Raw genomic sequence first — 71,255 nt, forward strand, 5'->3', positions numbered from 1 at the left:
GACACACGTTTAGCCATCAGTTAACACATGACATCATCAAGCGGTCTGACCAATCGTGTATTCATGTGAAATCCGTCTCTCTCTTTCTCTCGCTGTCTCGCTCGCTCTCTCTCTCTCCATCACACTGAGCACCGCAAGCTCTTCCTCCACTTCACACTGCGCTGCTAGTGCCGTTGCCATGGTGAAGCTCACTATGAACAAGGCAAACAGCGACCCACTCTGTGACTCTGGCACTTATGTACACACACACACACACACACACACACACACAATCATGAGCACAGTTTAGCAAAATCTGGTGAATTAACACACAATGATACACATGTAAATATACACTCCTAGTACACACTCATACACATATTCTGATCTACACACACACAAACACACACACGTTTAAACCTGACAACACACAAGCTGATCATCACCACACAATCACACACACACACACACACACACGAGTCTGAGTGATCACACACAGGTAAGAGGTGCTAATTATGTATGCACTAACACACACACACACATAGTTGAGGATACACACACTGTCACACGTAAATACACACTCCTCACATGCACAAACACACACACAAGTACTTTCTACACATATATAAACTCCAAACACACACACACACACTTTTAAATCTGTAAAAACACACGAGCTGAAAATCACCAGGTACACACACACATTACATGTTTGTACACACACACATAACCTCTGAATGAACACACATGAGTGGAAAGTGAGGAATACACTGGTGAAATAATACACACACGTCCAAGGTGCACAAACATGCACACACACATATGCAAACGTACATTTCCACATTAACAGAAATACAAACACATTTTCAAATCCATAAACACACACAATAAAAACCAGACTGGAAAACACACCCACACACACACACACACACTCTATATACTGTATGTGTAAACACAGAAGTATACACACATTTTCTGCATGCAGAGAAATACCCACTCTTCCGAACACACACACACACACACAAACATAAAAACACACACATATACACTCATGAAACTACATGTTCAAACCTGTGAATGAGCACACACACCCCATATGTGTACACACACACACACACATCTCTGAATGAACACACGCAAGTAAAAAGTGATTATTATGTATATACTCACACACACACACAGAAACAATTATATGCTTCTAAATGCACATTTGAACCTGTAAATTAAAACACACAAGGTGAAAACAATAAACTACACACACACACACACCTCTGTAGGAGCACACACAGGTGAAAATTGCTGCGTACACACACTCGCGTACACGTGGTAATTACACCCTACATCAACACTACAATTACAGGCTGTGTGAGCTACATTAAGGAGTGTGTGTGAGCATGTGAGTCTCCTCCGTGTTATTAAGCTGCAGTTATGTTTCGTATTTTTTCGTTGGGGGTTGAACATCTTGTGTCTGGTTGTGTTTTGTTAAATTCAGTTTTTATCGAGCTGAAACGAGACGTTTCTGAGAAGACACAAACAGAGAAATGTCAGCTGCTTTCAAATCCAATAAATCAGTACTAAACTGAATTTACAAAATAAAGACTCGCGAAGCACAAACAGAACAAACAGACTGAGTTTGTCTCTCTGACCAGCAAACAGCTGACTGGCCTCTCTGACTGACTTAGCGCTCACAAATCTGATTATAGCTGCTGGTCTACACACACACTGGGTAGTGCTGACCCAGCAAACGTCAGACCATTCAGGAGATTGTGACCCGAGTGTCTGTTTGAGTGACTGACAGATAAGCTGACCCATCACTGAGGAGCAGGCAGACGGACAGAGAGACGTCTACCAAGTGTTGGCTTCAGGCTGAACTGAAAAGCCTGTCATGATTTCCAGGTCATAAAAACGGCAGTCAGGCTGATTATAGGCCCTTTTTTTATTTGGATATTTATTCTTAAAGCTCTTCAGAAAGAATAAGCAGAACTGGTGACGCTGTTTTATTGCATTTATCTGTGTCTGTGTGTTATCTTGGAGCCACCCTGTGTAGAATTTGACTGTAGTAACAGTGGCAGTACCACACAGTGAAACGTAAAAGCCCTGCATTCAAAACCTTACTGAAACAAAGGTTTGTATTATCAGCAAACTTTATTTAAAGTATTCAGAAATCCCCACACGAGCAACAGACGACAGAAGACAATGGTATCAGGTTGGTGCTCAGTATTGTTACCGTTCAGATATCAGAATTAGTTTGAGGAGAAAAAGAGGCCGAGAGGTGCAGCCTATGTTACTGTTTAGGTGTTATATCATTTTAAAGAGAGAGCCAAAGCAAAAGCACACACGAGACTCAATGAAGAATCTGACTCTGAAAAACAACCTGTGTGTCCACGCTGCCAAAATGTACAAGTGATAAAACAGTGTTTACTGTGAATTTAGAATAAAGTTAACATTATGAGAGGAAGTGACCTGCATGATAATGGAAGTATTCACATTTTAAAACAATTTAGATGTGAGGGGAATTCAGTACTAGCACACGTTCAGCTTTCAGCGTCCCATATGCTCAGTTCATTCATCTAAACAGCTGATTCACTCTGATTCCGCTCCAAGATGAAAGAGAGACACTTCAGATGCTTCACCAGAAAGTAAAAAAAAAAATAAAAATCTAAACTTGCTGTCATGTTTGATAACTGGAGCCTTCAAACAGATGTGATGCATTGATAACCTACATTTCAGAGACAACACACAGCAGGCTGCAGCACGGGGAGGGAAACATACTTCTGAGCCAAAGTCATGAATCAATAAGAGAGAGGAGGCTTTCCACTGTTAAGCAGAGTGAAACCACACACAACCACATACTGCACCAACACATACACATTCATTACCGGTTGCCACAGCAGCCGTCGCTCTGCCATCTTCTGGGGGTCAAACTGGGTCTTCACTGAAATGTGTGTAAGAGTATAAAAAGCCTGCAGTTTCTAAATATACCCTCCCAGAGGCTGAGTTTGTAATAGCCCTCTCCTCTGCTGCACCCAGAGCATCACTCTCTCACACACACACACACACTCACACACACTCACACACACACACACAAACGCACAGTGTCACTGATGGCAGCCTGTGTGTGTGTGTGTGTGTGTGTGTGTGTTATAGAGCCCTGAGGGCTGGATGCTTTTTGAGACACTTTTGAATTCCAACACCATTTTACAAACTTTAACAGTAGATCTGTGTGAGTACAAGTGTGTGTGTGTGTGTGTGTGTGTGTGGCTTTCATCATCAAACACAGGACTCCCATTCGGCCCAGTGATCAGCTCCTTTTACTGGAATCAAACCGCTGAAGCTTTAATCGTGTGTCAGTTCTGTAAAGCTGCTTCATGACAGCAGGTTCCCCAAACAGCCCCATGACAAAACCTCTGTGGAGCCTCTTTCACACACAGCACCAGGTAAACAGACCACTCCGATGACAACACACACACACACACACACACACACACACACACACACAACCTGCATTTGCTTGTTTTTAGGGAAAATGGAGGCGGATTGAGTGCTGATAAAGGACGGAGTTAACATCAAACGACAGAGACGTGTCTTCGTGTGTCAGATCTCTTTATCTGTTATCTTGTTTCTCACATTTCTAAGTGAAGACTCACCTCTGAACTACTGTAATGTAGAACACACGTGTTTGCTCCTGTGTTTGTTATTTCTGGTATTGAAACATTTAAAATAAAAGCGTTCTTACGACTGTTACTATCCCAGTTTTCATATTTTGTGCTTAGTAATTCATAATTGAACATCTTTCTTTCTTTCTTTTATTGAATTTTAGATTATACATAAATTCTATCTACCTATCGTGATGAACTCCAAGTAATGACCGAAAGAAGGAGATGATTTAGTAATGTGAAGAGAGTTATAATAAGTTATAATAAGAGGTCAAAGACATTCAGGCCCAAAATGTCAAAAGCCAAATCCAGGTGTGTATCACAGGTCAAAACTTGATAAATAATGATCTATTCCTTTACTCGTGTGAAGGGTTTGTCAAAGAATGTCAATAAGGGAATCCTTCTCAGAGCCTCGTAGAGTAAATCAGATTTTTTTCAAGCTTCGGGTTAGACAGCGATGGGAGACTGGATGAGGAGACTCCTTCCACCTCTAAAGCTCCAGGCGACGTGCCAAGACGACAGCACAGGCAGTGACTTTATGGCCCCCCCACAGGTAGCTGCATCCCTTCAGGAATAACATAAGAGGGTTTGGATCTGTTAAGACTACAGAGAGAGCTTCAAAAATAGCCGTTCAAGTTGGAACAGAGCCAGAACATGTGAATCAATGCTGCATCCTCAGACTTACCTAACCCTAACATGTACCACATGACAGAGAGTGTTGAGCACACATGGAGGAGGAGTGAACTCCTTCCAAAATCTTAGCCCAAATTCCTTTATCTATTTTCGTTTGATGGTCTTGTTCCCATTTGGCTCTAATTCTAGATGGGGGGGCCTTCACCCCTGTCTGTTGGATTAGAAGACACGATAGTGACAATCACATTGTTGGGAGATTTGTGAGAACATTGAAGTTGTAATATCCTCTAATGAAACGCTTCATTGAATCAAATCTAGTTTCTATGATTTGTAGCAGAAATTAGAGAACGAGAGTGGAGATTGAAGTGGTTTTAAAGACATTCACACACTGCAAAATGTGCACTGATAGTTGAATAATGATGCTTATTCTTTAAGTAATAGGACAGAAATAAATCTTATGTGTGTATGTGTGTGTGTGTGTGTGTGTGTGTGTGTGTGTCCGTGCAGTGATCATGCCGTCGTTTGGCAGATAGGTTTGAACAGCCTGAGAACTTCACAATCTGGACTTGATTTGTTATCAACATGCTCACGCACACTTTGTTCCACACTTGTCCTCCTACTCCACTGCTGCTCAATTCAGCTCTCTCTCTCACACACACACACACACACACGCACACACACCAACTAAACCTCTCCTTCTCACACTGTCCCTCTCCATTTCTCTATCTTTTATCATATAAGTTGCTGTTTCAGTGGCTCTCTCAGTCTTTTTTTTCTGTTAATGTCTCATTCACACACACACACACACACACACACACACACACACACACACACACACACACACACACACACACACACACACACACACACACACACACACTATGCAGCCCTCCATGCCTGTTTTAATTTGTTTTTGGAGCTAATTGTTTATTGGTTTAAGGCAGCAGTTGGGAACATTGAGGAGAGAGCAGACTCGGAGTTGCAGAATTTGAAAAAGAACAACTGCAGGTCCTTCCTCCTCCATCTCTGCTGCGCTCCACTTCTGTTTCCAAAGTGGCGCCCCACAGAGGAGGCTGTCATTCACGTGCAGGCTAAATACAGCAACTGAAGAGGCCAGGTGTATAATGGCCACAGCAGGACACGGTGGTGGTGGTGCTGCCGATGGCCGCTGTGGAAGCCCTGGACACAACAGGCAGGACTGAGGCGCTCTGGTGGTTCATCATCTCCCTGCTGTGCTCCTGGAGTTTTCATTTTCCCCCCAAATGATTTAATTTCACAAGGACATTCACTATATTTATGAGAAACAGGCTAAATTCAGTGACCGTTTTTTAAATTACAAACATATTCCACATATTTGTCAGTTGTGTTGAAGCAGAGTGGTGGGAGGGGGGCTTTCATTTATAAATTCATGAGGTTATTCATAAAGATTAGCGACTATGTGTGATTTCATTTTATTAGTTTCCCGATGTTTCTAAACAAATTGTCTAATTTGCAGATACCAAAAGAAATCTGTGTCCAGGAGGCCAAACTCCTCTCTAATCTGGGCAAATGACTTAATGTTAACTGAGTCTATATTAGGTGGTATCTATAGAAACCATCCCATTTTTGAAGCCTGAATCTAGCTGTGGTGGATCAAAATTAGATTTGATTGTTGCTGTTTTATATACAATTAAGATTCTTATTGATGTTGGGTCGTAATAGTTCAACATGTCAAACGAGACCTTTCACCAGTGGCAGCACTAACAGAAAAAAATGGCTTTAAAATAGAATAAAAAGAGAGATCTCTATAAAAGAGGATACAGCACAGTCATTATCCAAAGAAAAGGAAGCCAAACAAGACAAAGGCAAATAAAGACAGCAATCAGCAATCAAATACTTCAAACGTTATATAACTACACAAGTGATCCCAGATTGGTCCCTTATGGTTGTCCTGATCAGCGTGCATTCATATTTATATTCAACAATCACGTATTTGATTGTTGTTGAGGTTGTCGAGTAGGTGGATAATTTATTTATTGTTAATGTATGTGTTTTCTGTCTTTCTCTCCAGGTGTGAGCAGTGTTATATGTCTATTTATTTGCACTGCATGACCTCAAAGGTATATTTGAGAATGATATTTGATCAATTTAGTGTCCTTTAATGCGCTTTGGTTGTGCCTTGAGCTTGAGATATCTCATTATTGATGTGTTTTAAATGAGCAAGTTGCCATGAATTTTGCTATCGATGGAGATAAACTCTTTAGTTTTCAATTACTGTTTTTACAACTTTAGGACAAATTTTCCATCTTAGTCAGTAAGAAAAGCAAAAATCATTAGTATGTTGTTTTGGCACATTTGTATTTTGTGGTGTAATAAACTCTGCAGCCTCTAAAGGTCACCAGTCGGGGCTTTTAATCTGCCTTTTTTAACGCTGTGTTCCAAAACTACCGTAATGAAACTTTACAGCCCAATTCAAGGTCCATAAATGGTTTTCCTGAAAGAGAGATAGCGAGATAGAGAGATAGAGAGATAGAGAGATAGAGAGATAGAGAGATAGAGAGATAGAGAGATAGAGAGAGATAGAGAGATAGAGAGATAGAGAGAGAGAGGTCGGTGTGTTCTGCAGGTAATCTGTTCTCAGACACATTGTTCTGTTTTAGATGGTGAATCTGAGCCTCAGCACTTTGGGATCCTCGATGCAGGGCGTGAGGCCAACCAACATGCTGCAACTGGCCGTGCACACACTGCGCTGCCAGTTTATTAAGCACATTTAGCTAAAAGTAATGTGGTCTAACACAACAGTCCTACAATACTTCCCACCCTCGAGTGGTGCTGATCCACCTCTGAATCTATTTGTGTTGCTGTTATACTGATAGGTGTTTCTATTATTCTGTCCACCCCTTTTATATCTGCGAGGGTACTTTTTGATAATCGCTTAATCTTTTAAGTCATTGATTATATAAAATTGTTTTACATTTCCTGGTTCCAGCTTCTCAAATGTGATGATTTGCTGTTTTTCTCAGTTTTAAACGATTGTAAATTGAATATCTGTGGATTCTTTGGACAAACAACCAAAGACAAATAATTAACGGATTTAACGAAGACTAGAATCATTAATAGTTGCAACTTTGGCATAGAAATAAAATAAGACATTCTCTAAAAAGTATTAAAAATAAATAAACTGTCAAATAATTCAACAATGCAACATGAGCAACAATTAAGAATCAAGGACATAAGAGACATATTAATATCTCAGAGTTTCCACTGGAAAGTTATTCCACATTATAGAAGTCGTAATCAAGACACACACACACACACACACACACTGTACATGGGCTGATCACCTGTGTGCAACAGGTGTGCTGCTCTAAGATGTGACGGCTGTTATGCAACATGATTCACTTACCGCCACGTTTGCACAGGATTCACACGCCAACACACACACACACACACACACACACACACACACATCTACACAAATGCACACACACTTGAACACTCTGCAGTGAAGTCATGAAGGAGAGGAGCAGACATGTTGACGCTGAAGACAACGTTAGTTACACATCATTTTCACCTGCTAGTCTTGTGAAACATTCAACTTGATGCACTGCAGGTTTGGGAACACTCTGCTGTTTGTTATCTACTGTGTTCTTACTTTTCTTTGCACTACTTCAATGACCAGTAGGGGAAATAAAAGTATTTACAAGGTCAAAATACTCCATTGCACGTGAAAGTCCTGTTTTAGGTTAAAATATTATCAGCTAAACTTACTTAACTTTTAAATGTAAGAGTACTTATTATGTTAAATGTCATCTTGAGAACACGTTATTTAAATTAACAAGCAAACCACAACATTATGGGTTTCAGTGGTGAGAGCAAACTCTCCATCTGCAGAGGATCATGTGAAAGTATTGAAAGCTCCAGAACAGCCACTAAATGACTGTTGTGAGTTTATTTCATTAACAATAGCATCAATTATTCTTATTGCATTATTGGAGTATTACTACTGATATATTAACAAGTTAATGGTGTCACTAATTGAGGTGGAAATAAATTATAGCTATTTATGCTGTTAGTTTAATTACATGGGTGGATTAAAAATATCTATTCAGAGAAATGCGGTGAAGTAGAAGTGTAGAGTAGCATGAGATAGAGATAGAATAGAAGTAATGTACAACTGCCTGAAAGCTGAACATGAGTGCAGTCCTTGATGATGTACTGTAAACTCTGAGAGACACATCGTGTTGAGGGAATGTGCCTCTCCCCAGTCTGTATTTCAGCCAAACACATTATTTATTCTTTGTTGATTCTCAGGAACATCGTCAGGCTGCTCTGGCTCTGAACTTTGCACTTCTCATTGCTGCAGTTGCTTGTGAAACTCGTGGAGCAGCACATCTGAGTGCATCATCCGAAAACAAAATGTAACTCGTAACCCCAACTCTGACGCTCAAACATGCAGCTCCACCCTTGAATGTGCATTCGTGGTTTGAGTGCAGATTCAACATGCAAGCATTAAATTAAGGCGCATAAAGCAAGCAGGGCTCGACAAACCAGTTCAGCAGCCTGTGTTTGTTGTAAAATACTACTTTCACTTGTATTACTCAGCCAAAGGTACATACATGACAAACCTCCCTCACTGCAGTCACACAAAACCAAAAAGAAATCTAGAGACATTTCTCTTTCTAATGTTTCACTAAACAGACCAAATCAGACTAAACTGATTATGTGGTTGTTGCACTCTGTGTTCAAGAGCACCTTATCACTTTGGATAAGAGCATCAGCTAAAAGCCTGTCGTCTAAACTGACTGATGACATTGTTTTAACATGAGCAGACAGATCCTCAGAGAGCTGATGTCCAGCAGACGGCTCAGCTCTGAGTCTTAGCTAATCTGAGAGCCGGGGCCCCGCCGCCGAGGGCCGACAGTCTCTGGACTGAACAGGTGGTCCCCCGACTCAGCCAGGAGCTAATGGTGCATTATGTCTATATGTGTGTGTGTGTGTGTGTGTGTGTGTGTGTGTGTGTGTGTGTGTGTCTTTGGGGGCGGGGGGGCTTATTAGAGACCATCAGCTAATAGACGCTGGGGTAACAAAGTAAACCCTTCGCTAGCTGTTACAAAACAATTATAACACAACAATCTGCAGTAAAGCTGAGCTATCTTTAAAACTAACTTAACAAATCTGCCACATAGAAAGCAAAATAAAATTATTATTATTTTATAGGATGTGGCTTAATATTAGCGTGAATGGTTGTCTCTGTGTCTCTGTGAGCTGGCTCCAGCTCCCCCACGACCCTGACAGATAAGCAGTATAGATAAAGAATGGATGGATGGATGGATGGTTTAATATTTAAGTGAAGTAACAATACTACAATGTAAAAATCCTGCATTCAAAATAATAATAATAATAATAATACATTTTATTTTTAGGGCGCCTTTCAAAGCTCTCAAGGTCGCCGTACAGAATACACATAAAACATACAATTTAGCACATCACATGACAATAACAACATTGCAACAGGGGAGGGGAAAAGGGGAGTGGAGATATTCCAGCATCGCAGGAGGCAGGCCGCTGGCTACAGCCCCGATAGGCGGACCCTTGGACCACGCCCCTCGTACTGGAGGGGTGGAAGCTGGCGAAGGCGTTGGATGTAGGGCAAAAATCACTTCTTCTGCATCTTTTGTTCATTCGTTATGTCATAAATGGATTAAATGTAACTGGAGAGCAAACAACCTTTTTAATTTCAGGCATAAATATTCAGAAAGTTTCACAAACTACCACAAATATTTGGAAGATATAATTTGGTAATCATGACACTCTTTCTCTCTTGCTCAGTGTGTCTTTGATTATGTCTCAGTCTATACCGGGAGGTGCATGTTTAAACATGACTATGTAGCATACTACCTGCTAACAACTGCTAAAATATTAGGTAACCATTCACTTATTTTACGGCAAATAACGTTAACATTCTTCTGTATATTGACTTTAAACAAACTTAAAATGATCCCACTAAATCTGTTTTAAACATAAAACACTGCAGGTTTGAAAGGTGACAAAGAGACTTACAGTGAGTTTCTTCACAAAGTACTGCAGCTGCCTGTAGGTGGCTTGAACTCAATTCATTGTCAAACAGTTTTCACATTGGAATAAAGAAAGAAACTACTAAAGAAAAAAAATACTCCTGCAGCATAATCCAATTCTCTCTTCGCTGTCACAATGTGTGCTCACTATATTCGTTTTAGAAAATAATCAGAGAAGCTCTGAAGAGGACGCATGACACAGAGGAAGAGCATTTAACTGTGGAAATCATATTTATATTTCTGTAAAAAGTGGAAAATGTTGATGTTCAGAGGCAGTTAAAGTGTAACTAAAGTGGAGCCCACAGTGTCACAGTGAGTGGAGCTAATGAGAGGGAGTGAGCAGAGTTATTATGGGGATGTTGTTGTTTCAGCTGCACTTAGCCAACAGCAGTGAAGTGGCCGTTGTTCAGTTGTTAGGCATTGTCCAGACCTGAGGTAGTTTTTATGGAGCACATACATCACCAGGACAGACCGCACATCCTCATTATTAGTGGCTAAATGTTCCTCTTAAAGAAGCGAGGTCAAGCAAAACGTCTTCACTTTAGAGGATCTCGGTATCTTTGGGAGAACATTTGGTCCCCATAAGAAAACTCACAAGTCAAGGCTACTTCCAGTGAGCAGAAGGAGCGGCTGAGTCACAAAGATGAGACGTGACGGCTGATTAACTGGGTTATAATAACACATTAGAGGAAAAAGTGCCAACCTCATGCTTCAGTGTTGATTCACACTATACTGGGTGACCTCACTGCAGCCTCCTCCCACACAGCTGCTTTCATCACACAACCACGCAAATTAGGAATCTCTTTTTAATTAATTATTCAGAAATGCCATGCCTTCTTTCAGCATCTCACACACACACACACACAGCAGTGTTTGCACTGACATCTGAGATCTGCTCTGATGGAAACTGTTTGAGGTAAAATGTCGAACATCTCTGGGTCACGTCCTCCCTTTTGGCCCTTTTTAGCTGAAAAACTGTCTGATAAAGAGACATGCCAAAGAGCATCTGCAGAAAAGAAACCAAACCAATAAAACATTTGCAAGATAATCTTAAATCACTTGCTGGCTTTTTTTCCAGTCTTTCTCCTTAATCAATCCAACCAAGTGGCTGATGAGGACTGTGAGATGCAACTGAAAGCTCCAGAAAAAGGTAGTACAGTGGGATATGACACAACATTTTGATTATTCCCAAATTCAAGTATTGGCTTTCAGTTAGCTGTAGTTAGCTTAATGCTAATGCTAGCATGCTACTATGCTCACAGTGACAATGTTAAAATGTCCAGTCGATAATGTTTCATTATCTGTTTATCTGCTTGTCAACACACTGACATAAAATAACCAGCAGTGAACATAACGTACAGCTGAGGATGATGGGAATGTCATGAGTGTTATCACAATTCATCCTGAGGACGTTAAAGTGCGAAGCACATTTCATGGAAATCTATGGAATAGTTGTATAATAGCATCATTTATCACTCTCAACTAACAGCAGTTTTCTCTGAAACTAGTGTGGTAAACAACACAAAATAACCTAGAATATTTGGTAATTTTGTGTTATTGGCTGAACAGCAATTCAATATTTTGTTCATTGGCACCTAAACAGCTTGTTGTCAAGAGTTAGAGGAGAAGATTGATACGACTCTCATATCTGTACGCTAATCATGAAGCTAGAGCCAGTTTGTGGTTAGCTTAGCTTAGCTTAGCTTAGCTTAGCACGCAGACTATAAATAGAGGGAAATAGCTTACCTGGCTCTATTAAAATAAATGATAAACTAATAAAAATCCAGTTGCGAGTGCTTCTTAAGCTCATTAAATACTGTAACACTTTATATAGACTTTCTATAATCCATATAAAGAGACAAAAAATGGTGCGGTCTTCATGCTAAGCTAAGCTAACAACTACTAGCTGGACCATCATATCTGAAAATTGTATTTATGTTCTCATCTGACTTTTTAGCAAGATACCAATATGTTCCAAAATGTCCTTAAAACCAGAAGCTTTGTGAACACTTTGGTAATGAGGTGTAAACAAATCCTCTATTTCTTTCATTAAATTTGGCCAAAATGCTAAAAGTCTATAGGATCAAATCACAGTTTTAACTTGCTATAAAGATAGGAATATAGTAATAGTAAGATTTTTACTGAACACACCCACAATAAAACATGTTCAGCTGTTTCACTTTCACTATTGGTTTTTGTTCATGAGAAAATCAACACTTTCAGTAAACGTCTTGAATGAAACTGACATAAAACACAGCTTGAAGAGAGCTGAAGTTACTGTAACACAGAACAGAAAGTACTTATTGTTTACTGTCAGTGTTTCACACATCTACAAAACAACACTTTCCGAACAGCAGGGCCGCCCACGCAAAACGCTGTAGTTACAGTGTTATTTTGTAAGCAAAGTAAGTGGTTTTTTGGCGTGTTCATGTGGGAGCGAGTTGAGTGATATCATGGAGGCACTTCTCATTCTGTGGAAAAAGCCCTCTGACAGCCTCTACCCGGGAAATCAGCTCACACACAAGGCATGAGCACTGTGCCAGTGAAAAAGGGAAGGGAGGGGGTTTGCTATTTTCTGAAATGACCCTTTTCAGTGGAAGCTGATAACACAGTCGGTCAGCTTCCATGTAGATTAACCACCTGCATCGGGAAGCTGTGGTGTTTCAAAACACTCTGTCTGTCTGTCTGTCTGTCTATTAGGACCGTTACTAACTGATTTTCTTATTCAAGTCAAAGTCATATGTTGTTTTTGAGTAACTGGTTAGTTGATTAACAGTAATTTTAGAAAATCGTCTGATTTGCAAAGAACAAAAGCATATTTGTAAAAATATCACTATGATATAGGCAAGTGAAAAGTGGGATTGGTACAGAGGATTTATTCCTTTTAACAATTAACTTATTATTCGTCATTCAATAATCAAAGAATTGTGCAGATTTAAAGCCGCTTTAACAATTTTATATATATGATTAATTCATGGTGTGGACACAGACGATCGTCACCCTCTGCACACTCTGCACACTATTTAGCATCTTTAGGTTCATTGTTTTGGTTTAGGGGTTCTGCCTAATACACAACATTAGTGACCAGCATACTGTAGCATTTAGCAGGACTTACATTCATCATGGGGACGGAGAAATGACTCCAAATGAATCGTAACGTTGCTCCATTTGTGCTCCATAGTGATGCCAATAAGCACAATAACAACAAGCCGACTGTTTGCCGACACATTAACAACTATTAATAATATGATGGATGTCTACAGCTTGTTGCGCTGCCCCCAAATAGCCCATAAAGCTGTGTTCATCTCATGGAAGTTTTTCTATTGTTAGTTTTCAGGCTCTGGCACGGAAAGACGACACCCTCATTCTTTACGTGTGTTCACACCAAAAGCACAGAGGCACAGCTCCGCGTCTACTGGCGTCTTTGCTTTGGTTTTGAATGTAATCACAAAGCTTGGTGTGAAAAAAAAAAAAAGTTAAAGATGCTGATGTTAAAGAAGCTGTAAGTGACCTGTTTAAATCAATCAGGATCTTGAACCAGACAAGTGCCAATGCTAAAACATGCTTTTTTCTTAAAAACTTGAGGAACATTTTTGTTCATTTAACAAAAGAAGCCAAAGATCCCAAACAGTGGCTGCAACTAACTACTGCATTTTACCTGATTAACAAATTAATTGTAACTGAATCTATCTGTCTGCCCGTCTAGAAATCGTGAATACATGTAGTGGGAGGACTCTCATCAACAGATCTCTCTCTCCTTCACACACACACACTCACGTAAATATGGTGCCTTCAGGGTCCAGAGTAACAAACTGGATGGTGGCAGCAGAGAGAATCAGGCTGGGAGCTTCTATAATTAGAGGAGCATTCAGGAGCATACTGCTGAGTTGTTGAATGTTTAATGTCAGGCTTGCAGGCGTTACAGTCTCAAAGAGCAAACCTCTGGGCCCCTTCACACCACCTCTGAACACACACACACACACACACACACTTATAACACGCCCTCACTCACACTCACTCACACACACACACACACACACACACACACTGAGGCCTGCACAAAGACACAGATGAGGTGAGCAGCAGTAACAGTAGTAAACTGGAAGGTTGGAGTCAGGTTTCAAAGAGGAAACAGCAGCACAATGAACGGACACTGACACAGTACATCTGACAACTGAGCGTGTAATTCCCAGCTATTGTCTGTAACCTGAACCAAGCGATGACACGGGAACCCAAACCTCCTCTGGATGAGGTAATGGTCAATCACATGTGAGGAGCAGGAGGAACTGCTCCCGACATGGACTGAGATCACAAAACACAAAAGTGTTTGACCTCACATCCGTCATAAGATCTGCTGTTTTTTGAATGGGATCTGGTTGGGTCTCACTTTCCAGCAAAATTACATATAGTGCACATTTTAGGATAATCAAATTAGGAATTTTAGCTCCAGAGAACACATAGAGTTAAGTGGATGAAGTCTATCAATCAATAACGTCTATATAGTTTGTGCTAACAGATTTCAAATGTTATGCAACACATTTAAACTGCACAGCTGTACCTCTTCATCAACATTTAACGGTTTCCTTTTGTCAATTCTGTCCACAGTTTTGGGCAAAATTTGGCCAATAAACAAAAATGTGAAAGAAGAAAAGGTGTCAAAGATATTCAGGATTCAAGGTTAGTTTAGAGTGTTGCTCTCAAACTAGTCTGGGTCGTATCGCAGCAATACTGACCTTATTCAACAGATGTGGTAATTGCCAGATATGACTAATCCATCTCAGTCACATTCATTAGAAAACTGGAACAACACACTTCTTTTCTGTAGTGAACTTCTGTATCAATCGGCCGACTTGTACTGCATGATGTATCCTGTGATTAAGGCATTAGAAAAAGTAGCTTCTGTGCCTCTCTGTTTATTCTAACTCAAACAGAGCACCGGCTGGGTGGATGTTACTACGTCAGGACACTTCAGACTCTGTAGGTTCACATGTTAGTCACTGACAGAACATGTTCTGTTTCACTTTGAATGATCAAAACTTTCTGGCTCCGCCTGTGCAGCTCACATCCACCAAAAAATACAGATAATGATCATTTTGTTGCCGCTGCTGCTGGAAAATGACCCAACTGTCGCCTGTTAAATCTGAACAAATGCACCACTTCAGATTTGCTTCTAAAACATCCAAACAACAATCTGAAAGTGAAAATGTTGTCACACAGAACAGCTCATTAAACTCATGTCACCTATCTAAAAAAATCACAATGGAGCTGAATTTTTTTTCTTACACAAAAACATTCTGATTCTGGAAAGTTTCCCCACACTGAGTGAGTATGATGATACATTTTGGCCTCAAACACAAATAAATATTCTCATAAAACTGATGTGGGAAGTCTTTAGTGGGATTTCTTTAGAACACTTTATCATAATATCTGTTCTCTTCTGAGATCTACTGCCTCATTCGTCCAGCTTTTTTTCCCCAGAACATTTCGTATAGTGTATTTTAATTTTTTTCCTCCACAGGAAGAAAGGCTACACCACGTCCTCAGCCCAAACAGTGACCAGGGAGTGGCAGAGCAGAGAGGAATGTTTTAAAGGGAAGGCCGGGGAAGGATTTTAATTCTCAGGCATCCTGGATGACTTGGACAATTGAAGCTGAAGACATTTTGTTTCTACAGTTTATCATTATTTCCACATCAGCAGCAGCACTGACACTCAACACTGACATGCATCCTCCCTTCATGTCACAGATCTTATGTTTTATGAGATCTTTTGGAAGGTGTTTTGGTCTGAATTGACCCTCCTGACTTGGATATAATGTGACTGTCGTGCTTGTGAATAATCCCAGAAAAGAACAGTAAGACTGTCACACTCCCTTTAAGTGGCCCAGTCCACATAATCTACCCGAGCAGCAGAGCCTTTTAAATCCCTGACATGTCAGACAAGCAGCTCCTACAGCAGACAGGGTGCACTTACCCTGCTCAGGAGCGGATTTCTTCGACAGGAGAAGCTGAGGGAGCGATGCGACGGCTCCTCTCCCGGATCTCCCTCTTCCTTGTGTCGCCTTCTCTGTGTTCAACGACGGGCTGTGGGTGGAGGAAGCAGTCCGGCACCGTGCCCGCCTCTCTGCTCTCGGGTTTCGGGGGCTCCTCGGCAGGTGAGGGCGGCCTCTAGTCTTCCTGCGCCCCGGGAGCGCAGCGCTGAAAGTCGGTGTAATCTCCGCAGCTCTCTCTCTCTCTCTCTCTCTCTTTCTCTCTCTACCCTCTGACGTCATCCAGGAAAGCCCCGGTCGCTGACGTCACGCCGTCGCCCCGGCCGGAACCCCACCCCGTGACGTCACATCCCCCTCAGGAGCCCTTTACCGTAAAGCCACACGTGAAAAAGAAACTAACCGCGAAGTGTTTCGTTTCTGACGGTAAAATGAAACAAACCGGGAGCTTCCTGTTGACTCCCAGGGAACCTTTCAGTCCAGGTAAAATGGCTTCAGTGGCATTAAAAGTTTCACTGGAATAAAAGTTGTCCCAATATTTAACATACATTCACTCAACAATAAGATTTGTATGTGTGTTTGTTCCATGGATGTAGAAAGAGGACTGGATTCAGTTTTACAGGCAGGGCCACGGTCTTTCCTGCGACATTTGCTCAGTGGAGCATGAAGCCAAAAAACTAAAATCTTCTCAGGTTTAAAAGTCCCCTGGTCTTCTGCTTTATGGGACACAGACACACAGAACATTGTTGTAATTACACAGTTTGGCCACAATGTAAAATTCAGAAGCCTGGTGTGTTCTTGGACTTACTACATAATGAGGACTGGAACAAGTCTGTAACCAACAGACTGAGGATATGTTTGGAAAGTGAGGAGCGTTTGAAGGTTTGACATTTGTTAGTTAACCAGCACGAATCAAACGCCCACTGAAGCGAAGAATGAGAGGCCTGCAGCTCTAAATGTAGTGCACCACTACAGACGGTCCATGGGGAGGCTTCACACACGGACTGTGTGAGATAGACAGACGTAGCTTCAGGGTCTGAGAGGTGAAGCCAATGCCGACCTGCATTCTCCCCAATGGCCAGTGGGGCGACTCCACTAGTTGCAAAAGAAGCCTATAAGAATCTGAGCCTGCCTTCCTCTAGATTTATTACCGCAATAAACACGTTCCTAATGAGTTTACAGTCTCAGTCACTAGTTTTAAGTCTTCTGAAAAACAGCGTGATGTTTGTTTAGTAAATTGTGGTCGTATTTTGGGTGAAACAGGCGATAAAGCAGGGTGTGCTTTAGGACGGGACTACGTTGTCACTAACCAATCAGAGGTGGTCTTTGTAGATCAAATGTCACTACTGGCTCCAAAAAAAAAACAAGATGGCGACTCCTGTAAAGTCAGACTCGAGGCTTCAAACCAGTGGGTGACATCACGGTGGCCATGCCCACTTTTTATAGACAGTCTATGGCGTGGACTCATCCTCCAACAGTAATGTTCACCGGGGGGGGGGGGGGGGGGGGGGTGTTCAAGTGTTTTGGGGAAGTGGCTTTGGATGGAGGCCTGAAGGGAGGGGATGGGATTTTCTTTGGTTACTTTAAAAATCTAGCTACACTTGCTAGCTTGTCAAATATTACAGACCATGCCTTTAATGCTTGGGTAAGAGGTTGGGGAGCACATTAAGTCAGTGTCAAAGAAGTACAAGGATTTATGTGTGTGCATGCAGAGAAGAGGTACAGTTACCACATTGTCCCTAGACAGCAGTCATGTTTCAGATCATGTGTAGCAGTAATTCTCTCAGTAACTCTCTCTCCACATGTAACCAGATCACTGTCCTTTATCACTGCACTCAGCAACAATCTGTTTCTGTGTCGATAACAGACAATAGTATCTGTAGCTGGTGCTTTATGTTAATCTCTTAATCAGCCAATTAGAAGCTGTGTCTGATCTCATCATCCTGACGTCTCCGAGGCCACAACTTGTTCAGAGTTCATGTCTCCAACTACAACAGTAAACGTCTCCTGAGCTGTGATGTAACTAAGTAAATTTACTATAATGCTGTACTTACGCAAAGTACAAGTACCTTAAACCTGTTTGTTCTTTTCTACTCCTCCACATATCAGAGGCAATTATCATACATACTTCACTGCATTCATTTACAAATTTCTTTTTCTTTTTAAGACTTTACATCACATGACCATTTTAGAAAATCCATTAAAGATTATACCAGTGGTGGCCAACTGGAAACTAATAAATAGTTGCATTTTAATTTTCTTTCAATGGAATAATCAAATAATTGACTTATCGTTGCAGCTCTAGTAAACGTCTCTCACATGGTTTCATCTAAAAAAAAATCAGAGCTGAAAGAGATAAAAAGTCAAAAATAAACATTGATTTGTGCATCATAACTTTCTTGTTTCTGCTCAATTTAAATCACCTTTTTAATTCCTTTAACATCTGTTGTTGATCTTTTTCATGTAACTTGCAACATTTTCACTCAGAATATTTATGTGCCAAACACAATGTGCACAAAACGTGACGATTGTAGGAAAGCATGAGATTTATTATAGGGAGAAACATGAGGAATGTGACAAAACCATGATTTTTGTCATTCTGGTCAGAATCTACAGGAAACAGAAATGTGCTAAGAACCCCACAGTACCACAAAGTTAGCCTTAAATTATGAATCCCCCATTTTCTCATCCCCCGCCTCCCCCTCCGTCTGTCCACCCACCCGAGATCTTTTGCCGACACCAATCCTTCGCCTCGGTGGAAATGGAGCTGCTCAGGATTCAACCAGCTGGAAGACAAGGGAGGGAGAGAGAGAGAGAGAGAGAGAGAGAGAGGGGAAGAATAATTTCGGGTGAATTACAGAAAAAATTTAACAAGCCATGACTAAAAATACTTTTTTGGGTCATTTAAATGCTGCAGCTGACGAGAGCAACGGACCAAAAAATGAGTCCTGTCCATCTCTGAGAGCAATCAGGGTGCCAGCGTTCTCTTTAAAGTGCACATTCAAGAGTCACATTCGTTTAGGGGTAAACAAAACAAGCCCCAAGGTTTTCAGTCAGGTTTCAGGTCTAAATCTATACATTCACAGCTTTCAAAATGTGAGAAATAAAAAGGAACAAAGGCATCAGTGAGCACAGGAAAGAACAGAAAAGGAAATATAGCAGGAAATTGTGATGCTGAGCTGAATAAAAGACTGAAATCTGCCTACTAGGACTGCTGAACATCTGCTATTGTTTTTCCATCACAACAACCCCGAGAGAATAGAAACGCATCAGTATTCAAGGGAAAGTGTTGGTGACACAGTCTGCATGCAAGATGTTTCCACTGAACACAAACACCAGGTGAATACAGAGCTGGGAGGAAACCAATAGGTCAAGGAGGAGCAGAGGATTCAAGGACAAATTCGTCAAAAGTTGATGTCACAGGAGCGTTCAGAGGCCCACTTGGTCATTTCCAATATGTCAGTTATTACAGGGGCAAACAATCGTTACATCTGTTGATAATTCGGTAGAATGTCATTTTCCACAACTCCCATTGTGCCAATAATTACCGTTCCAGAATATTTAAAAGGTCGTAAGGAGGACGCCTTTGGGAGCAGCAGACACAAAGGCCTGAATTCAAAACATTACAGAGGGGATTTTTGTGACGGTTTGAGTGGCCAACAGCCTTCAGCTGGTCTCTTTGATCCAGTTCACTTCACACTGCTCCTGCTGAGAGACCCAGCAAGTCAGCACACAGACTCCAACCTTAACATTTAATGTCCCTGATGAAAGATTTACATCAGCCTGAAAGTGCATTTCTCCAACTGGCCTCTGAACTTTGGATGCTGGTGTGAAATTTTAAAACAAACAAACTTCAACAAGTGCTATGAGACCTGTGAGAGTGAACCAAAGTAATAAAAATGCAGTCAGACAGCTAAAAAAATGAGCCGACACTCACTAAAAAGAAAAGCTGCAACAGTCATTGTCATTTGATACTCATCGATTAAAGCTACTTTCAAATGTTGATTTCATATTTCTATTACTTTTACAGTTTGGGCTCACTCAGTCACACTAACAAACCAATGGGTCACATTATAGCATAAACTAGGGAATGATGTATCAATGTCTCTTTAAATATTCATTAAAATGAACAGATTAAAAAAAACAATCAGCACTCCGATTGATTGTTTCTCAGATAAGCTGACAGGTCAGAATCTGTTTCTCAGAAATAGTTTCGCTAATAAAAATTCCAAAGAAAGACGGGCAGGAAATCACATGCGTCAACAGGAAGAAAATAAGAACCACATGTTGCAACCAAAACTCTGTAAACCTTGCAAAACCAGCCATGAGTGGATATATGCAGCATTTAGGTCTACAGGAGGGACTCTGCTACGTCAGTGAAAGCAGTCTACAGTCCATTTTCACAGTAAAGTGCATATTGATTTAGCAATTAGCCATATCAATCAAATACAGAGTTAGTTTTCAACCAGTAGAGTCTCTCAAAAGATCCAAAAGGTCTTTTATGGAGTCCGAGAGAGGGAGAGCAGTACTTGAACCAAGGAGGAGCAGTATGAAGAAGAGGAGGAGGAGGAGAAGACAGCAGGTTATTCTGGTGGAAGAACGAAGAAATGGAGGAAGGTCCTGGGTGAGAGGAAGCGGAAAAGTCTCCACTGGACTCAGTAACATTTGAATCCTCTTTTTTGTGGTGAGCTGGAGACTAAAATCATCAGCAGTGTAGAAACCTGCTGCTGAAACAGATTTACTTATGAATGACACAAAACTGGCCTTGCTTTATATAGACCTGTGGTTTCCAGAGTCTGACCCCCCCCCCCCCCCCCCCCCCCCCCCCCCCCAGACGAAACCGAGCTATGCCACTGAAAAGGAGAGCTATTTTTGTAGCAAGGTGTGACAATCAGGCACTAGGGGTTTTCCAGGAACCTTAATTGCCTCAATGAGCTGAGTGTCACAGCCATGAAGGACACCTACAGCCAACCTACAATAACAAACTTCCTGTTGTTTTTTTTAGGACACCTGCATGCATCTGTCCCTTTTACTTCATGCAGCATCTTTGCCTCATCCTCCCGGACACCCCCATCAATTCTCCCAGCCCCCTGAATAGTATGAAAATATCTGATATACTAGTGTTAAAATGCTCACTGACTCCATATTTTCCAATAAACAATTTACACATTTTTGATGTTGGGGTTTCAATAACTGCCGTGATCTGTCAGTGCTACAAATTAATGAATAATTCAAGTCTGATGCAAAGGAGAAGGAAACACAGCTGACAGGGAACACAGGAGATCTACTGCACGCGCACAAGAATCAGAGGAAGGGAAAAGGGCAAAGTAATCGATTAAACAAGAGCAAACCTGTCCAGCGAGAGGCAAACAATATGCAACACACGTCAATATTTTTCCAAACACCTTCTGGAGAGAGAAACGTGCATCGCATTCTGCTCTGCTAAACGTCATTTCTGTACAGCTGGAAGGCAAAGCAGCAGCATAGTGCTGAGCGCCAGTTTGTTTTGTTGTTATCGATCAGTTCTACATCGCCCTGCTCTCTTCAGGACGTGCTATTGTACCGGAGAGCAACAACTTAAAATCCTCCCCGTTTCTAAAAAAAGGCATCAGACTCTTGAACTGCTGACGCCACAATGAGTCTCCATCTTCCCGGTTTACACCGTGCCAGGTTACATTTTGTTGCCACTGTGACACTTGATCAACTCTTGCATAATCTCCACCTTTGAGGGGGAAAAAAAGCCGCTGAAGGGGAAACAGGAAGGATGAAAAAAGGTTTTTTAAATGAAGAACACTTGGTCTTTACAGGCGGTGGCACGAGCTGGAGCTTCCGTGGCGGCGGAGAAGGCGGCTACGATGGAGGCCAAGACGACGTTTGGGTTCTTGGCGGCGTCGATGGCCGTATGCAGGCCTCTGGTACTGTAGTACTGCACCAGGGGGACGGTCTGCCTGTGGTAGGCCTCCAGACGGGAGTGCAGCGTCGTCTCGTTGTCGTCGCTGCGACGGATGAGCGGCTCGCCTGTCAACTGAGTGCAGAAAAGAGGGGAGAAAAAAAAAAATGAGAAGAGGAACAAAGAGAAAGACGGACAAAAGCAAGACAAGATGGCAAAACCTGGACAACAATGAATTCAGTTCCACCTCGTGTCAATTACGTCTGCGCTCTCAGGTTTCTGTACACTGAGCTCATCTTGGTTTCTTACAGCAACGCAATCAAGTGTCACTGTATCCCGCTCACTTTCCATCTCTCACAATGTTACTCTGCTGAAAAACGTCTTTGTTAGTCAACAAAACAGGAGCTCCTGGAAGTCACAGCCTTCTGTCTAAACCAGAGGATTGTGTGTCGCTGCAGATGGTTTCACATGTATAGAGTCAGAGTTAAGAGTAAAAAGGACCTTAAGTAGGGATGGACTGATCCAACCTGTCGGATCGGTATCAGCACCGAAACTGGTTTTATAAATCAGGTATCAGCCAGACGTGACTGATCCACATTAAATACAATTTCCTCGTCCATGTCATTATTAAAGTTAACATTTTTGCGATCAGTTACATCCATTCAGTCGCAGAAATTCTGTGCTATTGCTTAGAACAAAAATTAACCGTTTGTCAGATGCCTCAAAGACTAATTACTGTCCCCAAACTATAAGAACTGTAGTTAAAGCAAAAACAGTCTACATTCACTAAACCAATGGGTGACTCTCTCAGTTTGTCCTCCACAGCTGCTTCATACTGTCTGAAACATCGACATGTTGATGTACTGCATCGGAGCGCAACACCATTAACACTGGATGCATTTTGCTGTAGATTCATTTGGTAGATGAACATCTGAACAGTAACCTCGTTTAACGTATGACCTTTGCTGTGTTTTATTTAATAAACATGTAACGATTTCCTCTGGGATTCACGAGGGAAATCTTTAAGACAAGTCACCACCTTGTAAATTAATCAATCAAACAACACTCTCCCACTTCAAGGCCAAACTGTCTCTCTCCACTAAGCACCAAACAGAAACCTTGTCCCAAATATTGACATCTACTCATTTATGACGCATCTCGATTTAATAAGATGAATCAAATGCTTTTAACCAGAAACATCTCTGCATTTAACTTGGAGTAAATGTGCGTCACAGCACTAAAGTCTGAAACTGGCTGATTAGCACAAATTTCCAGCCTGGGAGTGATTTTAGGTAGGTGGCAGCTTAGCCAGAGGTGGTTTCTAAGTGGGTTGATAGTGAAACTACTTACGTCATCCTTCATGGGCTCTTTGGGAGGGTTGAACTCCTCGTGGTAGGAGCGGCCACTTGGCTGATGAATTAGTCTGAGGGAACAGAGGGGACACGGTGAAGAGGACGGGACAAGGACGGAAAAGAAATCAGAGTGAGAGCAGAGGAGGAGGAGGAGGAGGAGGAGGAGGACAGATGAGGGTTAGACAGCCGCGGTGACTCACTAACTACTTAACTGTCCTTTTCACATCCCACACGCCGTCCTTGTCCTACTTGAGTTTGAAAAAGTAGCAGCCGGCCTCCTCCCATCACAAAAAGACCCCCATGGACAGAAAGATGGCCTTTTCAAAATTAAGTGTGTCTTCCATTCAGTGCGTTAAGGCAGAGTGCTTATTGGGAAGAAAGAGGACAAACACTGTGCTGCGATAACAAACGCCAGTAAAAGATTTCACAACACGCTTTTTCTAAAGTGCTGTTCAGATGAAGGTCTGTCTGCTCAATATGTGGCTTCAAATCAGGGCACGGCATGTTGTATTAATCAGTTTCAAAACTCTTATATAAATAACGATTTGTTGCTAAGTGGAGGCAGAAGAACTGGAAACCAACCAAGAATATAACAAGCTCCAGCCAATTAAGTTGTTATAAGGTGTGTGTTACTTTCTTTTCTGTTCTTGTTCCTGCCTCAACCTGTGGAGCTTACATAAACGAGTCACTGCCAGGTCAGACCAGAGAGTGGCACAGGGAAGTCTATTAGAGCGTCGCAGGAAGCTCAGTGATGTGGTCACGACTTGCAGATTTTGCAATGGCTACTGTTGGCTGTGGGCAGGTTGTAGGTGGAAGTAAACGAGACACCGTCACTGAGGTGACAGCTCGTTTGTAAATCTGTGCAATAACACAAGTATGTGTGACTGCTTGTACAGAACATCTTGTAGGACCTGTTTCATAATTATCTCTAATTCAATATAGTACTATAATCAACCATGTATCCAAGCGGCCTGTTCATATCTAATCTGTGGAGGTCAGACCAAAGCAGAACAGCAAAACCATCATCTTTCCTTTGGTTGCTGATTATGTTTGTTATTCTACACGTGTCCATTTTGAGCTTCCTGAAAAGTAGCTTTTCACCACACAGTTTTAAGTACAAGCAGCTCTGAGCAGCTCTGCTATTCAGCACGTCATCAGGGACGGACACAACGATTCTTTAAGGACTCAACCTGCGACCTTCCAGCTACAGGACGCTCTCAAACCCCTTCAGGCCACTTTCACTGTTACTCACATGCGTCCATACTGCTCACATTGATCAATCTACCTGCCCAGGTGGATTTAATACGCAGACAGAATGAGGAGCTCCTCAGTCAAAAGCACCATCCTGGGTATGGTTTCCCTCGGGGACATAAATAAAACAGGTTGAATCCTTTCTCTGGTCTTGAATAATTAATTCTCTCTCACGCTACCTGCCACAGATCCGACGGACCAACAGAGAATCATCGACAGCAAACTCGATCACAGAGTCCAGCTTCTCCTGCCTCTTCTCCAGCAGATCGTCCAGCTGGAAGAGAGACACACAGCCGGAGTCAAACATTAAACATGACTGGTGTCTGCTGATCTACACAAAAACATGTGAAGTTCTTCACTGTGTCTTTTTTACCCACTTTTCTCCAAAATGATGACACAGACAAATAAAATTAACTGGGGGGCTAAAAGGTTTTTTTAATTTGCAGCAAACTATTAGAGACATGCCTTTAATCCTAACCCTGTTTTAACTGATAATATTTGATATTATTTCAGTAGAAAAATCTTCCTGTTCTCTGAACTATTCTCATTTTTCATGTTATTTGCAGAAAATGTCTTCTGCAAAGCCACAGATAAAAACTATATTTTTACATTTTATAATTTCTTATACCAAATAATCTCTCTCTGCCATAATCTGTCCCACAAACAGGAGCATGGCAACATCAGTGTTTTACCTGTAGGCGTCTTATTTGCAACCCGACAATTTTCGATGAGGACATATGCAAAGTGATATGTCAACAGTTTGTCCTGCTGGTATTGAAACTTTTCTTTCTTTTCTTTTTTTAATTGTGCTGTAAATGTAAAGTATTTATTGCACTTGATTTAAATTTAATCCGACACTGACAAACTTAAAGGATTAGTTTGACATGTTGGGTAACAGGGTTATTAACTCTCTAACAGAGGGTTAGATGAGAGGATCGACAGCCCTCTCATGTGGCTTAATTATGGAGCGAGAGTCTGGATTTAGCTTGTTTAGCGTGAACAGCTCTCCTGCCTCTGCCCTACTATTGTTTCTATTGTGACCTACAATTTACTGACTCACTAACGAGCTCTATTTTGATTAATTAATTCCACTGAGTGCAGTTCTGTTTGAAAGCAGCAGCAACATCAAATCAATCCGAACCATCTCTGCTTGTTTGACTGTGCGGGGGAATCCGTCCAACAGGAAGCCGTTCCTGCAGGCCGGCGTGTCCAGGTTCTTCTCTATGAGCTCCACGACCATCTCATCACTGACCTGCGAGGGACAAAACACAACGCTCTCACCCTTCTGTTCACACTGAGATCTGCTACATTCGGCAAAGTCCAGGAGTGTGACAGGAGAGGCTGTGCTGTACATGCAATAGACAAGAAAAGGTTTGTTTTATAGAAGGACAGCAAACAGAAGTGTTAATGCAGTGGCTCTACAGGACATAAAGACAATCAAACACAGAGGAAATCACAATATGAAAAGACCAGAAACAAAGGGTTATGCAACAGCCGCATAAATACACATTACGCACTGTAGGAACACACAATTACAGAACAGCACACACAAAGAAAGACTGGAAATGTGATGAAAAGGTGCAAAAAAGGAGAGATGTTGAATCACATACGTGTACCTTCATTAGTCGGTTAATCACCTTTGTAAATCTAACAGTCTTAAACAGCAGCCCTATAACGAATCCTGCTGTTTCTTCATTAAGGTCATGACGGTCAGTTTTTGTTGAAATGGGTCATCGTAGAACCGCTGCTCTCTTATCTTGCATACATCAGTATGATTACAGTGTGTGTTTAACCTTTACTCATACAGAGCAGGTTGACTGAGAGACAGCCGCTCTTTTAAAGCAACGCCGTGTTAGAACCTGACAGACAGTTCAGATGAAGTGCATCTTTCACGCCAAATTAATTTGAGAGTGAAGGCAAACTAATGGCAGGTTAGAGGGGTTATGACTGATCAGTGGTTGGATTTCTGGCAGGTCAGAAGCTTTGGTCAGTTTTTGGTTGTTTGAGCAGCTCCACAGTCTGATTCCCTTCATGGCTGCTGTCTAATGATCCATTATAAACCACAGTGAGCTTGTTTTAATATTACTGGACTCGTACTTTACATGTTGTGGCTAAAACGGAGACTCCTGTGATATAAAACTGAACTACACTGCAGAACAGACACCATAAAGTCTGTCGTTCGGACATCAGCGGCTCCATATCTGTCTGCCATCACTGGACGAAGCCGACCAACAGCTTTGTGGTTACGCTCAGTGTGATCACCCACATTGTGGCCAGTTAATTAATCTGTGCGAGCATAAATGTTTAACCTTTAACATGTAATTTTGCCTCCATTAGCAGCTACCACTTCATGCAGATATCTTTTCTCCATTTATGGCTGAGCTCAAACTTGAAGGACGGGAAATTCTTTGGGAAAAATCTGTCTTACAGTTGTTGCACAGCAGGCTTGTGTCTTCAGTGTCAGGGGACACCATTGTAGTTGTATTTAAATGTCACTGAAGACAAATAAAACATGAGACACGAAGTCTTGTGGGACTGAACATGAAGGGCTGTAATGTCAACATGAAGCCTCAGAGAAGGCGACGGGTCAGAGAAAGAAAAATACACACAGATCATGAGAAGCAGATGAGCAGACGCGTTACCAGTTTGCCAGCGTCCATGGTCTGCTTGAGCCTCTTGCCGAGCTCTGAGCCCGAGGCCACCATGGCCCTCAGCATGTCTCCGGTGGCCAGGTGGCAAACACAGTACTTCTCTGCTAGCCGCGGGGCCTGCAGGGAGAAGGAGAGATCACACACTTTAATAAATGTGAAGTTTTTTAATTATCACCAACAAGACAATCATGGATTTTGGCTGTGATTTTAACTTTGTTCTTCCCACTCTTCTGTCAGACAGCCAACCACCTGCAGTGTTGGCTGGTTAGAGCAGGACAGTCATGTTCTGGCTGTGAGACCAAAGAGTTTTCAGCAGCACAGATTACCTATTTGGTCGAGGCTATGCACTGAAACTTCACAGTCGTGCAGGCCAAACCAACTGACAATAATATTAGGAACATATCTTTAAATTTGACTAATTTTATCTAAGTTCATTATAGTTAATAGTCCAGTGCCTGTTTGAGACGTGGCCTTCCCAGACGGGACGCTTGTTTGGCCCCTGGATGTGTGGATGTGTGTGCTTGCAGCGTTGTTGACAAACGCTCATGGATGGACTGGATGAACGGTTCTCCAGACATGCACACACACCTGAGGTAGAGCGGCTGCCATATTGGAGATAAGAAGTTTTCTTTTAATGACATCTCTAACATTTTTGACAGCATAGTCATTGTTTTCAGCTCTAAATATAAGAATCCACCCATGAAAACCAAGTGAATCTTCAGAACACTGAATGAGAGGAGGGTGCCACGCAGTGCTCTAGTGCGAACAGAAGACTCAAACCTCATTACATTACAGAAACAGGAGCCTGAACGTCGGAGCCCCTTCCTGTGCACGTCACCATGCACATGTGACTGATCTGAGAGAGCTACACAATGTGGAGACGTCACAAGACAAACTGAAGGAGGCCTTCTTGACATTTCTTAGGTGAAAACACTTCAGCTTCCTGCTTCATATGAAGTTTAAATAAAAATCATTCTGAATTACACAACTGTGACACTGGATTCCTACACACAAAAAGAAGGACTTCTAAAAATGCTCGTCTCTTAACGGTCTTAGGAAGACATTTTGTAGATTTTTGGATAGATCATTAGTTTAACAAAATTAATATTAATAGCATGTCAGTATGTATGGAAAATTACACACCTGAGTTAAAATACATGATGGTACGTCCTCATTTAGTCCATTATTATGATACCAGCTGATCTACCTGCAGCACCAGTTGGACCACAATAGATCCTGACTAACTTCCCCAACAGCTCTCTCTTGTATTTATGCATGTTTTACATTTTCATTTTTGAATGATGTGTGCAGCTAAAATGAATTAAGATAAAACAGGGATGTAAATATAGATCATACCAATTAATCTGTTGATTCCTTTTTAATACATCAATAAATAATTTAGTCCTCCCTCACAATCTACACCGAATCTACAGTGATAGAAAACGAAGAAAACAAGCAAAACTCCACATTTAAGTGTGAACACATAACTGATTGTAGGAACTGTTCTCTACATGCTTCTGCTTGATGAATTAACAAACCAGTGACGTAGATTGTGAAAGTGAAAACCATGTCACACATAAACATAATAAGTCTACAGCAACTATGCTACTGGAAATAAACCACAAATGCTGCAGAAATTAATAGATTGTAGTGTATGCAGATAATTAATCTATACCAATATATATGATAGTCATCTTTATGACAGTGAGGATGTTTTTTTTTAATCACAATAAAAAGAAAATCAGTGAGGTTTATCTGCTTGTTTGTCAAATCCAAAAAGTATTTTTAGTGTTTATTTATCTGTGATGAGCACAGTCAACTTTTTAAAGACTGAATTAATCAGTTCACAAAATTGACAACAAATCATACAGAAAGTAACCTTTATAAGCAGCCAGGCAGAGAACCTCTAAGATGATACTGCATGATGGAGGTGGTGCAGAACAGGAGACTGAGGTTAACTTTCGACAGCAGGGCTTAAACTTCATAATGAAACCAAAGGAAGCAAGCACACATATTTATTAATGTCTCAGAAACCAGTAAGATCGTTATTAGAGTTTTAAATCGGGTTTAAGAGTAAAAAGAACCTTTGCAGCCTGTCCAGCTGTGTTTGTCTGACAGCTGTAGCTACAAACGGAACCAGGTAAGGCAGGTATTAGCATTAGCATTAGCTAGCACTGATACCGACCATGCGCTTAGCTCCATTGGTTTTCCAGGCTAACAGCTAACGGCTAACAGCTAACAGCTAGCTCCGTTAGCTCGCCTGGATGTCTCTCCCCCTCACCTGAGTACCCTTCCCGGCTCCGGGCGGTCCGAGCAGGATGGCGCGGATCCCCTCCTGCACATCGGCTATTGCCTCCTTCAGTTGCGTGGCGGGGGCCATGTCTGGACTGGGAGACACCGGGGCAGAAACTTTAGGACTGACTTTTCTGTGTCGTCCTGGCGACACTTGAGCCAAGTTGGAAAAGGAAGGTTACGCCTCCGCCTCCTCTGCGCTACAGCGTCTAAACCCCGCCCTCCGCAGGAAAAGACTGCGTCTGATTGGCCAACACACTGTTCCGTCAGTAATTCTGTGCGTTGATTGGATAAATATCGTGTGACGTGTTAGTGTAACGTCCAAAAAAGACTTAAGTCCGGAACTTTGAAAATGATCAGAAATGTAAATGTTTTTATCATATGTTAGTGTTTTTATCGCTGATTATACTTTCCCTGAATTTATTTTTGTATTCCATATATGCTGAAATTAATTTTCATTATTAATTTATTTCTATATAATATATTTTTTCTCATGTACTAATTCATTTTACATTTTGCCTTATTTTTAGGGTTCTGTTTATTATCCCCTGGCGTCCTGTGAGACAGAAACATGTAAAGATTTTGAAAAGTTATCATGATTTCAAAGTTTAAAAAAAAATTATATTCATTATCTACATTGATTTATTACAACTTGGCAAACTCCGTCTGCTCATAAAGGAAAAAGTTGCTTTATTTCAGCATGAAAGTTCATTCTTGATCTAAACCTAGTATAGACACGAGACACCCAACCCATTTTAAAAGAATATAAATTATTTGTTTTCACCTTAAGTGAAAGTGTAAACATTGATAGAAGTGCTCTGGTGAATTAAATTTGGGGAACAAGACCATTTGTGTCTTTGTGTCAGACAGGAAGTCATTTCTTTTTCACAGCGTGTTGAGAAATTTAGTTCTTCTTCTCCTGGCCGATGGTCACGACGGTAAGATGTCCAAAGCTGATGTGCTGTACTCTGATGTCAAGTTCACAAAAACGAAGGGAAACACCAATGGTGAGTCTTAAATATCTATCTATCTATCTATCTATCTATCTATCTATCTATCTATCTATCTATCTATCTATCTATCTATCTATCTATCTATCTATCTATCTATCTATCTATCTTTTGTGTTGCAGGGCCGTCTTCTCCTTCAGCTGAAACCACATACTCTGATGTCAAGTTCACAAAAACGAAGGGAAACACCAATGGTGAGTCTTAAATATCTATCTATCTATCTATCTATCTATCTATCTATCTATCTATCTGTCTATCTGTCTATCTATCTGTCTATCTGTCTATCTATCTATCTGTCTGTCTATCTATCTATCTGTCTATCTGTCTATCTATCTATCTATCTGTCTATCTATCTATCTGTCTATCTGTCTATCTATCTATCTGTCTATCTGTCTATCTGTCTATCTATCTATCTATCTATCTATCTGTCTATCTGTCTGTCTATCTGTCTATCTGTCTATCTGTCTATCTATCTATCTGTCTGTCTATCTGTCTTTTGTGTTGCAGGGCCGTCTTCTCCTTCGGCTGAAACCACATACTCTGAGGTCAGGATCTTGAAGACTCAGCCACCCTCTGAGCTCTCTGGTGGGTAAATAAAAACAGTGTTAAACAAACAGGAAAGTGAAGTGTGACCTCCAGCCAGTGGCCATCATGAGACAAATATATTTCTTATTTTTTCCAGAACAAAGACGTGTATTGTTCAGTCAGAGGGCCGTAGTGCTCGGTCTTTAAGACTGTGTTAGAATACAAAAAAGTTAAGGGCAATAACTCGATTCCTCAGAAAATACACGATAAAACTCATATTATGTTCAACAAAATGTTATTACAGTAAAGAAATAAAATTGCTGCCATAAACTTGTGGTGCTTTACACAATAAAATGTGTATTCTTCCTTTAAATTATTGTAATCAGTTTGAAACCACTGTCAGCGTTTGTACTATAAATATACACTAATGTAGATATACAGTAACTCTTATTTCAGGCTGATAATGGAAAGTGTCTTTGGAGGGTTAAAGCTCTTTGATTTTTTAAAACCATATACTGTAACTTTCATCAGTGTATTAGTGTCACGATCTGCTTCTGTTATCCTTTGGTCTTGTTCATTTCCTGTTTTCTCCTGACCTTGAGTCGGTGGTGAGACCACAGTAATCAGTAGACACGTGCACAGCGGAGGGCAGACTTTATACAAGCAGATATACACTGTTAGTTTCTCTGAATATTAATATATGTGCTGTTGATGTTCCAACCCAGTGCTTCAGTCTGGTGTTGATGTTACGGGGGCCTGGAGGGACACAAAGGGTGTGTTCGTGGTGTGAATGATGGTATTTTGGGTATTCTTTGGAAAAACTGAACTAAACTTCTGAAAACTCTCCTTAACACCCTGTGACTGTCTGAACTACTTCTTTCTTGTCAGTTTGTCGTCAGTGTTTGGTTGTTTTTTTTGTCCTTGTGTTTATGGATTCCTGCACCTGGATGTTGTCCTCTTCTCCTCCTCGGCTTCACTCTGATTTTGGTTGTTAAACTCTTGGATTCTGTCTGTTCCTGGCTAACATCCATCACGACATCCAGAAACAGTCAGAGACTTTAACTGAAGTAAACTGAACATTTATTTGGTGCAAGTGTGACCTCACCATAGTGCAAACATGCTGTTGTCATTTCCTTCTTTCTGCTTATTTTAAAACTTTTTTCTGTAAAGGTAAAAAAAAATCTTCCTCTGGCTGAAGAGAGGAGAAATAAGGAACTACATGTGAAGTTGTAGTCACAGTTCAAACTTTATGGTTCCCGTTTTTATTCGGTCTGATTAACATTCTGCTAATTCAACCGTCTGTTTGTGTGTTTTTGTTGTATTTTAACCCGTCAAATGTGCTGCAGTGGAATTACACAAAATACATTCACTCAAGTACTTAAGTACAGATTTGAGGCACTTTTACTTTCTTGAGTCTTTTCTTTTCGTGCCACTTCTTCAGCCGACAGCTTTAGTTACTTTACAGATTCAGATTTCTGCATCAAAACTGCCTAAAAAAAACATGTTTTTTGATAAATATCATCAGTAGAGCGGAAGCAGTTAATCACTTGATTAATCAATAAGTTGGCAACTGCTCTGATAATCGACTTTTCCATTTAATTATTTGGTGTATTTTGAATAGAATTATTTTGAGTGTGCTGACTGTTGGTTGGGGAAAACAAGCATTGTGGAGGCTTCTTTCACTATTTCTTGAATTTTTACAACCAATCAGTCGATTAATGGAGAAAAGTCCTGTACGAAAGAGTAAATCATCATCTATTGATATAATATATTGATTTTGATAAAGGGCTTTGTTATTTTTACCATGTAGGACCTACTGGAATCACAATAGAAACGAGATTCCAGTCATTATCCTGACTTTTTCTTTTAAAACAAGCATAATAAAATGATCAGAACTGATTTAACTGAGTGACTCCTGCTCCAATAACAGGCTCCCAACAACAGCTGGTGTCTGCTGGTCGACCAAAGGTCAGACTGAGGTGGGTGGCCGCGGCCGTCCTCTGCACTCTACTGGCAGCTGGTGCCATCGCTCTCGGCCTCGTATGTGAGTTTGTCTGGTCTTTTCAGAGTAAATTCACCTACACTGACTTAAAAAATGTGATGGTTGTTTGGAAGAGCAGCACTGATGGCTGTCAGGCTGCTGTTTTTATGTTTGTATATTCAGCTGATGGTTACAGAAACCCTGACGGACACATTAAGTTAGACTGGCAGTGAACGTTACATGTGAAGCACCTTCCTCTGATTGTCTCACGCTCAAACTATCAAACCTCCTGCTGCTTCCTCACGAAACACAAGTAAAAACTGTGACAGAAGTGTTTGCTGTGATCTCTTCAAAGCTCAGTTATGTCTGGCATGTGAAGAAGGCTGGGAGAAACATGGAGGAAGCTGCTATTATTTCTCCACCAACAGATCGTCCTGGGGAGACAGCAGAGAGGAGTGCCGCCGCCCCGGAGGAGACCTGGTGAAGATAGACAGCGAAGAGGAGCAGGTGTGACGCACTGCTGGGTTCGTTTCTTTGTGTCTCCGCGTCACTTTATCTGCTCTCTGATGCTGCATGTTGTGTTTGTTCGACTTTTGCCGTCCAGTCCTTCCTGGAGATGAGACTGAGGGAACAAATGCGGGAGGATGAGGACAAGTTCTGGATCGGACTGACAGACTCAGAGGAAGAAGGGAAGTGGTTGTGGGCAGACGGGTCACTTCTGGACACGAGGTTTGACTGATGAAAACACATTTTTCTAAATTAATTTCCAAAATCAATGTCAGTTTTATTGATCCGGCTCTTTCTGTGCTCTGTCTCTTAGTTTGACATTCTGGAGCACCGGTGAGCCGGATAACTGGTCCGGTGAGAATCGTAACGGAGAGGACTGTGTGAGGATGGGGGAGAAAGCAGGAGCTGAAGGCTTCAAGTGTTGGTTTGATAAATCCTGTCAAAAACCTCACAGATGTATTTGTGAGAAACGAGCAGAAACTGGACATTTTAAGTGCGTCTGAATGTCTCTCAGTCCAGGAAACAGAGCTGTGTTTAATACAGCTGATGTTAAAATGAGGAAATTGCAAACATAGATATATATATATATATACACGGTATATATAACAGAACCAGTGGTGGAGGACGTATTCAGATGACTTTTAAATATGTTGTTTTTGTGTCTGTCAGCGTTTTGGTTTTTGTTAAATAGAAAGTTTGTTCATTTGTTCATATTCTGATGTCAGGATGAAGGTAATGACCAGCAGTGGGATCTAATTAAGTACATCTACTCAAACTGTTTTCAAACAGTCAACGCCGAAGAGAGGAGATGTTAGTTTACTGCATAGTGGAGCGAGGAGGAGAAGTTGAGGAAGAAAAAAAAGAGGAACTGACCATAAGGAAGAGTTATATAGAGTAAAAAACAAGAAAAAATGGGGTGTAAAATTAGTATATGTGCAGAAATGCTTTTCTTCAGAAATCCAGTTGGATCTTCTCCCTTTTTTGTAACTCACTTCTCACTACAGAGTCAAATACAGACTTTTAGAGTTTTGTCTTCACTTTTAACTTTCTGTCAACCATATAAAGCATTTACAAAGTTTGAAGACCATAAAAAATGTGTTTATTATATCATTTAATGAATGAACAATAAAAAAAAGAATGACTTTGTGATTTTGTCTGCAGTGTTTTGATATTTGAGGCTGAACTGTGAGAGCGAGCTGATGATGTTGTAACGGCAGTCTAAGCTTCGCTGTCTGCAGCCTTTCAAACTTTAACCTTGATGAGGACTACGGCTCTAAAAGTGCACATCAGAGCTGATGTCTGATTTCTTCCTGACTGCTAACCAACAGTATGCAGTAAGCTGTTTGAAGGCATTTTGCTTTTAAAACTCAAAAGCAAAAAAATGTTTTATACTTAATAAAGTCTTCGGTGTCTCTTTAACTTTAGGGAGAGAAAAGTTGCCCACAGCAAAGAAAAGCTGTCGACGGGTATTTAAAAGAGCCCGACTCGTTTGCAGCCAACATCCACAGGCTTTTCTCTTATTTCCACCAAGTAACTGTGTGTCTGTCTTGGTCTTCTGTTCCACGCTGGAGATGTGTGTAATAAGATAATACAGAGTCGGGTAAAACAGGGATTATTTTCTTAGTTATATTTATTAAAAATAAACAGAAATCTCAAGTCACACCTGAAAAGATCAACATTCGACGGACTTGAGGGAGTTACGTTTTTTTCTTCCCTCAGATTTTCTTTTTTTCCTTTAAGTAGAAAAACATCAGGCCATTTTCACAAACACATTCTATGCTGCTCAGTAGCATTGGGCTTCTCTTAGACGGCTCTAATGAACGTTAGACAGCTTCTTAAAAATAAGACTTCTTTACTTTTAGTGACTCGTGCTGACTCCAGACTGTAGAGATCAAAAGAAATGATAAAACTAGATGTGAGCTTTCAGCATCTAGATTTTGTCAAAACGTACTGATGACTGAATCTCTGAAGGTTTTACACAATTTAAAAAAAAAAAAGCAACGTACCAAAAGTTCTGTAGAAACAACCAACAGGTCTCTAACTGCTCTTCATCACTCTGAATCCTCTTCATCAGGTGTAAACGGTGAACCATCAGGCGTCTGCTGCTCTTCGCCTCTTCTGTCCTCCTCCTGCAGCTCTCGGGCGGCGAGGGCTCGTATGAGCATTGCCTCCATGGTGTCGTCGTCCAGAGGGGAGGAGGAGAACCACAGGGGGCTGTTGGGGACACAGCGGCAATCTGGGTGGAGGTAGAACAAGTCGGTGCGCCGCCTCACCGACTGTGGGCTGGACGGAAGGAGAGGAAACAGAAGGCAAAGATGCCACATGAGCAGGAAGGAGGAGAGGAAAAGAAACCCACTAGACAAAGAGCCAATAACGCAGTGGCAGAATGAGGCCTCATATCTGCAGAGGGAGTGGGTCCATGTTGCTACAGTAACCCAGGACGGACAAACAAGGGCCTTTTGAGTCTTTGAGCAGTTTGAATTTGGTGCATCAAAGAAAAGGCAGAAGAAGAAAGAAGAGGAACGCCATTTTGTGTTGTGAAAAACTGAGGATCATAAATATTATCTAACACGTGAAAAATCAAGGAAGCGTCAATCAGCCACCGCAGCCTCTCCGAACAGACGGGTGTTCAGCTGATTTAACACATCAAGCTACAAACCATTTGGAGAGGTAGAACTCGTAGAGTCTGACTGGACAGTGGAGAGGGTTCTCTGTGTTCTCCATCATCTCCAGGACGTCCTCTTTACGCTCATTTTTCTTACGCTTCTTAGCTGGAACGCTGTCTGCATCTGATGAACACACACACACACACACACACGAAATATAATAAAACACATAAGGACAAAGATTTTTACACATTCCTGTTTTTTTAATTTGCTGAACATGCTGTGCAAAGAACCAAAATGTGTGTGTTTCAGTAGATGATCAGCTAAAGAGTTCATAAGAAGATGTTTAAAGTGGTTTTATGTCTTATCAACATTACTGCAGTACTGTCAGGTATTCCACTTTGCCCCTCAGTCACACTGGTACCTGACTCTGCCTCGTTTACTGATATTGGGGGGTAGAAGCGCAGGAAGGTGGTCTTGGTGTTGTTCTGGTTGGTTTTGGTGCAGCGCATGACGCGAGCGAAGGACAGCTGCCGGTGCTGCTCCACCGTGGTGAAGCCAAAGTACTTGCAGCAGAAGAAGAGCAGAGTGTTGAGGAGGACGATGGGGGAGTACGCCCCCAACTGTTTGCAGTCCCACAGAAACTCCTCCTCCACACGGGAATGGATGTAACCTGCAGAGAGACGTGTTAGAAATGAGGTCGATCTGAGTTGATCAGAGACAGAAAAAAGACGCGATGACTCACCGCGGGCTGTGATCGAGGGTTTGAAACCTTTGAGGATCTTGGTGAACTGAGTGGAGAACTTGTTGTAGGTCAGATCAGTGAATATGTTTTCCATTCGACCGTTGTCAAACAGGTGCTACAGAGAGAGACGACAAAATAACAGTCAGAGAAAACAGCAGCAACAGTGTGACAACATACACTCTTATGAAGGTGTATGCAGGCTTTTACCTTTACCTGCCATCGAACTCAAACACAGAGGAGCGTAGCAGCGACTACCAGTGAGAAAAGACACTGGTGTACTAGACAGCGAGGGACAGAGTGTAAACAGATGTATAACTAAACTACTGAAAAAGTCAGCAGAAGTCAGCATATACAGTGTTTTTGATGCTCAGACTTTCCAGGAGGAAGATCTCAGACCTCCCAGTGTTGAAATGAAACCTTCATGCCCTTGTCAGGACTCTAAAGGAGCACACACAGACTGTGTTTGCCCCACATGCTGTGCACAGTCTCCACCCTGTACCACCATCCAGAGAAAAGCCTGATATGATCTGCAGTTTACAGGCCACTGTGTGTGTATGTGTGCTGATTCTTCCAGCAGATCAGAGTGACTCAAATCTATTGTTCAAAAAGTAGCAAGTGGATTGGATAATGGAAGATTATTGTTTAGTGTCCCCAGGTGTAAAGAATCAGCAAGATAATCATCAACCAATGCAGGTAAGATTCATCTGGTATGCAACATCTTAAATGTACCAGTTTGGGTTTCATCCATCGTGCAGTGTGTACATGTCCTACAGAAATGCCCCCAAAGAGTGGGAGATAAACGATAATGCACTGTAAGTGTGTGTGTGTGTGTGTGTGTGTGCTGTTGCTCGTCTTGCCTGCTGTATGCTGAGACAGAGGTAGAACAGGCTGTCGGGGGAGTACGGCTCTCCATCGGGTTGTTTCACCTCGGTGATGAAACGACAGAGGCCGTCACACAGCTCAGTGGCGGAGCAGTGAAGAACATCCTCGTTTAGCGTCACAGAACGAGCTAACAGACGAACAGAGGCAGGAGGAAGAGTCAGAGGACGTGAAAATAACTGGCAGTTTAAATTAGTCACAAAAATAATCGGTAGATGCGGTTCTATAAGAAACGGAATCATACAAGAGACGAGGTCCATGTTGGTTTGTGATTCCCTCCACTGCATCCATCTCTTCCAGGCGTCTATTCCACATCGACTCTTCAGTTTGTGGCGTTTCCTGGACCCGACCTTGGAAAAGTCCCTTTGAGTCGTCGCCTCTTTAGCTGCCTTGGACAGCTGCAGCTTACGCCCCTTAAACAGAGAGGAGAGACAAGATTACCCCACAGGAAGATGATGCCACAGCCTCTGAACTCATTTCCCAGGTGGTTCGTTACCTTCTTCTTGTTGTGGACTCTGCCCGCGGTTTGCTGTGACAGCGGAGGGGCCGGTTCAGGGCTCGGTGAGCTCTGGGGATCCTCTCTCATCTCCAGAGCAAGAGGAGGAGCTGGAGCTGGGAGCTCAGGGTGAGGCACACTGGGCGCTTCTGTAACCGGAGGTGGTTTTTTGTGGCCGTGTGATCGAGTGAGCAGCTCAGAGCTGGAGTCCGAGAGGGAATCTTCCCCATGGTCTGTATCCAAGTCATCTCTGCAGTTACTTATGTGCTCTGAAAATAAGTCAGGGACAGACCAGCATGGAGCCGGAGAGTGCTTGTTGTTGTTCCCTCTGAAAACTAAAATAGACAGGAGGCCAATATGAACACGACAGTAACGTATATAAGACCATGTTCTTGGCCTTCATTTAACCTGGACAACGTTTTAGGACCAAAAATCTAATTTTGAAGGAACAAAATCGCAGCACAATTATATTACACAAGCCAACACAGAGCCGATATTGGCTGAGAGAAGAAGAGTCATCAAATGTCTTACCCTTTGGAGCAGGAATTCCTTGTCCCTCTTTTGTCAGCACTCTGTCCTCACTCTCATCTTGAAGTTTCTTTATCTCAGAGTTGAAGCTGAGCCCCCCCTCAGAGGGGTCGAGCTGGATCCTCTCCTTCGTGGATTTCACAGTTGGGTCAGAGCCGTCCGCCATTGTGGGAAGGAACACGGGCACAGGCAGCTGCGTCGGGGACAGCGTGAGAAAAGTCAGAGTGTAAAACCTGACGGTGACACCAACCAACAGGTAATTACTTTTAGAGACATTTAATATTTACATGATAGGTTGACAGTACAGAGGCAGCAAACAAAGTGAGGGTGGAGAGGCAGGATGGCTAGTGACACACACAAACCGAGAATCACAGTATTGATTTGAGAAGTTTCAAATTGAATTCTCAACAAGTACTGATTTCTCTGGTGGCATAATCTGGACCTAATTAAGCACCATTTACCAAAATACATACATTTAAAGTAGTAGAGCATTTTTCTTGCAGTGTAAAGCAGCGATATTTGATATTTGCACATGATCAGAGTAAAACAAGGTTCATGAGAGGAGTCAGAGGTGGTTCACATACCGGTAAGGGCAGGCCCACAGGTTTTGGCGTGTACTGGCTGTACATGTTCAAAGGCAAAGGAACATACACCGGCACTGGGAGAGGCACGACTATGACTTTGGGTACAAAGTTGTCTGCACACAAGAGAAAGAGAAAACAGGAACAACATCAAAGCTCTCAGCTCTGAAAAGAGTTCATCTGTTTTCATCTTTTAATTGTGCATTTTGTGAATTTTGCTGGTAAGTTGTTGTATCACAAAATGAGTTTTGAATGAGTTTGAATTTTACCCGTCTGTGCCTCTGTGTCCACAGTCTGTACTGTACAGGAGACGCCTTTGTTGTGGACGAGCGGTGTGCAGAGCATGGACTTGTTCTTCAGTTCCTTGGGGATGGTTTGAACACTGGCCTGAAGAACAGACAAATAATCATATCATCTTCAACAACAGTAATTTAAACACCAAAAGCAGCACGAATGATCCGCATATATTAAATTCTCATGCTGCAATACAGGTTCAAATATACATCATGTACTCAGCACTATGTTTTTGGGGTAAACTTACATGTCCGACAACCTTTGTTTGAATGTCGGGGACAGAGACTGTGGAGATATGACAGAGTCAGAAAAACAAACATATTTATAGCAACTGAAGCCAAGTATACAGAGACTCTGCAGTGTGTGTGTGTGTGTGTGTGTGTGTGTGTGTGTGTGTGTGTACCATGCTCTGCAGATCTGGCAGAGGCACTGGACTGTCCTGCTAAGGCGCTAGCAAGTGAGATAACGTTAGCGATGACCGGGGAGGACTCTGTTTCGCCTGCAGATCGAGGAGGTGAAGACGCTGTGGGCAGGAAACACAGATCAGTCTGCAGGAGCATTTAGTGAACGATCTCGTGACATTTTGTGAGAAATGCTGATTAGAGCCAACAGAACTGTCAGCTCGCAGCAGCCAGGCAATAAAAACACAACAAACTGCTGACTCACATGTGGACTTACTGTGTTCTCTATTCATTAAAGGGGCTGCAATCAATATTTTTAAAACAACAAATGTATCAAATGATTGAGAATCATCATCTGAATCTACAGCTCCCCTCAAGTTTCAGCTGATTTGATTCACCATCACAGCAGCCAGCTGTTCTCACCACCAAACATCAGACAGACACAGTTAGAGAGCAGCTGGTGAACATACTGGAGCATTTAGCAGCTTAAGAGCCACATATTTCCCTCAGGGGTTGGTGGAGACCAAAAGCAGAGCAAATATAGGGTGAATATTTGCCTTGATCGTGTGAACACAAACATGAAACCAAATGAAAGATAGTGTTGCTCCATAACTGCTGGATGCGTAAATAAGCAGCTGTTTGCTCACAAGTTCATCATACAAACTTAAAAAGGTGCTGAACTGCTAATAATCTGGTCACAACCTGCCCACAAACAGCCAAAAAGGTTTAAGAATATGCACTGTATCCGCTGTTCACTAGACATAACTGCACTCATCACGATATGCAGACAAAAACGGGGTTGTGAGCAATAAAACAGGCAAAAAACACATCGAATGGAAACAGCAACACACACCTGTGTTGACCATCTGGACCTTTTTATTGCAGAAATGAAGGACGCACTTCAGGTCACAGAAGTGTTTGACCTCTCCCAGCATGGGGAGACTCTGCCTCAGTTTCCCTTCATGACCGCAGGTGTTGCATTTGGCAACCTGAGAAAAAGGAAAGGGTAAATATGTGTTTAACAGTTTAGCAATTTCAGCTTTTAGGTGTCCTCATACGCAGGCAGGGCTGCAACTGACAAGTATTTTCAGTTTACCGGCTGATTATTGTCTTAATTAATTAAAAAGTCCAAGGAGACGTCTTCAACCGTCCCAAACTCAAAGATAATCAGTAGTCTACCATTGAAGGCTGAGAAAACCAGCAGATATTCACACGCTGATCAATAATTCTATAATTATATTATTCTTTTGAAAAGAAAACAATATAATATACAGAAGGAAAAAGACCACATGAAGCTTGAACATTATCTACAAACGTCAGGTAATTTGTGCAGTGGGTGAACTTCTACTTACATGGCAGAAGAGCATTTTGTAATTTGAGTTGCAGTCTTCAGAGCAGAAAACCTCCTCGGTGCCGTCGTACTGAGCTGTCACCACCGTCCTCGAGACGCAGAGGCAGTAAGCACACGAGTGACAGTGTTCCCCCCACGTCTTTTCCAGCTCGTGTTGAAAGAGCATCTTACAGCCTGGGAGGAGAGAAAAGAGATTTACAGGTTTTTAAATCCTGAATTTCACAATGTTTTACTTGTTTTTTTCGAATATGACAACATGCCCAGTTTTACGTGTCGTCTTACCATCGCTGCAGAAGTAGCAGTCTTTGCCGTCTACCCTCTTGACGTCTCTGATGATCTTTTCATTCTTGCAGTATTCACACTTGCCCATGATGTTGTTGACCCTCTTAAACTCTTGAGAACAACCCAGGCTACACACAAAATTCATTTTGCCCTGTAAACAAACACACACATACACAGTATTTCACCAAATGTCATAGGCCACCGCTGTCATAATAACATTGTGTTCGTCAATGGACACAACATGAGGTTCAATTAGATCAACAGGGATTCACAAGCCTCACTTCTGTTCCATCTTAAAAAACAGACCCAGCACACCTTTTTCTGGACGACTTTGGGAGTAGTTTTTAAAATGCGGCGACACTGAGCACATGGCAGTTTCTCTGGTGGTTTGAGGAAATCACATTGGGTTTGGTCAGGGGAGCCTGTCGAGTTCGCTGCTGCATTCATGTCTTTTAGGGTCTCCTGTGGCACAAAAAAGTGAAAAATGAACAGAATTTAAACGTGTATGACATGACAAAGTACACCGGCCATGCTAAATGTAATGAAGGAATGTGTCATCCAATGCTGAATAGTTTTTATGTTGTTGTTGGCTCTGAGGTTTTATTACCTTAAAAACCATGGCACAGCTTAGAGTGCAAAAGTTTCTGATGGAAGCATCTGACATGGCGAGGTGGCAGGCTGGTACTCTGGTCTTACCACAGTTGTCACAATTCAGTGAAGCGCCTGTCAAGACAAAGAGGTTTCATGATAAAAATAAACTTGGCCAAATGGTAGAAACAAATACTAAAAGTACTGTTATCACAGATATGTCGACCTGCATAATGTTACGTAGAAGGACAAACACAGAGAGCAGCCGTCTTACGGTCGGGTACCTGATGCACTGACAGCCTGGATCTTGGATGCCATCACACAACTGTTGCTGCAGAAGAGCTCCACCATGTCCTCACTGTTTTTGCTTTCAACCATGGCTGACATCAGATGGGAGGAGCTGCAAATCGCACACAGTTGGGGTGTTTTGATTTTCTGCAAATTAAAAAAAAGAGGGTATTTTGTCTATTCACCATCTCAGTGTTTTCATCTACAGCAGAGAAACTTGTAGAGCAGCACTGCTATCAGCCTTTAAAAAGCTTTACAAAAAGGCCCAAACATTTTAGATAGTTAACAGATGTTTCAGGACTGAGTTACCTGTTTGAATTGGGTCAGACACTCTGCACTGCAGAGTTTTTTGCTGCCATTTCCCACCCTGAGCAGGAGAGGTGTGCTGCAGTGGGAGCGACAGTTCTCGCAGATCGACAGGTTGTTCATGTTGCAGAAGCGGTGAAAACAGGGATCACTGCACATCTTGTGGATGACGTCCTGCTGGATGACCTCATGTTTGCTCTGAAGGAGGATAAACAAAGAGAAGGTAAATGACTACCTTGCTGACCTATTGGGGAAAGAAACTGTGGTTATTTTAAAAGATAGTTTCTAGTGAGTTTATCCATCTTACAGCAGTTTACTTCATTATTACAATAAAGGATTGTTGCTTTCTCCCTTACAATGCAATGTCTGCTGCATACGCTGCATTGTGACTGTGATGGGGCTGGAGCAATGGGTATTTTGGTGGACATGATTCTCTTGTAGTTGAAGGAGGAGAGGCAGGTCCGGCTGCAGAACTCCTTCGTTGTCCCCTCATTATCCACCGGAGCCTGGAGGACGCCCTCAGACTGTATTAACGGCCTGAGGGAGGCGATGAGGAAGGATGAGATCAGTTTGAACTCAAACCAAAATGCGTAGATACACAGAGAGAATTAAACTGCTGTATGACTCACTGGAGGCAGAAGTGGCACGTCTTCTTAACTTGTTTCATTTGGTGAAATTTCAAAAGGCAGGAGGTGGAGCAGAAGATATCTGCGTGGCCCTTCCTCTGATAAACAGTCTCTCCGTCCATTAGGAGCTTTTTGCAGTTGGAGCAGGACGCAGGCAAATCTGTTTGGGTGAGAGTGGGAGCCGCAGACGTGGAGTCTCCCTTCAAGGAGAAGACTGAACCAATCTTCAAGTCCTCCTGTTGAAAACAGAACAGCTAGATGACGAACAATTTCTAAATGTCTACTATTGTGTCCTCGTCAGTATTGGAAACGCCAAAATCATCTACAAAACTGTTCATATCACTATGAAGCGACATCAACACGATCTACAGCAAGTTTCTATATTATCCCTCACATCATGTATCAGACCCAAACAATATTTTTAGAAATGCCTCTTTCAAATGCAGTTATCAGTTATCTCATACGTCGATGATGGATATAAAATACATGCTTCATTCTCACATGTTGAAACTAGAACTACCATCTCTTGTCTGCCTCCATCAATCAGTCCAGGATTAGCGTCACCAATTCAGTATCCGACCAAATCTTAAATATGTTCACAATCTCCCCTTCTGTTCCTGAGTGTTTATAATAATATTTATCATATAGTGTGTATTTAATAACAACCAGAAAAGTGTTTTGCGAGACATTTTGATGCTGCAGTGTCAACAAGTCGACCTTTGGGATATAAAATGTCTTCATAATTTTGTCCTACAAGATATTTGTATCAATTTTTGGTTTTTGAAGTCACTGTGATGTTGATTTTTGACCTCTGACCACCAAAATCTAATCAGTTTCTGAAATATCTTGTTCACAAAAATGAGACGGAAGTGTGACTCCAGCCTCAGTTATCACAGAGACGTAAAAAAAAATAAAATCTTGTATGAAGCAAACAGCATCACGTGTCCTACCTTAGTGCTATTGGGCTCGTCCTTGATGTTCTCTGTGGATATGGACGATGGGAGATTCTGGTTGTACTCCTCATCAACGGGCTCTTCTTTAATCTTGATGAGGGGTAAAGAGTGAGGCGATTAGCTGTGTAACGTTTACAACACGTGAGTCTGTGCAGATAATTGTGATGATTCTAACTGGTGTGTAATTTGGCTTCTGTATCCACACTGCAAACTACAGAGGAGAAGAAATGCTTTGCTCTAGTCCAACTTTCTAGTGCATTTAACAGTCCTGCTAAACTCCACATCAAACCCATCATTAGAAAAACAGTAGAAACCATCTTCATGTGGTCGTGCCTTCAATCAGTGTATCAGGATACTACAGTTATTACAGAGCACATTGCTACTCACAAAGTCCAAATTTAGTAGCGACGGCTTCACTTCTTTAATGTCATTCTCCTCAAACGATGGGCTGCTCCTTTCTATTAAGACATGAAGGTAAAAATTAGTCAAACTATTAGTCTGTCTAGTCAACTACACAGAGAGATTTTCACTAGATGTCAGGAGGTGACGGGAGGTGCTAGACAGGTGCAATAGTCTTCCCTGGTGGGTGCAATACACCTTTGTGCAATATTACTCTTGTGTATATATTAATATATTTATTACTATTGGATGTTTATTGTATTGTATTTTATTTTTCATACTTTTATATTTTTACAATTTTACATCTCACCTGTGTGCTTTACTGTACTGTCGGTGCTGTGCTGCTGCTGGAACCTCAATTTCCTGAGGGAACTTTCCCAAGGGATTAATAAAGTGCTATCTTATCTTATCTTATCTCTTATATTCTCTGAACATTATTAATGAGCAAAGTAAACAACCAAATTCAACCTATTGTTTGTCCTACATCTGTTAACTGCTGTCAAAGCTCATGAATCATTCTGTAAGTGAGTGCTAATGTGGGAGGGAAGGGAAGAGAAACTGTTCTCTAATATAAATGACTGCAGTACCTGGAACAGTGAAAGTCTGAGCCTTGTGTACCATCATACACCTACTGCTGCAGAAGAAGAACAGTCTGCCCTCATCGTTTTTATTCTCAACCATGTCCGACATCTGATGGGGCGTCTGGCACATGGGGCACAGCTGAGGTGTCTCAATTTTCTGTGAAGTTATTAAGAAAAAAAAACAATAAACCAGAGAAACAGCTTGAGACATCAGTGCTGGATGACTTCATCCGTTTTATCACAAGTTCATAATCACCAAATTTGGAGATACATGATAATCAGTGGATGATAAGGAGATGAAACACTAATCAGAAAAGTAAGTGAACCAGAGCTAAAAATACAATATTGCCCTCTGAGACAGTTGTGCCAGTTTATAATGTGTTAATGTGGCATTTAGACCAACAGCTAGTTTCTATTTACCTCTTTAAACTTGACCAGACATTCTTCACTGCAGATGTTTTTACTGCCGTCCTCCATCTTCAGCGTGAGCCATCTCTCGTGGCAGATGGAGCTGCAAGTGTCGCAAGTAAACACAGGCAAGTTGTTGATTTTGTGGTAGTTGACGAAGCAGCCGTCGCCGCAAAGCCGATGCATCGAGCCATCCAAGGTCAGCTTGAACTTACACTGAGGGTGAGAGAGGAGCAAGTGTATTGTGTTACTGTGTGACTTTAAGAGTTCTGAACTGATCCTTTAAAACACCAAAGTCAGACAAAGTCCTGTGTTGTGCCTCTTTTTGAAATATGTAAAAATAGGACCTAGATTTACAAATACCGAAGTTGTCTAAATACCAGATCACTTGATATAATAACTTTATTTTTTCCTTACAAAGCAAAACCTGGCGCACATCCTGCACTCTGTCCGGGGTCCTGCTAGAGATGGAGGTTTGGGAACGGCCATGTTCCTCTTGGAGTTGACAGCAGAGAGGCAGGTGTCGCTGCACAGTTCCTTCACAGTTCCTGAATCATCCACCGGAGCCAGGATGATGTTGTGAGGCCGCATTATCACCCTGAGACAATGAGAGCGAGATGAGACTCGAAATACTGTGAAAGATGGTGATTGCACTACTTTACCTGCACGACACTAAACTGTAAACTGAAGAACCAGCCAGAGGATCACAACGCTTGTTTTGAGGAGAAGAAACAACAACTGTGGTTCTGCTTCTGTCGAACAGCTCTGTTACAAACTAACTGAAACTAATGATGTTAATCTGGCGATTATTTTCTCAAGTAATCATTTGTTTTATAAAATTTCAGAAAATAGTGAAAAGCACTAATCTCAACTGCTGAATTGTGTTAAGTCTTAAATTTGTATTGACTCACATGTAACACAGTCTTGACTCAATCTCACTTTCTGTCTCTTAAATAGAAAAACTAAAACAAGTCATCCTTTAAAGTGAGGAAATGTGACACACAGACATAAAAAGTAGAAAGAAAAATATCCTGGACTTACTGAAGGCAGTTGTAGCAGTTTTTGGTGACTAATTTGATGTGGGGATGTGTTTCAGAGAGGCACACGGATGAGCAAAAGGCCTGTGGCGAGTTCTTCGTCTGGTAAATCGTTAGTCCTTTCGGCAGCCTCTTTCCACAGTTGTGACAGAAGAGCCAGGCCTTTGCAATGGTGAGTATTGAAGTGTCCGATTCATCAGCCGGAGAGGCATCGTTTTCGTTTGCAGTGGAGTCTGGAGGGATATTTACATCCTCCTGAGGGAAGATGCACAGTTACGGTACAGTGATTGGACTTCATGTAACCCTGCTTAGCTTCGGTCGAATCAGCCAAACTGTTGTGTTTCTCTCTGCTTAATACACAGAAGAAAGCTGAATTTAAAACATTATAATAAAGGCAACAAGTAAATGAATACCATGTCTGCTTTATTATGTAGCTGTTTTATGCAGCAGACTTAACTCAGACCTTAATACTTTTACTGCCGCTCCATAATTTCAATTTATTGTGAGAAACATACTCACAGTGTTCAAATTTTCTTGTGTTTCTTTGTCATTTTGCCTCTTTTTCAACTGAGCAGCGGTTTCCTTTCCTGAAGGGTGAAAATCACAAGTAGGTGATTAGATTTAATAACTTCATTACAACATGTCATACAGTATTAATTCAGTGTTTATCTACTGCTTATAAATGCTAAATAAAGATGAAATGACCTTAAGAATAAGCTCAAGTAGAAATCTAAGAACATTTTTATAATTGAGGCTCCTGGTCCAACCCCTTCTGTTACTTTTAAAAGTGGTGCTATCTAAGAGGTCTGAATACCCACTACTGTCCCGTACCTTGAAGCTTGTGTACGCCTGCGGGCCGTAGCCGGTACGACGACACACAGGTGCGAGTGCAGAAGAGCTCCACCATGTTTTTATCACTTTTGTAATTTATCATGTCTGACACCGGTCGAGAGGTGCGGCACATGGTGCACTGGTGGGGCGTCTTAGTTTTCTGCAGAAGAACAGAAAAAGAAAATGAATGTCAGGGACGCTGCAGAATAATTCTTTCAATCAGCAAAACTTTGTCTGAGTGTCCAGCTTCGATGGAAACACACAGCTGGGTCTGATTTTTCCAGCTTGACGCAGAAAAACCACAGACATCACAGACACAAACACCTGTGGGATGAACTGTACAGGCCTCACAAACACTCTTCCGGCTGAAATGGGAACAAATCCATATTTTGTCTATATTGTGTATCGTATAAGTTATCCTATTTAAACCTATTATGAACCTATAATAAATCTGCTATTGTATTTCACTCTTTAAAGGATAAGTCTGGTGGAGGTGTGCTGCTGCTTTTCAACACATCCTACTCACTGTACAGAGTTTATAATCCTGTAAGAGTGTATTTCATATTTCATTTCACTTTTTTTTTTTAGTAGTGAGACAATCAGTCAATTGGTTTTCCACAGAACAAAAATGTAATATAAAAAGTCAACTATTTAGATGATCCAATAATAACTTCATTCATTTGTCAAACACAAAACATTCTCTGGCTGCAGCTTTGCTCTGTTTTCATTCACTGTAAATGTAATTTTGGAGGGCTTGGACAGCTCTGACAAACTTTTTTTGACAAAAAAATTTTTGACAAACAAAAATCTGAAGTTCTAACTTTGCAATGTGGAAAGTTATGATTTTTCACAACTTTCTGACATTTTATAGAACTAATCTACAAAAAATACTATATATAATATATCCCATGAACAAGGAATGCATGTGCAGCCAAAGACTCGTACGGCCAATTCCTCCATTTTTCACTCCAGAAAACAAAACCACACAAACCACACAGGTGCACTGGATGACATGTTCCTTCATTACAATGAGCACAGCCAGTTTATTTTGAGGCACAGACTAATAACAGTGACTTATATTATATTTCCATGACAGGGAAACACCACTGCACATGATCAGGAGAGAGACTTGTGGGAGTGTACCACCAAGAAGGGGCAGGAAAAGAAAACTAACTATCATCACACAGACAGGATGCAATGCACATAACCTGCAGAATCCAGGAAAATCATAACATCTCCCCCAGTGTGCTGCTGTTCATTCCTGACCTTTTTTTAAAAAAAAAAAAAACATCAGCCAGCAGCTCAGAGACTGTTACCTGTTGCTGGGACAGAGATGCTGTCGGCCCAGTTTCTGGTTCTGGTTCCGACCATGGGAACAGAGATGGGACAGCACCCCGCCTCAACGCAGCATAATAATTTCTTCGCCCTCCCACGTAGTCCTGGTGCCTGAAGTGGTCGCTGCACACACGCAGGCCGTGCACCCTGGTCATGAGCGCTGTGGTAACTTTTGGGTCGAAACGCTGGTTCTTGATGGCCTCCAGCCATCCACGGCACAGCGCCGGGTCGGACGGGAAAACGTGAAATTTGTGCCGAGTGGATAATCTGGAGGTGCGGACGTTTTCGCAGCCGGGTACTGAGCACTTCATTGTCAGAAACTGGCGCAGAAACAGCGACAAAACGGCGACTGTTGGCTATAAACACTGTGTAAACATCACCATCACACTGTGCGTCAGTCCGTCACACACCGACCGTGATGATGTCTGGTCCCTCAGACTCTCGTGCTCGTCTATTACAGCCATTACGGTACAGGTGCCAAACATGACAAACACACATCTGCTTAAAGCGATCATACATTTACACATTATATCTGACAGCGACACTATATTATAGTCTTTTAGCAATCCTTTAGTAACTCCCTTTGAGCTTTCGATCATATCATTTCTTTTAGCAGATAAACTTCGTAAACTAGTTGCGCAAATGTTATTTTTTACGGGCAAAACACAAACAACTTCTATTAAATTGGGCCTCGAAGTGAGGTTAATTGTCGTTTCCTTAATTAAAGTGAGTTTTGCCACTTTTTAAATGGAATCCGACGTGTGTTTTGTTGAGTTTATGACAATATGTCGCCAAAGAAGATGTGATAAAAAAAAATCTGTGAAATCTGAGAAAATTTGTTCTCAGAATTCCATCAATTTCCGGGTGACGTAATACGTTTCGTACGTCACATCGTTGACGTCAGTCTCATAATCTGAGGGTCGTGAGCTCGAGCCTCACATCTCACATGGGGCACGAGGTTTCCTACAGCCAATACAAACCACAACACCTACCTTCAGTTTACTGTATAACACTGTGCTATTGCTCCAGTGATCAATAAGTAAACATTATTATACCAGTGTTCATATTTGTAGAGACACACATTTGATTTTGACTGAAGATATTGATCACATTTTCAAATTTGGTGCCTGTTTAAAAAGGTAATTCACTGCATCCCATGTTAAATAGGATAAGCAAGTTTCCTGCAACACTCTGAAGAAATATAAAAGGTAAAATCACCCTTATTGTTGATTCACTGTACGTCGTAATTATAGCCGGACCATTACAGCATATACAAAACTGATACCAATATCAATATCAAACCTGATATCTCTCATATTTGTACTTTTTGGCTGATCTTGGCGCCTGTACCATAATTGCACAAACAGACGTGCAGCAGATTCTGGACAGCAGCTGGCCTGACCGCAGCACCCCTGGTACATAAATAGTCCCCTGGCCTGATGCGCATTAATCTGAGGCTGAAAATAGTTCCTAACAAATGCACAGTTTAATCCTGCCCCAGTAACTCCTCCAGTTTGAGCGAGCTTAAAAATACACTGACCCACTTCTGGTTGGCTGAGTGCGACGCAGTGCTGGTTTTAGTCTTTTTTTTGATAACCAAAGCATATCATTTATGAAGATGCACCTCATTGCCACTTAGTTATTGTTCTCATTACTGCAATATATTTATTAGTGTTAAATTACACTTTTATATGTATTACTTATTATCTTTCACTTCTGGGACACTACTGGGACATACTGTATGTGTTTTATGTTTTTGTACAAATGATGTGATAGATGGGTTCTGTTTATTATACCAATGAGCCTCCTGCTGTCTGAGTGCACACAGCACATTGATTACTGTGTAAATATCTAATATATTGTCCCCTCTAGTATCAATAAACCATGATTTGCTGCAGGCGTGGGCACAGTGATGATTTTGGACCAGTAATATACATAAAAAAAGAACATAATGTTTATATCTCTGCACCTCTTTGAAGTTCTTCAGGCATTCTTCATCGCAGAAGGTTTTGGTCTCGTCCTCCAGCTGCAGCGTGAGCGGTTTGCTGCGGCAGGTGGAGCTGCAGGTGTCACAGACGGCCACGCTGCCACTGCGGAAACACTCCAAGCAGGAGACGCTGCAAAACGTACGGATGGTCTCGTCCACAGACATCTCACATGTGGCCTGTGGAGGATGGAGGATACAGCAGCAGTGAGGACGACGCAACAGTGACTGGGCAATGATTTGCGGTTGAAGAATGATTGTATTTGTTTTTGCTTACAGTGCAGGATTTGTCACACATGCTGCAGACTGACTGCGGCGTTTGGGGGGACTTAAAAGACGAGAGGCAGGTCAAACTGCAGAAGTCCTTCATCGTTCCCTTAGCGTCCACTGCAGCCATGATGAGGTCCAGAAGCTGCGTTATTGCCCTGATGCAACAAGGAGGGAAGATGATAAACAGTTTGTCACGATATCAGCCTTTAATATGGAGCATGAACCTTTCAGCGGGAGCAGACAGGAGAGGAATTAAAAAACAGTCCCACACAGGGCTCTATTTGATCTTCGATGTCTATTCAATATTCATATTTTATCTGCATTTGCACTTCATCACTTCTGGTATATTTCCTCTTTCTCACACTTATGGAAACAGTGAATTTGAATGTTTCAGCCCATTTTCTCATGTAATTTTTCTTGATAGTTTTACAAAAAAAGAGGTTTTATTATTACTTTTCTTCCAGGGAGCCACTAGTTTGAACAGATTTCAGAAAAAAAATAGGAAACTCAACGTATACACATTTGAAATATGCAGATGGTACGTGAGCCTTTGCAGTGAGCTTTGCTTATATTAACTGTTGTTAACATATTAAGCCTCCACCAGAAGTTAGAAACTACCACACCATGTTTTTATGACGCGTCGGCTACCAGCCGTGGAGAAAGATGAGGTGATGTTTTCCACAGACTCACTTGAGGCAGTGAAAGCAGGTCCTGGCGGCTGGTTTGTTGATGGGAAACAATTCGAACAGGCAGTCTTTGGAGCAGAAGACGTCTGTGAATCCCTTCTTCTGGTACGCCGTCTGGCCCTTCATCATGCTCTTCTTGCAGCGGGAGCAGTTCATCTGAATCGCCTGACAGACAAGAGAGCAGCGACACGGAGAATTTGACGTCCGTTATTTTGTCGGGTTAAGTTTTATATACACACACGTGCAAAAAATAAAAGAGATGCCAAGACAGATGAAAATCAAAATGGAAGTGAGGAGGGCGAGGAGAACACGTTTCTGTGAATACACAGAAATATACAGAAAGTAAGTTATTTTTTAAATTTTGACCTGTATTGAATAAATTCTGTGTTCAAGGATTTAATTGTTTTAAGTTATTTCAGCACTTGATACAGCGTTCCCCTTAAGCAGGCTACACAACTGAATTATAAATATAAATATTTCTGAGAAATGTGCGGAATATGAAAGTTGAGATAAATAAAAACAGTTAAATATAAACTGCACATTGCCCAGAAGAAATAATGCAACATTTGACCTGCTAACAGCAGCTCTGCATGAAGCTTCAAATTATGTTTGACTGTTTCCTGGCATGTTCTCAGGTGCTCAGATGATCTCAGTCTAAAAATATAATGTTCACCTGATGAACAGTGTATAATTTAAACTAAGTGGAAGTGTGTTCTGTTACCTTTGCATAGTTAGTGTTGTTTTTGTTGTCTGTTTTGTTGGTATCGTTGTTTTGGTTGTCGTCAGGGACGGGCTGATCTCTCCCCGGCCTTTTCACTGAGTTACATTCAGACGGCAGCTGAGAAACACGGACTGGAGCCTGCAACTTCTCCTGGAACAAACAAACAAAAAAACAAACAAACATGCAACAATAGAAATCAAGTGCTGTTGTTATAATAGTGTCACTTATCATTTCTAGCTGTGTATAAAAACCTTAAGAGAGTCTTAAAGTGAAAAATGGATGTGGTCCCATCAGCCATTGTACAGCAGGAGACTGATGTGATTGGCAACAGTGTATAAACAGTTTTAATTCATACCCTGACACAGTTTATAATTATATTATAATTATATTAATAAGAAATTAAATACTCACTATGTCCAGTTTTGGGATTAATATCTTGACTTCTTTCATTCCAGCTACTGCAGCTGACAGTTTGTTCTTCTTTTCTATAAACAATTAAAACAAATAAGAGCAAATAAAAGCATGTTGTTGTTATAGTGTTCAGATGGATTTGTACAGGCAGTCAAGATCCACAGAGGATGAAGCCCAGTGACTTGTCCTCTAGCGCCACCATGAGGCACACATATAATATGTTGGATGTTTAAGTTCATGAGGTTATATTCTGATTATTCTGGTGATATGAATTATTTTTCCTCTAGCGACAACATTTTTTGTACTCATGACTTTGGTGACTGATTTTTTTCCTCTAGAGGTGCCAGATGTATTTTACCTGTATTTAAGAAGGCAGATGAACTTCTATCCACATCCATCAAGTTATTCTGATCTTCTTTCTCCACATGGTCATCTGAGTCAGTGTCCACGCTCTCTTCTGCAACACTGGCGCACTTTTGAGGCGAGCCGTCGTTCCTCTTAGCATCACGGCTGTCAGTGTCCTGCTTTGTCAAAGGTGCTGCTGCTGTTGTGTCATCATCTCCGTCATCTTCATCATCCTCCTCATTTCCGATAAAGTCCTCATCGGTGTCTAAGTCAAAGTCCACATTCATGTCATCATCGTCATCGCTGAATAATATGCTTGTAGAATCCTCATTGTTACGAGACGGTGTTTCCTCGGGTGTGTTGGCAGCACAGCTCGCAGGGATTTCTCCTGACTCGTCGTCCCTCTCTGTGGTCACCTCGTCATTTTTCTCATCACTCAGCTCAGACGCCTTTTCTTCACTCTCCCACCTCCGGCCCCTGCCTCGGCCTCTTTTCGTCGGGGACCAAACTCTGGAAAATCTGCTGGGCTTTTTGGTTCCTGAAGTATAAGTACAGTTAGGTTCATTCAGCCAGATAACGGATTCTCTTGGGTGTCTTTTACATCAAAAAGGACACTAAAGATTAAATTGATTTTGCGAGTTAATAAAACTAAATATCAGAGACCAAGTCACCTCACTCCAACATCAGCCTGATACATTTGTGAGTATTTCTATCAACACAACAAGAACACTAAGGGTGCATATGAGAGATTAACGAGTAAGAGGAGAGTTTGTGTCGATTACATACTGCTCAGCTGAGGAGAACTTTCCGATTCTTCATTGTCCTCCTCTGCATCACTGTTTTTGGGTTTTTTTACCTCCTCCACATCCGGCTCCAACTCATCTTCAGAGGAGAGAAATATATGCATACGAATGTAGAACCACTAGGACTGGCTGATATGGTTTCGGTCACCATCAAGACATTAATATAGTAATCTTGAGGTCACAAAGGCAATAATTTCTATAAAAACTACAACAATAATTAATAATCCATGATTTTTTAAGTACAATTTGGTTTAAATTGTGATCAATTTGAGATCAATTTAGATTAAATCATACACACACAGCTCTAAGGAAAGGTATTTGTCTACTAAAACACACACACACACAGGTTAGACATTCTCTAAAAAGAGTGCACCACGTGCTCACAGGTGATGTGAAGCACATTTCATTGCTTTCACACTTTCCCACTGACATACAGGTGACAGCAAAGTACTAAGAAGCCCAGCGATCTGCCAGTAAGAGGCAGAGGGAAAAACACTGCTAGTAAACATGGATGTAAACAAAAAAAATTTCAAAATGTAACTAAATGCAGTCCAACTGTCCCTTGAGGATAAACAAAGTGTAAATCACGAGTGACTCTCAGACTGTACATAAAGATGGACGACGCCTCTCCACTTCCTCCAACTGTTCAAAAATGAAGCCAACGCATCCTGAACGTGGGAGCTGCCATCTTGCACTGGTGACGTCATTTGGAGCCGCAGCATCGAGGTCATCGAGGTCTTCGAGGTCTGCCTCCAGGGGGTGATCCAGATGCTTTGGTCTCACCTTCAGGGAGCTGTCATGTTGTCCATCTTTATGTACAGTCTAAGTGACACTCAATGTAAACACACGTGCAAACAACTCAAAGTACTAAACCGGACACATACCTGCAAACTCAATTTCCTCAAGAGATTTTCCTTCAAATCTCTCCAGAGATCCATCCTCCATCGCTGACAGTAGCTCGGAGATCTTTGCGATGTCGACAGCTGCCTCTGGAGTCTGATAATACTCTCTGTTGGTCCGGATCTCACGACCCAGCAGTTTGGCTAACTGCTCCAACTGCTCATCCGTGAAACTGAGAATCCAGAAAATTCTTATAATGCGCTTTCGAAACGACGCAGACCCGAGATTGGCTCTGTTCTTTGCACCACAGCGATCTAGAAAGGTCCGCAGGCACAGCTGTCCGTGGTAGAAGCTTGTACAAATGGCAACAGGTCTCGCAAATAGGAAGGGATTATTTTTATGGACCCCACATGCTTCTCTCTTGCTCACAAGCAGGCTTGTTGCAGCGAGCAGCTTATCGGTCATAGTAACAGCAACTTTTTTGCCGCATGTGCTTCTAAGATTCATCCTCACTGAGTGCTTGGACAGAATTTGTTCATACTCTGACTGACAAGCAGCAGCTTCTCCATCGACCTCCGTCTCTTCTCTTTCACTGAATGATGCGAGTGTTACTTTGGCAACTTCGGCCACATAGTTGTTCAACACCGTCAGCTGAGCAACTGTCACTCTGAGAAGCGCGTTGTAGACCGGCGGGCTTTCATACATCGTCAGACTTTCAACCGCGGAGGTCGTGATCTCCTCCGTGCACTGGAAGAGGAGCTGCACGTCCTGAGTGAAGGGTATGGTCGGTGCGCTTTCTTTAGGTTTTGGCGGAGGGATACAGTTCCATTCCTTTACGCACAGCTTCATAAACGTCTCTGCTTGTTGGACCTTCTCTTCATTAGCATCCTCTTTCAAAGCTTTGGCGAAATCGATCTCGCCAATTTTCTTCAGTGTAGTTGCCAGTTTGATCATCACGCTTGACCTCACGCAGGACTTCGTCTCCTCATTGAAACCAGCGAGCTCGTTCACAGCGTCCACGAGTTTGCTGAAGTTTTCAGGTTTCATCGCATCTTCAAAGGTACAAATCGACTTTTTCTTTAATGTTAGCAGGAGTCTTCCCATCAGCCGCAGCCTCGCTGTGATGTTTTCTGATTTTCTTGTTTTACTTTCATTCATGTGGCACAGACACTGTGCCAGCTGCAGTATGTGGGGATCATTCCTGACTACAGATGCAACCTCGTCTTTGTTGAGTTTTTTTAATGTCCTGCTCACATCTGATGACATTTCTCTGGGGTCTATTGCCTCTGCAGCATCAACCAACTTTAAGACATTAGACCTGCAACTTTTAGACAGTGTTAAGGACTTATTTGAAGTACATTTTTGCATATGCTTCCACAGGTCTTTCCGAATATACATGGCTTTACAATATACACAATGTGCTAATACTTTAGTAGCAGTAGACATGTTTGGTATTCTTCTTCTCACTTTCAGTTGTCCAGCGTTAGTCTTCAAATCCTGTTGATTATGTTGGTAATTTCCTTTGTTTCGTAACTCATCCAGTAGCCTATTCCGTTCCTTGGAGTATAGTGGCAGTGCAAACACATGGGCGATCTCAGGATGTTGTTTTCTATGGGTGTAAAGGTGACGAGAAATCTTAGTTTGAGCTTTCCCGCACACGTAACAATAATTTTTGTTGCGGCGGTACGTGTGTTTGGGCCCCTCATCAGAGGCACCAGAGCTGGAATCAGCCTCGTCGACGGGCTGCTGCACCGAGCTTCGCTGTTTTCTTGAAGTTGTCTTGAGGTTCTGACTCTGCTGGGTGCTGCTGCTGGCACAACTGTCATCGCTGCTTTGTTCACCACCAGGTACGTACTCATCATCGCTGCAGGGTTCAGAGGAACTGGACCATCCTGCCAAGTTCTCAGCCTGGAATTATGAACAACTAATTTTACACACTTATACACTCACACTACACCTGCCTCACCTGCTCTGTTCTCTTATCTGTCTTAAAGTAGATTGGAACAATGTTCGTACGTGTGCTGTTATTTCAAGCTTCTCAACGACAGCTGAATATGTTTCGGTTTTAGACAAACCAGGCAATAAAATAACGTCACACTGTAAGGAAATTATGACAGAACTCACATTTTATAGACCAAACTATCAATAATGAAAATAATCTTGCGTTGTAGCCCTAAAACAACTGAGAGAAAATATCTTAATTGCTAATGAAAATGAAAAACATGAAACATGTCCTAGTTCTCCAACATCAAATCTACCCGGGGAGTACATTCAACACTTACTCTATTATCCTCTGTCGAAGCAGCTTCTAGGTCTGTGTGTGATGCATTCAGTTCCTAAATAAAGACAGAAGGGTCATAAGGAGATTTAGAAACAACAACATGAGTATTGCCAGTTGTCAAACTGAATTAATCATTAATTAACTAATTAATATGCCCGGTGCTGGCTGGAAGTGACCAGTTCATTAAATACACTTGTACAATTTAAAGCAATACAACAGTCCTGTTATAAGTCCCACCTCGGCAAAGCTTATAATGTGCAGTTTTCACTGAAAATATGTTCATTGACAATATTTTAGAGGTAAAGTAGTCTAAGTTGAGTTCTCTACAGTCAACAGATGGACTAATATTATTGATGACAGAGTGGACAAGATCAAAAACGAGGCACATTGTAGAAAATAAACCTACTGTTGAGCGCCACGGGTAAGAGGAGTCTCCATAGTTGTAAGTTATCTCCTCGCCTGGAGATATTTTTTTCACTGCAAACAGGCACAAGTGTGGTATTCCCTTATAGACTATTTTCCTCATTTCACAGTTGGGACTTCTGTGATCGTCATTCACGAGTCTTCCGAGGGGCCCGTCTTCTTCCGAAGCATCAATGCTGCAAGAAAAACACTTTTAATGAAACTTCAGCCAGTCTGCAATGATGGTGACGACAGAGACTTTACATTTTTATCATTTTATGCTGCACATAAAAGTCCCACACTAAAAATGTATCTACTGTTAGCCAAGATAGATCATCTAGAGTAAAAACAAGGTCCCTTTTTAATGAAAAATAAGCAGTGAACTCACCACCAGCTCGTTCCATTCCATGAGAAGTCAAACAAATAATTGTTCAAAGTATCACCACATTTCTTTTTCCTGGTTTCTTTGTGAGGGAAGATCTTCCCCCGATACTCAACAACAAAGGAGGACAGTTCAATGGATTCATGGGTAAAGACACCTCTCCCTGTAAAAGCAAGAATGAAAAAACAGCCCAAGTTACATTTTATTATTGTCCCACCATCCCACTGATATCTGATAGCAACAAAAACATAAAACACCCTGAAACAAAACCATAAAACCATGGATACCAGCTTCAGGCTCATTACAGGATAAAGCACAGACTTCTAATTTTTCATACAACACAATGTTTGTTGTTAATATTACAAACCTTTAGAGGTGTCAATAAACATTCCCTCCAGGAAGGGTTTGTCTCTGCCAGCCTTTATGTGCTCCAGGGCATCTTGCTCAGGAGTCAGTGTCCTGCCTTGTTGTTCCACTGAATCTGGAAAAGTTATGATATTAAAAGTATAAACAAGACTCATTGTTCTCATACATGAACCGTATTTGTCTTGGAAAACTGAAGACATGCTCAACCTGTGATGCAGTTTTGTTTTGCATTGTTCTCCCAACATGGCAGCTATTTTGGATTTTACTTATTTTTATCGACTTCTACGGCGCTTTGTGACACTAAAACTAACTAACAACTAATAAACAAAGTGAGAAATAAACCAACAAATAAACTGCACTAACTTACTGCTGTTTGGAGGACTGATGATGTGTTAAACAATTTTAAAATGCTTCAGTCGTGCAACCGGTGTACGACTTCTTAACACCATCTTCTACGGTGTCCTTATCTAAACGTTCCCACTCTGGTCCAAGCGGCCGAGCTTCCACTAGAAGGTGGAATTGCAATTTATTCCGTTTAGATTGTGTTGACATGATTCCTACCAAGTTGTCGTTATTAAAATTTACCAGAAGGGAATCTTAAGTCAGGTAAGAGATGAGCATTACCAACTTCAGTGTCACTGAACATCTAAACAAAGAAATACATCCTTAAAAAAAAAAGAATGATTATAGATAAATGGGTATGTGAGGGGTCATCTACACGACATACCGCTCTGATGAAGGTCTGATTCTTCATTGTCCTCCTCAGCATCACTGTTTTCAGGGTTGCCCTGCTCCACATCTGGCTCCAATTCATCTTGAATAAGAAAAAAAACACAACCAAGAAACAGTATGTATTTATTTGTGTTTTAAATGGGAAAAGTTCCCCGATTTGTCTCTATTAAACAAGCACTGGCTGGTCAGACACGTGTATTACACTAGACACATACCCTCGATCTCAATGTCCTCCAGAGAATTTCCTTTGAATCTTTCAAGAGAACCCTTTTCCATTGCCAGAAGAAGTTTTGCTATTTTTGCAAGTTCCACAGCTGCCTCTGGCAAACGATAATAGTCCCTGTCGGCCCGGATGTCGTGGCCCAACAGTTTAGCGAGGTGTTTGAGCTCGTCATTCTCCAGGTTGAGAATCTGGAAGACTCTTGCAATGTGCTTGTGAAGCTGCACCGACCTGAGATGCTCCGGGTTCTTTGCCCGACACAGACTTGAAAAAGCCCTGATGCAGTTCCCTCCATGGTAAATGCTTGTAGGAGAGGAGTTAGGCTTTGCAAACAAGAAAGGATTGTCTTGGAGTACGCCGCATGCTTCTCTCTTGCTCACAAGCTGTGTTATTGCACTGACAAGCTCAGACGTCAACAGGACCGCAAGAGTTTGGCCAGTCCTGCTTAGAATATTTATTCTGATGAAGTGTTTGGACAACACTTGGGTAGAGTCGTCCCTCTGCTGGAATTCTTTCACTGTCATTTTTGAAACCTCAGGTGCACATTTGTTTAAAACCGACACCTGTGCGAGGGTCACTCTGCAAAGTGCATGGTAGACCTGTGGGCTTTCATTCGTCTTCAGGCTTTCAATGGCAGAAGCGGATGCCGTTTCTAGGTAGTTGTAGAAAACCTGCATGTCGCGTGTGAATGGTATGGTGGACGGGTTGTTTACTTTTCGTCCACTCAACGAAGCGAGAGCTGTCGGGTAGACAAGTTCACTCCACTCTCTTGCACACAGTTTCATGAATATCTTTGTGTCTCTGATCATCTTCTCATTGCAATCAACTATGGTGAGGACAACGGTGCCTATTTTTTTGAGTGAATGTCCTGACTTCAAGGCAAGACTTGGTTTGTTATAGCTCTGCGTCTTCTCATTGAAACCAGCGATGTCTTTGACAGCCTCAACAACTTTGTAGAAGTTTCTGGGTTTGATGGCTTTTTTGAAGCTAGATATTGACTTCTTGTGCAGTGCTAACAAAAGTCTTCCCATTTCTCGCAGCTTCTGTCTGATGTACTCATGTTTACTTCGATCGTTTCTATACTCGTCCAACAAATATTGTGCCAGCTGTATTAGAATGTAATCATTTTGAACGGCGAACGTGATCTCATCTTGTTTCATAGCTGAAAGCATCTTCAGCACATTAGGTGGAAGTTTTTGGGAGAATGGCGACTCTGCAAGTGCGATCTGAGCTAAGACTCGTGTCTTGCCAACTGTTGCAGTGTTGGACGTATTCTTAGCAGAACATCTGGCCACATGCCTCCACATTTCCTTACGTTTAAACATGCCTTTACAATATAGACAGTGCACGTGTGTTTTAGCATTGGCAAAGGTTTTCACTCGTCTTCTCAGTTTTAACTCTCCAACGTTATTCCTCAGCACCTCTTGATTGTGTTTGTAATTTCCCCTGTTCCTTAAATTGTCAAGTACCGTTTTTCGTTCTTTGGAGTTTTTGGGAAATGCAAAAGCTTCAGCGATATCAGGCTCTTCATCAGCATGCCTTAAAAGATGTCGAGAAAGTTTAGTATAACCTCTTCTGCAAACATAACAATAATTTATACTGGAGAAAGAATCCCGTTTGGGCTTTTTTTTTGTCTTGCTCTGTTTGTAGCTTTCATCACAGCTGAGATCATCAGAGCTGAGGGCAGCCTGGTCGTCCTGCTGGGAGCATGAAGCGTTGTCAGGTTGCAGCATAGCAGGGACATTTTCTGCCATCTCTTTAGAGGAATCTAAATCTGTAGATGAATTTTTCCTGAAATCCCCCTGACTGTTGATGCTGTCATAATTTGGTAAACTGTCGGGTAGAACGTCATCATCGCCAGAGCGGGAATCTTCAAAGATGGAAGCTTCCTCCGAGTCCTCAAGCTGGAAATACAGTACAAACAAAGCATTTTATGTGTACAGTAGATAACTTTATGTTCTTACAAACACAGAAAAGAATGGAAGCTGCTGGTTAGCTTAGCTCATAATTAACATGTTATATCTGTAATCAGCACAAAAACCAAAGTGTAAAATCAAGTAGTGTGAACAGTGGAGACAAAACAGGTTGGTGAACCCAGGCTACACAACCCACACTAAAACTAGATTATTAGTGAGCTTCAAAGAGCAGTGAGTACCTACAGTACTGTATGTTACTAATACTGAAGTACTGCCAGAAAAGCCAGCGTAGACAGCTCGTGAAAGAAACTAAACATAGTATTATACATACCCTTTCATTCACTGGTGTTGATGAAGTACCATAAAAGTCTGTGTATGAAGTACTCGATTCATCATACAAGTCCTGTAAGGGTCAAAAGTAACAGAAAAAGTCATGTGAACATTTGAGTTTTCCTGCCAAGCAAATTGCTGATTACAGGATTTACGACTGTTGTATTTAAATGCATTATTTTCAGCATATACGGACAAGTGACTATTACTGTGATACAAAAACCAAAAATGTGGCATCTTCTAAAACACAAACCTACCGCTGAGCGCCACGGGAAAGAGGAGTCCCCATAGTCGTAAGTTATCTCCTCTCCTGCGGATATTTCTTTCACCGCAAACAGGCACGCGTGCGGCGTTCCCTCACAGACAATTGTCTTCATTTCACAGTTGGGACCTGTGTGATCATCATTCACGAGTCTTCCGAGGGACCTATCTTCTGCCGAAGCATCAACGCTGCAAGCACAGATACGCCCAATTAAACCTCAACCATTCTTAAAATTAACCACACTGCTTTCCTGTAAAACATGACAATAAACTGTAGATAATCTAATAAAGTCTCTTTATAACCAAATTCAATCACAAGCCGATAACTTACCACCAGTGGGATCCATTCCACGAAAACTCAAACAAGAAACTGTTGGGACCGTCACCACTTTTCTTCTCAGGCGTTATGTTTTTCTTACAAAAGATTTTCCCCCGATACTCAACAACAAACATGGATGGTTCGATGGCCTTGTGAGTAAACACTCCCCTCCCTAGAAAAGATTAACATGATAACATCACTTAAACATAACGCTGGTCTAACAAGGCAAATTATAATTTGCATGACCACAAACATGGCTTTATTTTCATTTTTATTTTTTAGATTGAGTTTCCCAGATTGAGTCTGCCTCGTCTAACTCTGAACTGGCTAGTTGCACATTTTCCCAGCACATCTTACATGAACTCCTAAACAGCTGGAATATACAGATAAACAATCACAAGTGAGTGAATGAATTTATGCTCTTATGTGATATACAGTCTGTGATTAGCAGTGCTTGTCTATCATAAAATTGCTTCAATAAATTGCTTATAAAGCTTCTTATATCTTCATTGGGAGCCACTTTGTTTACTCCAACTCCCCCTCTAACACACCAAAGGGACAGACTACCCCAGTATGTGGTCGAGTAACGCCTCAAATCCCTCAATAGACTTTACAATACATAGAAATACACTTCCTACCTTTAAAGGAGTCTATATACCTTTCCTCCAGGAAGGCTTTGTCTCTAGAAGCAGCTATGTGCTCCAGGGCATCTTGCTCAGGAGTCAGTTGCCTCCCCTGTGTCTCCATGACAGCTGCAAGTTTTCCAAAAAAACACAAAAATTCAATAAAAGTTTTGGGTGATATGAGATATGCTGAGCATGCTGTTCTTTGTAAATATATATAACAGGCAAAAACACCTTCAAGTACTTTCAAGCATTTCCAACACCTTTTAAATTACGTATACTCAAATCAATTAGACTGCTCCAACTTATAATATTCAGTCATCTGAAAATTATTCAGTTAGATATAAATTTATCATACTGCAACTAGACTTTAAAGAACTTAACACAAGCAAACATAACTTTAAAAACACCACATTAAAACTGAAGCATTTCCACGGATTTCCAGCACCTGTACGAACCCTGACAGTAGAGCTTAGTCCACAAAAAAATATGTCTGTGATTTAACATTTGAGCATCCATCTGGGTTAGTTCAACTGCAAAAGAAGTTAAAAGTGTTCACTACACTCATTTCTGCAGCACCCTGTTTTCCAAACTGTCCCACGTGTTGTCATCTCCCTCTATAATAAAATCCTCCTTTTTCACCCCATAATCATCCATGAGCTTTTTCTCCTGGTGAAATAAACCATTAATGCCTGTCTCTACCTGCTGTCAGTCCTATGTTGTATCTGACTCTTGTTTACTCTGTGCTATACACATGCTAGCATGCTAACACTAACTTACCAAGTGGTGATTAAGTTAGTTTGTAGTGATTTGCCGCCACTTTGTTTATTTCTTTTGGCTTATATAAATGCATTTGGACGAATTAATCTGTTAAACAGCAACGTTTACCTGCGCTTCAGCATCCCAGGTAAGAAACAAATGGAGTAACACAGGTAGCTAGCTGAGTGGCAGCCATCTTTCCTCTCTCCATCGACCCCGTGACGATGACGTTACTTTATGTGCGTCGAGCGGCGGTCGCGCCAGCCAATAGCTGACTGAAACGTCACTGGCTGGCTCCAGAAGCAGCCAATCAGCGGACGTGTATGTCCCGACCGCGGGGAGCAGCGGAGGACAATCCAACACGCTGCAGTACTGGTGTGTGTGGTTTATGAGGACATAGTAAGTAGAAAGACCGACACTGTCAATACCAGTAAACACATATTCAATAACTTACAGGCTTGTAACCGTTGAGTCACCCATGACAACAACGTTTTTATTCAAAAAGAACATACAATAGAAAATATTCAACCTTGGCAGCCATACTTTCAGGACTGGGGGTTAATATAACCAAGATATAACGCTATAGTACACGAAGGGACAGTATTTATTTATTTTTATATAACACCAGGATCATGGTTATGCAGAATGAAACTGCACGTCCAAAATTAAGTTACACTCACACTCCTCAGTTCATTTCAGTGTGTTCAGTCGACAAATTGAGTTTTTCCAAAGGGCCTGAAAGTTGTCAGCCATTTTCAACAGTGATCTCATCAGCTACATTCAAAGATGTACTTTTCTTAAATGTATTCAAATCAATTCCAAACACAGTGGTGTTGAGAATTTGTCAATTTCTACTGAAAACTTTTTGTGAAAACTTGTCTTTTATGGCAAGTTAGAGAAGCCTCTGCAGCATCAATTAACCCAGCAGATATAAAGGAAACATCCACATTTATTTCACACTTTAGTATAATTAAATGTCTGATTACTAATTCCAGGAATGATTTTGCTCTGAAGTGTATTTCCTCAACAATTCTCAGGGTATTAAAAACTGCAAATTATTTTGGAAATAAGCATTTGCTCTTTCACTGACAGACTGACACCAAGTCATGGCATGGATTGCACGTTTGCCACTCAACATGATGGTTGGTGATAACATTTACATCACAGAAAGCCGTTTTCAGTTTGTCTTCTGACGTGGACGTTTACAGAGAAACCAACAGAAATCAAAGATCTTTTTCATTGTAGCTCTTTCAAACAAGGACAAATGAAAAAAACAACAACGTAAGAACAGTTTGAATTTAAGGAATCATAATGTGGCAGGAAGAAAGTTATCCATGAGAAGCAGTCATTCAGCAGACGAAACACTAAAGGACAGCTGTGTGTCCTGTTGAGCAGTAGTTAACAGTCCTGCATTTCCCTGCAGTTCCCAACATGTCCCACCTAAACAAACACTGTGCGTTTGATAAATTCCCCTCTGAATCCTGATCAACGATCATCGATCCTGTTTAGGAAGTATGACTTCTTCAGTTCAGAACATTGTGGCTATGTATGCGAGAGATTGTCCATTTCTGTGTACTGGGCCGTGTTTACATGAACATTTCAGTTTATCTACAAACATTTACAACACAAGCTGCTGCACCAATAAAAGGTCACTTCTGCTCTCATTGCTCTTCATCACTCTGAATCTCCGTCTTCCTCCTCGTCAGGTATAAATGGCGGGTCGTCCGGTGTCCGCTGCTGCTCCGGCCCTCCCTCTTTCCTTTTGCCGAGATGCAGCTCTCTGACGGTGAGGATGCGGATGAGCATTGCCTCCATGGTGCCGTCATCCAGGGGGGTGGAGGAAAACCACAGGGGGCTGTTGGGGACGCAGCAGCGCTCGGGGAGAAGGTAGAACAGGTTGGTGCGCTGCTTGACCGACTCCGAGCTGGATGGAAGATACTTATTAATGTGAACATGGTGACCAAGGGAATAAACATAAACATATAATACTAAAGTGACACAGAGCTCAGTTTGGTGATGCACTCACCACTTAGAGAGGTAGAACTCGTAGAGTCGGACTGGACAGCGAAGAGGGTTCTCTGTGTTCTCCATCATCTCCAGGATGTCCTCTTTACTCTCCTCCTCCTTACGCCTCTTTGTTGGAACCTCTGAATCTGAACGAAGTACACACACACACAATTACACAAATAATCAATTTCACAGTTCATTGATGTGGTAGCAACCATTTAACACAGAACTGCTGTACTATAAATGAACACAGCATGTGGAATAACGGTGCCTTCCGTTTGAACTCAACTGGAACATCTCCTGAAGACGGATTTTCAACTCAGAAAGTCGAGACAAACCTCAACAACTCAACCCTCAAAATCCAAGATGGCTGCTCTGTGCATCAACAGTAGTGAAAGCTGTTGCTTGTTTATGTCTCATTAAATCAGTCACATAATCAGTCACTGTCCAACTTCTATCTGTGGACATTTTTGTGTTTTTATGCACTAAACACCATAATGCTTTGTTAGCAACTGCCAACGATGTGACAAAGATGCAATATCCACCCCAAACTCAAAATAAAAATCCTGATTATTTGTGTAGCTTTTAGCACATCATCATGCAAAATCGCTCTGCATGCCAGTTGCTTAACCTCCTCAAAAACATTTATATAAAAGCACAATGTGTGTTGTTTTTTCATATCTTACACTCTATGTGTCAGTGTAGCTCATCTGGCAGAGCATGTAACATTTACTAAGGTCAAGTCCTTACCACAGCAGCTCAGGCCCTTTGCTGCATGTCATCTCTCCTCTCTCCCTCCCTGCCTTTCTTGTCTCTCTCTACCATCATTTTCAAATAAAGCAGAATCATGTGCCAAAACAACACAACACTGTAAAATCTATGTGTCCCATGTTTTGGTATGGAACAACCAGGTTTGCCCCTCAGTCACACTGGTACCTGACTCTGCCTCGTTTACTGATATTGGGGGGTAGAAGCGCAGGAAGGTGGTCTTGGTGTTGTTCTGGTTGGTTTTGGTGCAGCGCATGACGTGAGCGAAGGACAGCTGCCGGTGCTGCTCCACCGTGGTGAAGCCAAAGTACTTGCAGCAGAAGAAGAGCAGAGTGTTGAGGAGGACGATGGGGGAGTACGCCCCCAACTGTTTGCAGTCCCACAGAAACTCCTCCTCCACACGGGAATGGATGTAACCTGCAGAGAGACGTGTTAGAAATGAGGTCAAATGTGGGCATGTTTGTGTAAACGAGAAACGGACAGGAAGACAAACTGGAATATCGGCAAGATAAAAATGCAAAACATGTCCAACTCACCATTTGCTGTGATTGAAGGCTCGAACCCTCTCAGCATATTAGTGAACTCAGTGGAGAACTTGTTGTAGAACCGATCCATGAATATGTTCTCCACACGACCGTTCTCAAACAGATACTACAAAGAGAGGGCATGTTTTAAGGCATTTACTGTATATTTGTTTTATTTTAGGTTCATAAGCACACAATAGTGTTTTTTTTTTTTCCCTAAGGTCCAGTTTTAGGGTTAGGGTTTTGATTTTAGGTGACTGACCTAGTTTTTAGCTTGTGGAGCTTGTGGTGAGTGGATTTGGTGGAGTGGTTTGATTTTGGTTCGATGTGTATTAAATGTGTGTTTGTGAAAAATGCCTTGCCTGTTGAATGCCGAGGCAGAGGTAGAACAGGCTGTCGGAGGAGTAGGGCTCCCCATTGGGTCGTTTCACCTCATTGATAAAACAACAGAGGCCGTAGCTCAGCTCAGCTGTGGTGCAGCGAAGAACATCTTCCCTCAACTCCATAGGACGTGCTGAAATGACATAAGGAGTCCAAGATAATCAAAGACTATGCAGGGCTGCCCGGGGATGCTTCAGAAATCTGTTGAAAAATTTTATGCAGTATTTATCAACGCCTCCGCTTTAAAACAATAAATGTGATTATCTCTTGAGCTACTTTCATGAAAAATATAAAAATATATAAAATTGAGTGTTTCAGATAAAACTGTCCACCAGATGGTATAAGTAACAAAGAATTTAATCTTGGGTCGAGTAAAGGAACTATCAAGGTCAGCTTTAGTGGCTGTGTTTACTATATATACACACTTACAACCGAAACGGGGTTTCTCCAGGTTAGGCTGAGTTTGCCTCCACTGGATCCATCGCTTCCAGGCATCGACTCCATATTGACTCTTCAGTTTTGGGATGTCTGCAGGCGCAGCCTTGTTGGAAGAGCCTCTCTGAGACGACGCTTCAGCTGCTTTAGATGACCGCAGCGACTTACGACCCTGAGACAAAGTGGAGGGAGAGAGGAGATTACACCATCTCCACAAATGTACTTTTAGATGTGCCAAAGACAAATGTGCCCCCTGGTCGACAACAAGGATGTATTCTATTCTCTTCTATTCTAAAATGAGACTGATAAGGAAAAGTGTATTATCATATTTGTCACTATAATCACAGCAATCAAAAAGGCAGTTACCCTCTTTTCTCTGGCTTTCCTGTGAGCTTGTCGTCGTCGTGCAGCAGCAGGCGGAGGGCTCGGGGATCGGCGTTGCTGCTCTCTGAGACGGGCCATCCTCTCCAGAGTTTCTGGCAATGACACAACATGAAACATTATACCGAGCACGCCGGAGCCAAACCAGTGCGTCACAGATGTGGACGTCTATTAGGGTAAGATCTTGATGGTTTTCTGATGGACACCACAACATCCAGCCATTCATTTTCTTCCTCTTATCTGGCAGGAGTAGGGCACTCCAGATGCCCTTCTCCTGAGTGGCTCTTTCCGGCTCTCCAGTTCTGGGTCTACCTCAGGGTCTCCTCCCAGTTGACCAATCCTGGAAGATCTCCAAGGGGAGGCGCCCAGGACATGCAACACTTGAACCCTCTAAACACAAGATAAACTCAAATGGCCACTGAATGTTGATGAGTTTTTAGCTTGAACATCTCCTCACCAACAGTGAAGTCAGCTTCGATGTCCATGGGAGGCGGTGCTGGAGGTACGGGCTCGGAGTACGGCTCACTGGACATGGCCACAGGAATGTCTAGAATCGGGTTGAGCCTTTCTTGGACGAACGGTCGACTGGGAGACCTGAGACCTGCATCAGATGAGGTTTCCTCCCAGTTGTTGAGGAAACTGGCCAAGTCATCTGCGTCCAAATCATCACTGTAGGTACTGGCATGGTCTGTGAAATATACATGGAGGGAACTCGTCACCCAGTTTAATGCATTTTTCTGATATTACAAAGGCCATAGAAAATGTGGAAGTAAACTCCTCATATGCAGCACATAGAGACCACAAAGTGAAATAATGGCTCTCAGGCGGGGTTTAGGTGTGACGACAACAAGTAGCAACAGTTTGTTCAAAAGCAATAGCAGGTTAGCACAGATGCTGCTAAAGCATCAGTTAAATCCATAGACTGTATAAAGAAGTGGACGTAGCTTCTGGGTCTGTATTGTGAAGCAAATGCTGAAGAGCCTTGAACCTGCATTCTTTCAAATGGCCAACAGGGGGCGACTTTTTTCTGGTTCTATGGAATGACCTGACTTCTCACTTGATTTTTTTTACCTGAGGATACACTTTCCTGATCAGTTTATGGTCTCAGGCACTAGTTTAAAATCTTCTTCAACACAGCATGATGTTCATTTAGTCAATTATGATCCTATTTAGAGGAAAATAGACAATAAAGCAGGGCATGCGTTAATGCCAACTAATCAGAGGCGGTCTTCATGGCACGAACGTCACTGCTGGCTCCAAAAAAACGAGATGGCGACGCCTGTAAAGCGAAACTCCAAAGGATCCAGAGGAGGAGGCTCCAAAACGGCGGTCCACAAACCAATGGGTGATGTTACGGTGGCTACGTCCACTTCTTTTATACAGTCTATGGTTAAATATGGACTCGTTGAAAGAAGAGCAAAGAACAGCTCATCTCCGTCCCAACTGGTTTCAGCAAGAGTTGTAACTTGTCATATAGTTCAGTGATCTGAGTGATGGAGATGGACAGATGGTTCATCAATATACTGCACTGCTGTCTAATAGCAGAACTCCGATTCTTCATTGTTTATCTAGTTTCTTTAAAAACATTTTCTCTCTTCTTTTCAATGGTTCCTTAAACAGTATAAAAAACATTCACACTGTTTCTTACCATATGTACCAGGAGCTTCTTGCCTCTCTCTTTCTTTCCCCACCACTTTCTCTTTTGGTTTCTCCTCTTTTTCGTTTTTCTCGTCTTGTTCCGCGACCATCTCAGCCATGAGGATGAGCTCTGCCTCGAAGGGGTCAGACGGGATCTTTTCCTTGATCTCCTGGATGGTTTCCACGATGCGTTCAGCGCTGTCCATTGTCACAGGGAGGAACATGGGTACAGGCAGCTGTGGTGGACAGTGAGAATATAACAGCCTATTAACGTCTGTAATGAGGACGAAGATGCTCGATATAAACTGTTCCGGAGTGCTGTCTAACACACATAATCCTTTTTGCAATCCTAATAACTTATCATCCATTTTGACTTGATTTTACTGTAGCAATGTATCACCCTTCAGAGAATCAAACACCAGAGCCAGAAGATGTTTGACGTACTGGTAGTGGCACCCCCACAGGTTTGGGGGTACACTGGCTGTACATGCTCATGGGTACAGGAACATACACCGGCACCGGGATGGGCACAACCATGATTTTAGGGAAGATGTCATCTATAGAGTGATAAAAATAAAAGAGAAGCTCAGTATTTAGGAGGGAAATGTAAAAATAGAACACAAATCAGTTAGTAAGAATATGATCAAGACTAATTACAAGAACAACATATTTACATGTTATATGTCTTGTTTTACATGTTTTTTTTGTGTGTGTGACCCCACGAAGAGCAGCTGCTACCCTAGAGGCAGCTAATGGGGATCAAAGTAAAAAATAAAGAATTTGCTGGGAAGAAAAAAGAAAAATTAATATACAGACAGCCAATAGAATTTTATTGGATTATCAGAGATAGCATTGAGTGGAGTCACACAATTCTCATATGCAAATTCCCATTAAAACATTGCAGAGTGAGTAGACTGAATAGCATTTGCAGAGTAGTTCATTTAAATTATTTCTCAAAATAAGAAACTATTCTGACCAACAAAAGACTTCTGCCTACATTGAAGAGGTATCATCTGCAGTAAAAACGAAGTAACTGATACCAAAGGCGAGCCGAGCTGCACCGTGTAAAGGAACTCTGTACAGGTGTGTTTGTCGCCACAGACAAACTGAAGAACAGAGACGTTAGAACAGAGCTGTTGTGTCTGTGTGCTGCTTTTACCCGTCTGTGCTTCGACATCAACTGTCTGT

The 71,255-nt window shown here is 41.8% G+C and overlaps 4 protein-coding genes across 6 annotated transcripts in view; 1 reads left to right on the top strand and 3 right to left on the bottom strand.

The window, feature by feature from the left end:
* Window positions 1-18,827: 18,827 nt before the first annotated feature.
* On the bottom strand, window positions 18,828-29,908 carry ak2 (adenylate kinase 2). 2 transcript variants are annotated; one of them, XM_070846390.1, is made up of 7 exons: window positions 29,734-29,908; window positions 27,444-27,569; window positions 25,943-26,053; window positions 24,981-25,075; window positions 23,549-23,621; window positions 22,114-22,333; window positions 18,828-19,094 (listed from the first exon to the last, which is right to left on the bottom strand). In XM_070846390.1, exons 1-7 carry the CDS (start codon window positions 29,830-29,832, stop codon window positions 19,087-19,089), a joined length of 732 nt encoding a protein of 243 aa, XP_070702491.1. In that variant the 5' UTR covers window positions 29,833-29,908; the 3' UTR covers window positions 18,828-19,086. The 2 variants fall into 2 exon arrangements, with proteins under 2 accessions (XP_070702491.1, XP_070702490.1); XM_070846389.1 differs by lacking the exon at window positions 18,828-19,094 and having other exon boundaries at window positions 22,088-22,333.
* Window positions 29,909-30,677: 769 nt separating this feature from the next.
* Window positions 30,678-34,856, top strand: illr4 (immune-related, lectin-like receptor 4). Of its 2 annotated transcripts, XM_070846763.1 has the most exons (7): window positions 30,678-30,751; window positions 30,877-30,948; window positions 31,262-31,339; window positions 33,210-33,323; window positions 33,616-33,767; window positions 33,865-33,989; window positions 34,081-34,856. In XM_070846763.1, the coding sequence occupies exons 1-7, from the start codon at window positions 30,688-30,690 to the stop codon at window positions 34,268-34,270; spliced, it is 795 nt and encodes a 264-aa protein (XP_070702864.1). In that variant the 5' UTR covers window positions 30,678-30,687; the 3' UTR covers window positions 34,271-34,856. The 2 variants fall into 2 exon arrangements, with proteins under 2 accessions (XP_070702864.1, XP_070702865.1); XM_070846764.1 differs by lacking the exon at window positions 30,877-30,948 and having other exon boundaries at window positions 30,681-30,751.
* A 597-nt stretch (window positions 34,857-35,453) lies between these two features.
* LOC139215802 (zinc finger MYM-type protein 4-like) lies at window positions 35,454-46,670 on the bottom strand. The gene is made up of 25 exons (XM_070846833.1): window positions 46,497-46,670; window positions 46,092-46,295; window positions 45,678-45,828; window positions 44,689-44,810; window positions 43,742-43,974; window positions 43,469-43,649; window positions 43,116-43,310; window positions 42,803-42,953; window positions 42,538-42,653; window positions 42,246-42,392; window positions 41,931-42,081; window positions 41,650-41,822; window positions 41,151-41,286; window positions 40,300-40,419; window positions 40,144-40,181; window positions 39,872-39,989; window positions 39,606-39,718; window positions 39,025-39,214; window positions 38,494-38,828; window positions 38,242-38,410; window positions 37,976-38,127; window positions 37,119-37,233; window positions 36,798-37,046; window positions 36,427-36,556; window positions 35,454-36,050 (listed from the first exon to the last, which is right to left on the bottom strand). The coding sequence occupies exons 1-25, from the start codon at window positions 46,668-46,670 to the stop codon at window positions 35,819-35,821; spliced, it is 4,095 nt and encodes a 1,364-aa protein (XP_070702934.1). The 3' UTR covers window positions 35,454-35,818.
* Window positions 46,671-64,396: 17,726 nt separating this feature from the next.
* LOC139215146 (zinc finger MYM-type protein 4-like) overlaps window positions 64,397-71,255 on the bottom strand; it is a 21,656-nt gene continuing 14,797 nt past the window's right edge. The window contains exons 17-27 of the mRNA XM_070846014.1: window positions 71,227-71,255; window positions 70,512-70,624; window positions 70,078-70,303; window positions 68,887-69,117; window positions 68,415-68,524; window positions 68,043-68,220; window positions 67,595-67,746; window positions 67,245-67,359; window positions 66,877-67,125; window positions 65,960-66,086; window positions 64,397-65,857 (exon numbers count right to left, since the gene is read on the bottom strand). The exon at window positions 71,227-71,255 is cut by the window's right edge and continues 122 nt beyond it. Coding sequence (XP_070702115.1) covers window positions 65,608-65,857; window positions 65,960-66,086; window positions 66,877-67,125; window positions 67,245-67,359; window positions 67,595-67,746; window positions 68,043-68,220; window positions 68,415-68,524; window positions 68,887-69,117; window positions 70,078-70,303; window positions 70,512-70,624; window positions 71,227-71,255 — 1,780 coding nt within the window. The 3' untranslated portion in view covers window positions 64,397-65,607. The remainder of the gene's footprint in view (window positions 65,858-65,959; window positions 66,087-66,876; window positions 67,126-67,244; window positions 67,360-67,594; window positions 67,747-68,042; window positions 68,221-68,414; window positions 68,525-68,886; window positions 69,118-70,077; window positions 70,304-70,511; window positions 70,625-71,226) is intronic.

This window comes from Pempheris klunzingeri, chromosome 16 (assembly GCF_042242105.1).
Source record: "Pempheris klunzingeri isolate RE-2024b chromosome 16, fPemKlu1.hap1, whole genome shotgun sequence".
NCBI lineage: Eukaryota > Metazoa > Chordata > Actinopteri > Acropomatiformes > Pempheridae > Pempheris > Pempheris klunzingeri.

What these genes read in the sequence shown, in the direction of transcription:
- ak2 (XM_070846389.1), bottom strand. Translation starts at nt 29,832, where the DNA reads ATGGCCCCCGCCACGCAACTGAAGGAGGCAATAGCCGATGTGCAGGAG. An exon ending in GAGCCGGGAAGGGTACTCAG is followed by an intron (nt 27,570 to 29,733) that starts GTGAGGGGGAGA and finishes TTCTCCCTGCAG; the next exon opens with GCCCCGCGGCTAGCAGAGAA. An exon ending in CAGTCAAACAAGCAGAGATG is followed by an intron (nt 25,076 to 25,942) that starts GTTCGGATTGAT and finishes TCTCTCTTCCAG; the next exon opens with CTGGACGATCTGCTGGAGAA.
- LOC139215802 (XM_070846833.1), bottom strand. Translation starts at nt 46,670, where the DNA reads ATGCGGCCTCACAACATCATCCTGGCTCCGGTGGATGATTCAGGAACT. An exon ending in TGTGCGCCAGGTTTTGCTTT is followed by an intron (nt 46,296 to 46,496) that starts GTAAGGAAAAAA and finishes TCTCACCCTCAG; the next exon opens with TGTAAGTTCAAGCTGACCTT. An exon ending in CTGTGGGCCTGCCCTTACCG is followed by an intron (nt 39,215 to 39,605) that starts GTATGTGAACCA and finishes TCCCCGACGCAG; the next exon opens with CTGCCTGTGCCCGTGTTCCT.
- illr4 (XM_070846763.1), top strand. Translation starts at nt 30,688, where the DNA reads ATGTCCAAAGCTGATGTGCTGTACTCTGATGTCAAGTTCACAAAAACG. An exon ending in GCCACCCTCTGAGCTCTCTG is followed by an intron (nt 31,340 to 33,209) that starts GTGGGTAAATAA and finishes CTCCAATAACAG; the next exon opens with GCTCCCAACAACAGCTGGTG. An exon ending in GGGTCACTTCTGGACACGAG is followed by an intron (nt 33,990 to 34,080) that starts GTTTGACTGATG and finishes TCTGTCTCTTAG; the next exon opens with TTTGACATTCTGGAGCACCG.